Source organism: Schistocerca americana, chromosome 2, assembly GCF_021461395.2.
Source record: "Schistocerca americana isolate TAMUIC-IGC-003095 chromosome 2, iqSchAmer2.1, whole genome shotgun sequence".
NCBI lineage: Eukaryota > Metazoa > Arthropoda > Insecta > Orthoptera > Acrididae > Schistocerca > Schistocerca americana.
The window spans coordinates 186,222,040-186,294,128 of NC_060120.1; positions in this window are offsets into that span (position 1 = coordinate 186,222,040).

The following is a 72,089-nucleotide window of genomic DNA, read 5'->3' on the forward strand; positions in this document are numbered from 1 at the left end:
TTAGCCAGTCTTGGGGATTTTGCGTTCTTCTGAATTTGGCATGCTTTTTTTCGTTGTTACTGCAAGAGACTTCCGACGTGTTTTGTCCTTCAGGAAAGGGACCAGTCACAGCTGAAGAGAATCGTTCAACGTGACAGAAGTGCAACCCTTCCATAAATTGCCGCAGATTTCAATGCCGGCCCATCAACAAGTGTCAGTGTGCTAACCATTCAACGAAACATTGTCGATCTGAAACTTCCTGGCAGATTATCGATCCGGAATTATCGATCTGGGCTGTCAGTTCCGAAGTCCCACTCGTGTACCGTTGTGGCAGCACGACACAAAGCTTTATGCCATGCCTGGGCGTGTCAACACCGACATTGGACTGTTTATGACTAGAAACCTGTTGCGTGGTCGGAAGAGACTCGTTTCATATTATATCGAGCGGATAGACGTATACGGGTATGCAGACAATCTCTTGAATCCGTGGACCTTGCATGTCAGCAGGGGACTGTTCAAGCTGGTGCAGACTCTGCAATGGTGTGGGGTGTGTGCAGTTGGAGTGAAGTGGGACCCCTGATACGTCTAAATGGTGACACGTACGTAAGCATCCTGTCTGATAACCTGCATCCATTCGCGTCCATTCTGCAGTCCGACGGACTTGGGCAATTCCAGCAGGACAACGCCGACACCGCACACGTCCAGAATTGCTACAGAGTGACTCCAGGAATAGTCTTCTGCGTTTAAACACTTCAGCTGGCCACCACATTTCCCAGACATGAACATTATTGAGCACACCTGGGATGTCTTGCTAAGCGCTGTTCAGAAGAGATCTCCACCCTCTCGTACGAATTTATGGACAGCCCTGCAGTATTCATGGTGTCAATTTCCTCCAACACAATTTTAGAAATTAGTCGTGTTGCGACAGTTTGCGTGTTCGCGGGGGCCGTACATGATATTAGGCAATGTGTACCAGTTTCTTCAGTTTATTTACTTTAGTTCCTGAACACTTTGTCGTAGTCGTCTTGGTCGGCCATAGAAGGACAGGTAGAAGGATATACAATCACGTTTTTGTAAGAGGGGCGTTCAATAAATAATGCAACAAATATTTTCTCGGCCACGATGGCTCTCAGTCCCAGATAACATGGATAAAGTACGCTACTGGCCATTAAAATTGCTACACCAAGAAGAAACGCAGATGATAGACGGGTATTCATTGGACAAATATATTATATACTAAATGTGATTACATTTTCACGCAGTTTGGATGCATAGATCCTGAGAAATCAGTACCCAGAACAACCACCTCTGGCCGTAATAACGGCCTTGATACGCCTGGGCATTGAGTCAAACAGAGCTTGGATGGCGTGTACAGGTACAGCTGCCCATGCAGCTTCAACACGATACCACAGTTCATCAAGAGTAGTGACTGGCGTATTGTGACGAGGCAGTTGCTCGGCCACCATTGACCAGACGTTTTCAGTTGGTGAGAGATCTGAAGAATGTGCTGGCCAAGGCAGCAGTCGAACATTATCTGTATCCAGAAAGGCCCGTACAGGACCTGCAACATGCGGTCGTGCGTTATCCTGCTGAAATGTACGGTTTCCCAGGGATCGAATGAAGGGTAGAGCCACGGGTCGTAACACATCTGAAATGTAACGTCCACTCTTCAAAGTGCCGTTAATGCGAACAAGAGGTGACCGAGACGTGTAACCAATGGCACCCGACAACATCACGACGAGTGATACGCCAGTATGGCGATGACGAATACACGCTTCCAATGTGCGTTCATCGCGATGTCGCCAAACACGGATCCGACCATCATTATGCTGTAAACAGAACCTGCATTCATCAGAAAAAAGGACGTTTTGCCATTCGTGTACCCAGGTTCGTCATTGGGTATACCATCGCAGGCGCTCCTGTCTGTGATGCAGCGTCAAGGGTAACCGCAGTCATGGTCTCCGAGCTGATAGTCCATCCTGCGGCAAACGTCGTCGAACTGTTCGTGCAGATGATTGTTGTCTTGCAAACGTCCCCCTCTGTTGACTCAGGGATCGATACGTGGCTGCACGATCCGTTACAGCCATGCGGATAAGATGCCTGTCATCTCGACTGCTAGTGATAAGGGGCCGTTGGGATCCAGCACGGCGTTCCGTATTACCCTCCTGAACCCACCGATTCCATATTCTGCTAACAGTCATTGGATCTCGACCAACACGAGCAGCAATGTCGCGATACGCTAAACCGCAATCGCGATAGGCTACAATCCGACCTTTATCAACGTCGGAAACGTCATTGTACGCATTTCTCCTCCTTACAGGAGGCATCACAGCAACGTTTCATCCGGCAACGCCGTTCAAATGCTGTTTGTGTATGAGAAATCGGTTGCAAACTTTCCTCATGTCACCACGTTGTAGGTGTCTCCACAGGCGCCAACCTTGTGTAAATGCTTTGAAAAGCTAATCATTTGTATATCACAGCATCTTTTTCGTGTCGGTTAAATTTCGCGTCTGTTGCACGTCATCTTCGTGGTGTAGCAATTATAATGGCCAGTAGTGTATTTAAATTTTAAAGGCGAGTATTCTGAGAAACAATAAAATGATTTGTACCAAAAAACTGTTTTGTTTCATTAGTTTTGTAAAAACTTAAAAGGCACCTCTGACACTTTCCGGTGCAGCGGTTTTCACTCACACACGCTACGCACGGCCCGCCTCAGCTGGCCACTGTCCGCAGCTGGGTCACGAGACGTGCCCGCCGACGCTCTCTCGCAGCGGAACCGCCGGGCCGGCCATTGTGCTGTCGCCGCCTGCTACTGCCACGCCGGAAGGACTCGGCCGCCGACTGCCGACAGCAAGTGCGCCTGCAGGGGCGACGTCCTTCCGGCAGCGAGCCGCCTCCTGGAGACCCACTCCACTTCCCGTCAGGCGACACCGAGAAGTCGGCGCAGCCCGCTGCCGGAAGACGGATTGCCCCTCACCATTACTGTCTGTCTTCACCCGCCGGCCCACTGTCGCTTTCTGCCCTTGTTCAGAGTCGCGTCCATGCTCACTGCCAACGCCTGGCCTACATTTCGTTTGGTATGCTCGACTCTTTCGGGACAGTTTCTTTCTTTCTAGACTACTGGCCATTAAAATTGCTACACCACGAAGATGACGTGCTACAGACGCGAAATTTAACCGACAGGGAGATGATGCTGTGATATGCACATGACTGGCTTTTCACAGCATTCACACAAGGTTGGCGCCGGTGGCGACACCTACGTGCTGAAATGAGGAAAGTTTCCAACCGATTTCTCATACACAAACAGCAGTTGACCGGCGTTGCCTGGTGAAACGTTGTTGTGATGCCTCGTGTAAGGACGAGAAATGCGTACCATCACATTTCCGACTTCGATAAAGGTCGGAATGTAGCCTATCGCGATTGCGGTTTATCCTATCGCGACATTGCTGCTCGCGTTGGTCGAGATCCAGTGACTGTTAGCAGAATATGGAATCGGAGGGTTCAGGAGGGTAATACAGAACGCCGTGCTGGATCCCAACGGCCTCGTATCACTAGCAGCCGAGATGACAGGCATCTTATCCGCATGGCTGTAACGGATTGTGCAGCCACGTATCGATCCCTGAGTCAACAGATGGGGACGTTTGCGAGACAACAACCATCTGCACGAACAGTTCGACGATGTTTGCAGCAGCATGCACTATCAGCTCGGAGACCGTGGCTGCGGTTACCCTTGACGCTACATCACAGACAGGAGCGCCTGCGATGTACTCAACGACGAACCTGGGTGCACGAATGGCAAAACGTCATTTTTTTCGGATGAATTCAAGTTCTGTTTACAGCATCATGATGGTCGCATCCGTGTTTGGCGACATCGTGGGGAACGCACATTGGAAGCGTATATTCGTCATCGCCATACTGGCGTATCACCCGCGTGATGGTATGGGGTGCTATTGGTTATACACGTCTCGGTCACCTCTTCTTCGCATTGACGGCACTTTGAACAGTGGACGTTACATTTCAGATGTGTTGCGACCCGTGGCTCTACCTTTCATTCGATCCCTACGAAACCGTACATTTCAGCAGGATAATACACGACCGCATGTTGCAGGTCCTGTACGGGCCTTTCTGGATACAGAAAATGTTCGACTGCTGCCCTGGCCAGCAAATTCTACAGATGTCTCACCAATTGAAAACGTTTGGTCAATGGTGGCCGAGCAACTGCCTCGTCACAATACGCCAGTCACTACTCTTGATGAACTGTGGTATCGTGTTGAAGCTGCATGGGCACCTGTACCTGTACACGCCATCCAAGCTCTGTTTCACTCAATGCCCAGGCGTATCAAGGCAGTTATTACGGCTAGAGGTGGTTGTTCTGGGTACTCATTTCTCAGGATCTATGCACCCAAACAGCGTGAAAATGTAATCACATGTCAGTTCTAATATAATATGTTTGTCCAATGAATATCCGTTTATCATCTGCATTTCTTCTTGGTGTAGCAATTTTAATGGCCAGTAGTGTATTAATGAATCGCTCTCCAGATTGACTTCTTTTTGTCCTTCTACACTCTCTCTCTCTCTCTCTCTCTCTCTCTCCCTCTCTCCCTCTCTCCCTCTCTCCCTCTCTCCCACCTCTTTTTCTTTGTAGGCCTACATCTACATCGCTATTCTGCAAATCACAAATCACACTTAAGTGCCTGACAGAGTGCTCATCAAACCACTTTCCCAATAGTTCTCTGTTACTCCATTCTCTAACAGCGCTCGGAACAAATGAACATTTATATCCTTCTGTGGAGCTTAGATTTCCCTTATTTTATTATGATCACCATTTCCTCCCTATATAATCGGTGTTAGCAAAATTTTCGTATTCGGAGGAGGAAGGTGGTGACTGAAGTTTCGTGAGAAGACCCCGCCACCGCGAAAAACGCCTGTCTTAATGATGCCCATTCCAAATCCTGTATAATATCCATTACACTCTCTCCCCTTTTTCTCGACAACACAAAACGTGGAGCTCTTCTTTGAACTTTCTCGATGTGTTCCGTTAATCCTTTCTGGTATGTATCCCATAGTAATCCAAAAGAGTAAGGACAGTCCCTAGTGCAGGCAATCTCTTTAATAGACCTCTTGCACCTTTTAAGTGTTCCGTCAATAAAACACAGCCTTTGGTTCGTCTTCCCAACAACATTTTCTATGTGGTCTTTCCAATTTATATTGTACGTAATCGTTATTCATACGTATTTAGTTTGGATTTATCGCGTAACCGATGTTTAACAGATTTCTTTTAACACTCATGTGGATGACCTCACACTTTTCATTATTTTGGGTCAGTTGCCAATTTTCGCACCACACAGATATCTTACCTAAATCGTCTTGCAACTGTTTTTGATCTTGTGACAACAAAACTAGATGATAAACGACAGCATGATACGCAAACAACCTAAGACGGCTGTCCAGATTGTGTCCTAAATCGTTTATATAGATCAGGAACATCAGAAGGCCTAGAACACTATCTTGAGGAACGCCAGAAATCACTTGTGTTCCACTCGATGATTTTCAGTCCGTTACTACGAACTGTGACTTCTTTAATAGGAAATCACGAATCCAGTGACATAACTGGGATGATACTCGTATTCCAAAAGCAAGCGATTTCACTACAAGCCGCTTGTGTGGTACAGTATCACGAGCATTATGGGAATCTAGAAATACGGGATCAATTTGAAATCCCTTGTCAGGGACGATGTTTTCTAAATGCGTGTTGATTGTGTGTAATTGACCGTTCTGTTCGAGGTAATTCATAATGTCCAAACACGACATATGTTCCACAATCCTGCAGCACATCGACGTTAATGATAATGATAAGGGCCTGCAATTAAGTGGATTACTCCTACTACTTTTCTTGAATATTGATGTGACCTGTGCAACTTTCCAATCTTTGGGTACGGATCTTTCGTTGAGTGATCGATTGTATATGATTGTTAGTATGGGGCTCTTGCATCAGCGCACGTACCGAGCGAGGTGGCACAGTGGTTAGCACACTGGACTCGCATTCGGGAGGACGACGGTTCAATCCCGCGTCCAGTCATCCTGAATTAGGTTTTCCGTGATTGCTAAATCGCTTCAAGCAAATGCCGGGATGGTTGCTCTGAAAAGGCGCGGCCGACTTCCTTCCCCATCCTTCCCTAATCCGATGAGACCGATGACCTTGCAGCTTGGTCTCTCTCCCCCCCCCCCCCAAAATCAAACAACCAATCAGCGCACGTAATTGGTAATCAGTCTGGGCCGGAAGACTTCGTGTGGCAGGAGAGGTTAGCAAGTGTGCTTACCGAGTCAGAAAATGGTACTATTTCCCCACCCGCTGCGTCTCAATGTAGCTCATGCTTGATGATTAACTCCTGAGCAATACCACATCATTGAAAGTATTGTTAATTAACATAAGTAAAAAAAGTAATGTGTAAGGTGGTAGTCGTGGTCTTGCGGTAGCGTTCTCGCTTCTCGTGCACGGGGCCCCGGGTACGATTCACGGCGGGGTCAGGGATTTTCCCTGCCTCGAGATGACTAGGTGTTGTTGTGTCGTCTTCATCACGAGGAAGGCAATGGCAAACCACCTCCGCTAGGACCTTGCCTAGTCGGCTGTGCGGGTCTCCCGAAACGTCCCCTACGCTCCTCGGAGTGTGGAACCTCATCATCATCGTAAGGTGGTGCATAAATTCGTAATGTTTTTCTATAAGTTTAGTACAAACAACAGATAAACGTAACAGAGCCTTTAGTCATCAACAATATATTCTCCTTCACAGTCTGCCAACGCTGCATTAAATCTTCGATTCTGCGACTGTAAAAATCACATGGTTGTTAGACGAAGAACTCTGCGAGCCACGTTAGGGGCATATTTTCATCCTCAAACGAAGTTCCTTGAAGGTTTTTCAATAGAGAGTGGAAAACGTAAAAAGGTGAATAAGATGGGTGCGGAATGTCTTGTCAGTTTGGCAGAATGCGGTCGGCCGTTATGGTGGTGTAGCATTACTTCAAGCAGTCTTTCTGGTGGTTGTTCATGGATTGCATCTATAAAACATCTCAGCTGGTGACGATGAATGTCAGCAGTGATGGTTACAACTTAGGGAAGCAATTCGTAGAACAATGCACCGTCGCTGTTCCACCAGATGCATAAAATTGTCGTTTGTGGATGCGCGCTGGTTTCAGGGAGTTGCTGCCTTGTTTTAGCTCAACCACTCGTTTCTTTTCCTCATGTTAGAAGAAAGACACCATTTCTCGTTACCACGATACGGCGTGGAGATGGTCGCTCTCGTTTACGAGCCAACTGATGATGAGCAAGCAGAGATTTACAAATGACCACCCACTGATTTTTGTGATTTTGGCTTAGAGTATACGGTATCCATACACCTGATTTTTTAACCTTCCCTGTTGCATGCAAATCTCGCACAATGCTGGAATGATCACAGTTCAACACGTTTGCCACTTCTCGAATACTCTGACGTGGATCATTGTATAGTGCCAATACGATTCTCCTTAAAACGAAAAAAAAAATTTTTCTTGACGTGCTCTGCACAGTGGCATACACGGCGCAAATGCTTCTGGTTGCCTCCACTGTTGTTACCTCTGTATTGAACTAAAAAAAAAATGGTTCAAATGGCTCTGAGCACTATGGAACTTAACTTCTGAGGTCATCAGTCCCCTAGAACTCAGAACTACTTAAACCTAACTAACCTAAGGACATCACACACATCCATGCCCGAGGCAGGATTCGAACCTGCGACCGTAGCGGTCGCGCGGTTCCAGACTTTAGCGCCTAGAACCGCTCGGCCACCCCGGCCGGCTATTGAACTCAAACAGAACAATATGTCGGAAATGTTTCCATTTCTCCACTTGGCACTCAATTTTATAATCTCCACAGCTGCGTTCACTATCTCCAAATGCCAAAATGGCAATATGTAAACTCAAATAGCAACAATGAACTACAAATAAACAAACCCATAGCAGATGTAATACCAACTTGCAAAACAAAAACTCTAAGAGCTTCTCCACCGACTTAAAAACTTGTTCAGGTATATACAAATGCAAAGTATGAGAGTTTGAAGCCAGTACCATCAACAGAGAAACAGTGTCCAAAGCGAACAACAAAACGGATAAGAGAAAATCCACTTTTTTTGGTAATTTTGGAATGCACCATATTACAGAAGCTACAAACAGCAGACTGTAACAGTATGTATAGTTGAGTGGAACCATCAACTTGAAATATGTGATTAATTATTTTGAATTTTTTTACGGTATTAATTGAAGAGTGTATTTGTGATATTAAAATAGAAAAGCATTACAGATTACCAACCATTTTGGTTCGACGTATAGAATTACAGCACCATATTTATTAGTTAATGTTACAAAGTGCTATCAGTGTTCATATTTGCAGTTATAGTCGAGTCTCGATAATTTGACACTCGAGAATTTGAACCTCTCAGGAATTTGAAATTTTTTCCCAGTGCCTTGAAAAATTCTCGATAAGCTGAAAAAAATCATCGTGTTTTGCTGTCCTCAGTAATTTGAAGTTATAGCGAAGAGGGAATCTCACCAATACTTCATAATTTGAAGTCAAGGGTCCGTTACTCCCCAGAATGTGAAGTCCTCTACTTCCGTGACTCCCTCTGAAGTCCCCCCATGGAAATATACCTACTTCTGTGATTCGCAGTACAGGTTCATGCAACCTCTAACGCACCCTCTAATTTGTTTTCCCGGCCTATATCCTATTCAAACTGCAGTCTGGTTTCACAATGTCTTGTAGTCAGTCTGTGTTTCTTGAAACTGTGAAACGCCATGGGTGCTAGAAGAGACAAGCGCCTTTCAGTTAATGAAAAAGCTTATTATTGATGCTATGGAGAGTGGAATTTGGCAAAAGAGATGTAATAAAACAGTTCGCTATCTTACCAACTGCATTGTCGATGATTTTAGAAAATAAAGATTATGTCATTGGGAGTGTCACAGGAAGAGAAAAATAAGGTCAGGGCACATTTCCCCGTCTTGAGGAGTGCTTGCTCAAGTGGATAAATCAGCGTAGAGGGAACAAACGTTGCCGTTGGTGGTTTCATGTTAATGTAAGAAGGAAGTCTTCTGCTCAGTGTCTCGGGAGCGTAGAATTTGCGGCAAGAAAGGGGTGGCTGCCTAATTTTTAAAAAACGCCACGCCATCGCGTTAAAAAAGTCAGTCGAGAGAGTGTCAGAGGGAAAATTCTCTCTGTATTAAAAAATCGTGTAACTAGGGCCTCCCGTCGGGCAGACCGTTCGTGGGTGCAAGTCTTTCGATCTGACGCCACTTCGGCGACTTGCGTGTCGATGGGGACGAAATGATGTTGATTAGGACAACACAACACCCAGTCCCTGAGCGGAGAAAAATCTCCGACCCAGCGGGGAATCGAACCCGGGCCCTTAGGGTTGATATTCTGTCGCGCTGACCACTTTTTTTCCCTTTTTGTTCGCTTTAGTTCGTTGCATCTGCTCGGGGCGGACGTCGTAAGACATCCGTTTAAGTTCGTTGTTGATCTGTTAACTCAGTTTTTTATTACAGAGGGCACATTACCCTCTGACCGAACACGCTGAGCTACCGTGCCGGCAACCACTGAGGTACTGGGGGCGGACGCGGACCTCTCTGTATTGAAAAGACTGATGAACTAAAACAACTCTTTTGAATGGCTACGATCCACGTAACACATTTTTTTTATTTGTAACTGTCTCTCTGATTCCATCCTACATTTCAAAGACTAAAAGTCTCATAGAGCAAGGACAGAATAAAGTCCTGTTAGCCTGTAACATGAATGGATCTCAGAAATTGAAACCACTCATAGTAGGAATAGAAGCACTTCCCACAACTTATCGTTCAAAAAAAGTAATTAATGACGATAGAGTTGTTTAATGAGTGGTTGACCTCGGTAACAGTGATATGAAGAAGGAGAAACGCAAAATTTTACTGTTTTTGGACACCTGCTCCGTACATAGCGACCCACCACCATCAGATCAAGTAAAATCGATTTTTTCCCACCCAACCCGTCATCGATTTCGACCACTGGACCAGGACATAACACAAAATTTTAATTAAACATCTCTACCGCAAAGAAATTGTTTCACTTGTGCTGGAAAGCACTGAAAAAGAGGAGCAGATGAACGTTTTTTTGACTGCTATAACCTTATTAATACGGCCATTTGTCATTACTGGGAGACGCTTATGGAACCTCGTCTCCTAACGGCGGGAGAGAGGTTTGAGATGCTGCTATCTTGATACTATTTGCTCAAGTCCCATACATGTTATGTCGGAGGAAAAATGTCCTACTATTCCTGGTAACTGCTTCAGAAAGCGCGGGTTTGCAATGCAAAATGAAAAAGCGGAACAGCCATCAGAGTCACGACAGTTACACAACGAACTCAATCCCACCAGATTCAGGCTGGGAACTTCTACCCAGCTGTTGTGAGTTAAGTGACGAGGATTTCGTTCATGTTGATGACGACAAAAAGTGACAATTTCTTCCCAGCTCGCATCACCTTCGAAAATTCGCTGGACAACGCCAGGCAGAAGTCGTTCTTTCAAAAGAAAATCAAAATAACGTGTAACATTTTCATTCGCATGTTTTTCAGATATGCCGGCCGTTGTGGCCGAGCGGTTCTAGGGGCTTCAGTCCGCAACCGCGCTGCTACTATGGTCGCAGGTTCGAATCCTGCCTCGGGCATGGATGTGTGTGATGTCCTTAGTTTAGTTAGGTTTAAGTAGTTCTAAGTCTAGGGGACTGATGACCTCAGATGTTAAGTCCCATAGTGCTCAGAGCCATTTGAACCATTTTTTTTTTTTCAGATATGGGATAGTAAGGCGTACCGGGGAGCAGATACAGACTCAGGTCACAATCTGCTAATGACGGAAAGTAGCCTAAAGTTTAAGAGACTTGTCAAGAAAAATCAATGCGCAAAAAAGTGGATACGGAAATGTTAAGGAATAAAGAGATACGCTTGAAGTTCTCTGATGCCATACATATTGCGATAACGAAGATCGGTAGGCAGTTCATTTGAAGAGAATAGACATCTCTAAAAAGGGCAATCACAGAAGCTGGAAAGAAAAACCACGGATATCAGAGGAAACACTTCAATTGATCGACTAAAGAGGGAAGTAAAAAATTCGCAGGGAAGTTCATGAATACAGAGATACGAGTCACTTGGGAACGAAATAAATAGACATTCAGGGAAGCTAAGGCGAAATGGCTCCATGAGATCTTTGTCGGAAGGACTGACTCAGCATGCAGACAAGTCAAAACAACTTTCGTGAAATTAAAAACAAGGGCGATAACATTAGCAATGCAATGGGAATTTTACTTTTAAATGCAGAGGAGAGGGCATATAGATGTAAAAAGAACATTGAAGTCCTCAACGAGGGGAAGACTTATATAATGTCCTGATGGAAGAAGAAACCGGAATCGATATAGAATAGGTAGGGGATCCAGTACTTGAATCTGAATTTAAAAGAGCTTTGGAAGACTTCAGATCGAATAAGACAGAAGGGATAAATAACATTCAATCAGAATGTCTAAAATCATTGGGGGAACCTGCAAAAAAGCGACTATTTAATGTGTAGAATTTATGGGACAGCGATATACTATCTGACTATCGGAAAAACATCACCCACAGAAGTCTGAAGACTGCAAGAACCAACGAGTGCGAGAATTATCACACAGTCAGCTTAACAGCTCATGTATCCAAGTTGCTGACATGAATAATGTAAAGAAGGACGGAAAATCTGTTAGGTGACGATCAGTTTGGCTTCAGGAAAGGTAAAGGCACCAGAGAGGCAGATCTAACGTTGCGATTCATAACTGAAGCAAGACTAAAGAAAATTAAGACATTTTCATAGGATTTGTCGACCTGGAAAAATCGTTCGACAAAGTCAAACGGAGCAAGATGCTCGGAATTCTGAGGAAAACAGGGGTAAGCTATAGGGAAAAACTGCTACTACACAATATGTACAAGAACCAAGAGGAAACAATAAGATTGGAAGATCAAGAACGAAGCGCTAGGATTAAAACGGGTGTAAGAGAGGCACGTAGTCTTTCAGCCCTACTGATCCATCTATACATCGAAGAAACAATGACAGCAGTAAAATTAAAAAAGGGTTTAACGGTACAATCAAATTCGCGGTGAAAGGATATCGATGATAATTTTCGCTGATGACATTGCTGTACTCAGTGAAAGTGAAGAAGAATTACAGGATCTGCTAAATGGAAGGAACAGTCTAATGAGTACAGAATAAATTGAAGAGAGACGAAAGCAATGAGAAGTAGCATAAATGAGAACAGCGAGAAACTTAAAATCAGGATTGGTGATCACGAAGTAGATGAAGTTAAGGAATGATGCTACCTAGGGAGCAAAATGACCCTTGACGGACGGAGCAAGGATGACATAAAAGGCAGACTAGTACCGCCGGAAAGGGCATCCCTGACCAAGAGAAGTCTATTAATATAAAACATGGACCTTAATTTGAGGAAGAAATTTCTTAGAATGCACGTTTGGAGCACAGCATTGTACGGTAGTGAAACATGTATTGTGGGAAAACTGGAAAAGAAAAGACTCTAAGTATTTGAGATGTGGTGCTAAAGAATAATGTTAAAAATTAGGTGAATTGACAAGGTAAGGGATGAGGAGATTCTCTGTAGAATCGGCAAGGAAAGGATTACATGGAAAACACTGACAGTGAGAACTGACACGATAATAGGACATCTGTTAAAACACCGGGGAATAGCTTGCATGTGACTCAAGGGAGCTGTAGAGGGTATAAACTGTACAGGAAGAAAAAGATTGGAATACATCCAGTAAATAACTCACTGCTCTAAAAAAAAAAAAAAAAAAAAGTTGTTTCCACGTATATTTAAATGTACAGTGAGTATATTTCGTATACTTAATCTGAAACTGAAAACGGATTTCCCCAATTGGCTCTAGTTTCTTAGATACAGGTTGTCTCTGATGTGTAGCGTTCAATCGTTAAATTATCAGTAAATCAGTCATAAATTCCATAATTCTGTATGCCTGTTCATTTTATTTTGTGATTGCATATGTACAAATGTAATATTTTATATGTTCCACGTTATAGAGGAGAAGGTGAGATTATGGGACGTGGTAGTAATTTGAGACACCGTCTTGTGTCCCACAACTTCAAGAAGAGTCGGTTGGTCACACTGCTGCGTTGAAGGTCAGGGTCCCCCACCCCCATGTTTGTGCTCAGAGTGGCAGCCGAGCGAGGAAAGAGCGTGTGAGAGGACGCGATTTGTGTAATAGCTGTTAAAAGTTTTTGTTAGTGAAGAATTTCTCATTCATTGTATCAAGAAGAAGGTACGTCACTGTTAGTTATTATATTATAGCTAGTTAAATGTAAATATTAGATCATATTGTAATATATATTGACTTAGTAGTTCCACCTTATCATATTTATAATAATATATTTTTGCAAATATAACTTTTATTTTATTTTATTCTTTTCCTAGATAAACATGATATGTTGTTTCAACTCTCCTGATGTGTTCTGCTGTATTTGTGGAGAATACACTCTGCAAGAACAGTGGAAGAACATCACTCACTTTTTGAAACAGGCCTGTCTTGCGTATTTTGGGATTAAAGTGGGAGACCAAGATAAACAACGGGCTCCTCATAAAGTTTGCAAAAGCTGTGTCGAGTCTTTGGAGTGCCAATGGTGTGGCGAGAGCCAAAATACCACCACAACGATACTTATTTTTGCATTGTCAGTATAAAAGGTTTCAATCGCTACATGAAGCGTAAGTGTGAATATCCCCATTTAGAATCAGCAAGGCGACCTGTGCCACATAGCGATGGCATTCCTGTACCAGTGTTCACCACTCTGCCAAAACTACTTCCTTTAGATGACGATGATTTGCAGGACTTGAACACTAGTAGAAGTGAATCTAAATACGAAGGAGTTCCACTACACATCAGCTCTTCAGTCAAGAAGAGCTTAACGATTTGATAAGAGACCTCGGTCTTTCTAAACAGTCTTCTGAACTCTTGGCATCTAGACTAAATGAGGAGAATTGTCTACATCCAGGAACTAAAATCACAGCTTACCGGACAAGAAAGAATATCTACTTCCATACTTCAGTCAAGATGATGCACTTGTTTACTGCAGTGGCATCCGTTGTTTACTACTAAAAGTGGGACTACCAAAATATCAACCTCAAGACTGGAGGCTTTTTATCGACTGCTATATCAGAAGGCTAAAACTTGCATTGCTGCATAATGGTAACTGCTATACATCCGTTCCAATTGGCCACTGACAAAACTTCATCAGGAATACGAAAATATCCAGATGATTCTCCATAACCTTCGTTATAGTCAACGCCAGTGGCCTATCTGTGTTGATTTAAAAATGGCTAACTTTTGCTTGGACAGCAAAGTGGGTACACAAAATTTCCTTGCTTTATTTGCATGTGGGACAGCCGAGCAAAGCATGATCACAGGGAAAAAGTTTCAAGGCCATCAACAGATAGCTTTACTGTAGGGGCAGCTAATATCCTAAAAGAACCATTAGTTGACAGCGACACAATCATTCTTCCACCACTTCCCATCAAGCTTGGTCTAATGTAGCAATTTGTGGAAGTATTTGACGAAAATAGTGACTGTTTCAAATATATATACAAGTCATTCCCTGGACTCAGTAATGAAAAATAAAAAGCTGGTGTATTTGATGGACCCCAAATTCGGAAGCTTATATATGATTTGGGATTCATTAAAGTTATGAATTTCATTGAAGCATCTACCTGTAGGAGTTTTGTCTCTATTGTCAAGAATTTCTTGGGTAACCACAAAGCACATAATTATGAGGAACTGGTGCAAAACATGCTCAGAAACTCCAAAAGTTTGGGGGCTAATATGAGCATTAAGATTCACTACCTAGACAGCCATATTGATAGATTTCCAGACAATCTTGATGACTACAGCGAGGAAGAAGGTGAAAGATTCCATCAAGACTTTCAGGTGATGGAAGAACGATATCAAGGTAGATGGGACAAGCACATGATGGCAGATTACTGTGAAAACTTCAGCGTGACTGTCCTGAGGATCAACAAAAGAGAAAATCACACAGCCGGAGTTTTTCCATATGCTAATTGTAATGTTTTTAAAAGACTATGTTCTTCCTTTCTTCTTCTATTACACGCTGAATCGACAATGAAACTGAATTTTTGTGATCCTTTTCATATGTTTTTCTCATTTTCATTTGACTGTGTTCGCAGTGTATCTCAATTAATATTTTGAATTTTTGTTTGTTTGTTTATCTACATATTGTACGTTACCACAATAAATAGAGCCAATCTACCAAAACGAGTGACATATTCGACTTCAGGGCCATAAAATTACCCTAAATTCACTGTCAAGTGATTGGCAACAAAATCACTGTTGACCAGTGAATTGCGGACGTAGATTGCAAGTGCTGCTCTGAGATGAAGAGGTTGGAACAGGAGAGGAATTCGTGGAGTTCCTGCTCTAACCAATCAGATACCTGATGACTCAAAACAAAAAGTAATCCGATTTACGAAAGTAAATGCCCTCTTCTGTCAGCAAGTGGAGTATATAAGGTACATTATAACTACCACGAGATTGTGAATAGAAGAGCGAAATAACATAAAATTCTTTGCCAGCTAGGAAAAACAGAAAAATCAGCTGTAGTAGAGCATGTTCTTCCGACGGTAAACCAAGAAAACACAAAAATCAGCTGTAGTGGAGCATGCACTCCAGACAGGAAACCAAAATTGTCATCTACTATGACAAACTATGATCCACATCTACATAGAGAAGCCATCGAAATATAAAAGCATAGTGATGATTTTGATAGAAAAGGATCGGCCATCAAATTCAATGATATACGGACAGTAGCTCTGCAGAATCGAAAGATCAGCTTTTATCCTTTACAAGCGACAATCGATAGTTAAGTTTTATCTTTGTCGAAGATTATCTGTGTGGACCAGTGCAAACTCGACCACACTCACTTTACGATGAATTTACGTCGCTCTCTTACTTCCGATTCGTCAGTCGGCAAGATTCATTATCTTCAGGAGCACCTCCGAAGATGTCAGCGCAGCTCTGGACGAAAAGTCAGGAACCGAAAAGCTCCTTCGACCACGGTCATAGACCCCAGAAGAGTGATTAACCTCTATGACACGGCGGTGAAAGCCTTCATTTTTTTTCTGTATCAAATTTCTTGCCTTGAGCAGCGATGTCAAAGTGATCAGCATAGATGAAGCTTCAGGAAGAAACTGATCATACGGACGTGTGCTAAATAGCGATGGTGCTAGCAGACTTACTTGAGACGGGCGTTTTTCTAAATAATGACTATGCAAAGTCGAAGCAGAGTCGTGTAGCAAAGTCGAAGCAGAGTCGTGTAACAACAGAGGAGAAACATTAACGCTACAAATTTTAAAAAAAGTATTCATAATGATTTCATCGAACGTCTTTGATGCTTAAGCTAGAAACTAACGGTCCTTTCTCGCTTATTAATATTTCTTGGTGCCGACGACGGCAGAGTAATTAGACGTTTCATAACCCGTCCAGATCCGGGAAGCAATCAGCGTACAGTCAAGCACGAGGGTGTCGGGTTCTCAGACACTGGCCTAATAAACAGATGACTGGCACCTAGTTACCCGTATTACTAGGACACTACTGATGCCTTAGAGCACACGTCACGTCCACAGTGCCGTGTTCTCTTTTTTTGCCGCTGGAAGTGAGCGACAAGCGTCCGCAAAACGTCGAGCCGAGAGAACCCGCCACTCAGGTCTCTGGTGCTTCATACACGACAAAAGGAACAGAGGTGAGCTCTGGATGCTGAGAGCAACGAACTCCGCATCCAGCTACCGTTCCAGGGGTTACCGGGACAGCATATTGCATGTCGTCGTGAATGTCGTCAACTTTCGGGGTTAACCACAACGTCCAATATTTTACGACCGGTTTGAGAGAGATGACGCGATGGCCTCGCGCTGGGAAACAAAACGAGAATGCGAGAGTGTCATTCGTCTTGGAGAAATAGTTTCCCGGGACATTAGCTACAAACTGTCTTGTAAGTAGGTAACAGGTCGTTAACTAGTCGCTGGCTCGAATCGTTTCTGTCAGTTGTGAGGACAAGTTCCATTTCGTACAGATTACTGCTTGAGCACTGTTCAGGAGACGACTGTTGGTCATTGACGTATTTTCACATGTGCAGTATGGCACACCTCAGGAAGAAATATTCAGCTATGTTTGTCGACAGTACTGCAAAGATTGCCACTGCGCACCAAAGAACTGTTTCTACGAAGACGTACATTCCACTTAAGATCACATTGAGTGAATTATGTAGTAATGTAGTGAATTATGTAGTAACGTAGCCCGTTCGCCGTTGGAAGAGAACACGTCTCTGTGCCGGAGCTTACAGGCAGAGACCTGTGATGTAAAAAGTGACTGAATAAGAACCAACTTTTGGAATGACTTTTAAAGGCCTCCTTTGGGAACTCGAAAAGTTTATACGAGGGCTCTTCAGAAAGTAGGGAACGTTTCCGTCTGACGCCACTAGGCTCGTGCCGATCGCGTATATTTTGATGTGTGCGTGCTCGGCAGCTCAGTCGGCATCCATCCGTGACACCGGGAACGTTTCTGGGCGTCTGGTTTTTTAGATATTCGAATTTGAAATGTGCGCTGCAATCGAAAATCCCGCCAGTTGTGAGGTGCGGTCTGTGATATTTTTATGTTGGCAAAAAACCTAAAACCTATAGAAATTTATCGTGAACTGTGCGAAGTGTACGGAAACAACGTAATGAGTGAATGTTCCGTCCGGAAATCGTGCATTCGGTTTAAAAATGGCCGAACTAAAGTTCATGGTGAAGAGAAGAGTCGACGCCCAAGCATTGTGACTGACGATCTAGTCGCTAAAGTTGATGAAACGATTCGTGAAAACCGTCCCTTCACAATAACGAAGCTTTCGCTTTCTTTTCCACAAGTTTCACGGACTCTGAAATTGTCACTCAAAAGCTTGGCTAGGCTACCACAAATTCTGTGCGTGATGAGTGTCCAAAGTGAGTACAGAGCACCGAAAAGAACAGCGAATGGGGGCGATGTCGATATTCGGTGGTTTTAATGATCATTTTGCTGAAGATAACTGTTTCCATCATAATCAATAGTTGTATAGAATCTGTTGTATGAACTGTGATTTAGTGACACTTACACAACTTACAGACACTTTAACACAACGTTAACTTGGAGTTTTTTAGCAACTTGACCAAATCTTTACCTGGGAGAAAATTATTTAGTGATTACTCAGTGTATTAAAATAAGATTATCATTTTCATTTACAAATTAGTTAAATACCAAACCACTGAATAACACAGCGAACACCACACTGGCGCCCAGCGTGGGGCCACCAATCACATTTATTCATTTTAATAATTGAAATTGTGATCTATTACTGGTACGGGGTACCAAAACAAACTATTAATCTTTGTTTATTTACTTGTTTCATGAGCACTGACATCTTCCTACCAAACTGCTGTACGAATCTGTATCCGCACTGGTGCGAGACACGAGTTACTTCACATAAGCAGTTTCATACAAGCAGTCCAGTCCATAACTCTCAATCAATACATGTAGGAACAGATGTTCATGATCAGAAACTACACAGACGCACACGTTAAACAATCGTTGTATGTGCAATTATGAAATAAAACGAGTACCTGCAGCGATAAGTAGTAATAATTGAATATTCTGGCTGCGAGAATAATATTTTTAAGTGTTATTTGTGTATATGTGTTAGTTATAAGACTATTTTGTGTCAATTGGTGCTTGTCAGTGATTTATATATTTTTTGTGCTATATTGGTGACAGAATGGTTAAACGAAAGAAAAATAAACCGAATGACCACACTGATGCAGAGATGACATCAGAGTCTCAGGTAGAACAATCTACCCATATTTCTGTCAACTATTAGAAAATTTAATTATGAATGATAATTTAGTAACTGATGTCCCGAGTGATAGTAAAACCGAGGAGTTGCCAAAACAAACTGTTGTTGTTGTCTTCAGTCCTGAGACTGGTTTGATGCAGCTCTCCATGCTACTCTATCCTGTGCAAGCTTCTTCATCTCCCAGTATCTAATGCAACCCACATCCTTCTGAATCTGCTTAGTGTATTCATCTCTTGGTCTCCCTCTACGATTTTTACCCTCCACACTGCCCTCCAGTGCTAAATTTGTGACCCCTTGATGCCTCAGAACATGTCCTACCAACCGGTCCCTTCTTCTTGTCAAGTTGTGCCACAAACTCCTCTTCTCCCCAATTCTATTCAATACCTCCTGATTAGTTACGTGATCTACCCATCTAATCTTCAGCATTCAAAAAAAAACTGACACTCCTGCATTCAACCAGTTAGGAATTAATGACAATATTTCTTCTGGGCAAGGGGCAGAAGTTAGCAATGCTCAAGCTATGTCTATACAGGATATGCTAACAGCATTATTTGAAAAGTTTACTATTAAAGAGCAGGAGCGTGAAAAACAACGCGAGCTTAAAGAGCAGGAGTGTGAAAGACAACGTAAGCAGGAAAAGGTAAAACGTAGACAGGAAAAGCTTATAGAAAAACAGCAACAGGAGCTCAGGGACCAAGAAAAGAAAAGAAATTTATGGAAAATATAAACAATATTTTTCCGGAAAGAGATAAAGAAATTGTCCGTAGGATAAATCAAGTGTTGGTCGATCGTGATAGTGCTATTACTACCCATTTTAAGCAGGAGATCGATGCAGTAAGAACCACTATTGAACCGTTAACAAACATTCCAGTTCAGGTCAATAGTCTTCAAACTGAAGTAGATAGATTAGAGAACCAATTCAAAGCCTTGGCTACCGCTGTGGAAACAATGCAGAAGGATATTCCTTCGGAAATCCGAAAGCAAGTCCGAACAGAAGTAGCCAGGTTGCTGAGCTCTGAAAATCAAAACTTTGATAATCAGACAGTATACAGTAATGACAACACTGCTACTGACAGGGAAAAGATCGCAGATAATATGACGGCGAATTTTAATGCACCAGAAGGAAGACCAAATTTTGGTAATCAACCGATATTACCAGAGCAATATGTGACACCAAGGAACAACAATAATGGAATAGAATGTACTTGTAATAATGTAACCACACCACCTGCGAATGATAGCAATTCCATGCACTTAACTACTTTGATGCATGAAGAAAGCCTAATTAAGCATAGACAGTTTCAAATATTTAACGAAGAAAGCAAGAAAAACATACATCCAATAGTTTTCATTCGAAACTTCAAAAGTGTTCTTCCAAAATCATGGTCGGAAGAACAGAAAATACAGTTTGTGATTTCACATATTTCTGATGATGCGTCGCTCTGGGCATTAAGTGCAGCAGAAACTTGCAAGACTTTCCACGACTTTGAGAAGGCGCTCCTTGATCAATTCTGGTCAGCGTCTACTCAAGAGCGACTCCGTAAAATTGTTTACAATGCAGAAATGTACAATGCGAAGTCAAGTTCCTTAAGAAAGTACTTTGAAAAATATAATAACATGACCCGATACTGGGATGAGCCAGTAACCACCAGAGACTTATTGCAAGTGTTAAAAGCTAGATTACCCATACATATTAGAGAAAAATTATTTAATGTTACAGACATCGATCTGTAAGAATTTCTGTCTGTAATTGATTCCCTGGATCTAGTGCAAGAAGACGCCAGAAAAAATTCTGACGTGATCAGCAATAATAATAGTCCTAATGGAAAAAAATCATTGAATGGAAATAATGGAAATAGGGGCGAAGGTAGTCCAAAGAAAAAGAAAAATAAAGCTTATAGTAACGGAAAATACAATAATAATAATAGTAGTAGGAATCCATACAACCAAAATTTTGGATATCGTAATAATAATAACAATAATTATCAAAAGGCCGAAGAACACCAACAACCGACAGTCCATATAAAGACAAGCCTAAAAATATGCGGGTTGACAGTGAATATTGGCGACAGCCAGGGCCAAGTCATTGGCAGCCGCAGCAAAATTCTATCAGTTCAGGTCAGCATATAAATTATGTACAGGCTGTACCTACCTATACCAAGCAATCAATATACACCGTGGTGGGATCCAAGCAGGCCACCTCCGACTGAAAACTCACAAAATGTTAGAATAGTGGAGGTACCTTCGGAAGCAAAACAAAACACTCAGAAGCCAACAAACTAATTTCGGTCCCTGTAGGCCTTCGCCAGGTGGCCGAGGCCAACAATGAAGGCAATAGGTCGACAGAACAAAAAATAAACATGATACGGTATCAGGATGGCAACAGGATCAAAGATGAGCTATATCAGGAACCTGCTGTCTCTGATAAGCCACAAAGGGGAAATATCCAAGCAAGTGTCACTGGAGCTGTAAATGGTGTGACAACTACTATTCTGCTTGACACAGGTGCGAATGTATCAGTTATGAACACGCAGTTTTTCAAGAAGGTATCGGAGATAAGAAGATTGCCGATTTTGCCGGTTGCAAATTGTAAGGTTATAGGGGCATTGGGAAAAAAGGCACAGAGTATAAAATATCAGACACAGGTGGAAGTTTCCTTGGAAAATGATCGCTTATTATGCACGTTCCTACTAATGGATAACTTGTCAGCACCGGTGCTTCTGGGTCTTGAGTTCCTTCGGGAAAGGGAAGCTGTAATTGATCTCACCCGTGGACATGTGCACTTAAGTACCAACAGCGACCCATAACATTAATGCTGAATCGGGAGTTCGGTGCGAACCTTCCGCTGATGAGAAAAATGAATCTTTCTGTCAGCAAACAGAAGTTGTTAGTGTTGGATCATAGCACTCACAGATGTGTCACAAAAATCGAAATAACGATGCACCCAGCAACGTGAGTGTCATTGTCACAACAATAGAAGAGAAAGTATAGGAGGCAACTTGCATTAATGCTTCAGAGGCTAGACAATTAACAGAATTATTATCCGGATACCTCGAAGTATTCATTGAGCGCCCTGGAATCATAAAAGATTACCAGTATAATATGAAAGTATATCCGCACAAGACCTATTGCACAGCATCTTACTCGGTCCCCTGGACTAAGAAAAACGAAGTGATGAAAGAAATCCGAAGAATGGTGGATTGGGCATTATTGAAACATCTAATTCGCCATATAGCAGTCCCCTATTAGCAATAACCAAAGCAGATAAAAGTATACGCTTAGTTCTCGACGCACGAGACATCAATGAGATTATAGTGCCAGTGCGAACGAGACCTAAAAATTTAGACGAACAAATCCATAAGTTTTTTGGCAAGAAATATCTAACCTCACTCGATTTGGGTTCTTCATTTTGGCAAATCCTCATCAGAAGAATCCAGGCAATATACCGCCTTTGTGTTTGGAGGCCGAAGCTATCAATTTCGTGTTCTTCCCTTTGGATTAAATATTAGTTCCGGTGTGTTCATAGGAGCGTTGGATCACGTACTAGGGCCCCAGCTATTAGATCGAGTCACAGCATATGTTGATGACCTATTGCTAGCAACATATACCTGGGAAGAACACCTTGATTTAATACAAAATGTGCTAGACAAGTTTCTAGCAAGAGGAGTAACAGTAAATTTGAAAAAATCCAAGTTTGCTAGGGAGGAAATAAAATTCCTTGGTCATGTAATATCGCCACAAGGTATAAAACCAGACCCTAGCAAAATGGAGGCAATTGCAAATTTTCCGTACCCACGCACGAAGAAACAACTTAAAAGTTTCATTGGCTTAGCATCTTTCTTCAGAAGATTTTTAACAGCTTAACAGTGAAGCGTTATTGAGTTTGCTAAAGAAAAACGCACAATGGTGCTGGACATCGAAATGCAAAGAAGACTTTGACAGTATCAAAGAGGCACTTATCAATGCACCAATTTACATCAGCCGGACATGTCAAAGGATTTCTTTATTGCAACAGATGCATCAAATTATGGGATCGGAGCATGCCTGTTTCAAACAGAAAACATCAACAACAAGCTAGAAGTCAAGATGATTGGATTTGCAAGTACGATCCTAACCAAATGTGAACGATCCTACACCGTGACCGAACTTGAGGCACTTGCCGTAGTATTTGCCTTTAAAAAATTTAGATACTATGTTTACGGGAAACATGTCAATGTTTTATGTGACCACCAAGCTCTGAGTTTCATGTTAACATGCAAATTACTGCACGGGCGCTTAGCTCGATGGACTCTCGCCTTGCAAGAGTATGACTTCGAAATTAGAGATGTCCATGGACCAGATAATGTAATTGCCGACGCATTATCTAGGCTACCACGAGAATTACCAGCGTTTGCAGCTCTAGTAGAAAGTTCTACAGAATATAAAATTCTTCTTATAAAGGACAAAGCTAATAGACAAAAATATTTAGCGTTGTGGAAAAGGGTGAAACAGTGTCAGGAAAAGGATCCGATATGGAAGAACATCAGGGACGCATTGCGTCAGCAAGGTGATAGTGCTTTCCACCAATATTACCAGTTGAACAATGACATTTTATTTTACAAATCTGACAATCCTAATAGTAGATGGCGAGTGTGCATTCCATCAGACCTGCTTGATAATTTAATTTGGTTAACGCATCGGGCAGGGGGCATTTCGGCATTATTAAGTGTACTATGAAGATAAGTCAGTATTGTTATTACCCAAATTTAAAAAGAAGAGTTCAAGAACTTATCAGAACCTGTAAAATATGCCAAAAGGTCAAACCGAGCAATATTTGCAGAGATATTGAACTACACCCTATTATTGCAAAATGTCCGCGGCAGATTGCAGCCATCGACATTGCAGGACCCCTACCAACTACCAGAGGAGGAGTGAAATACGTGCTTGCAGTGTATGATTTATTTTCAAAACACGTGAAAATGTACTCACTTAGGGCATCGACTGCCAGTAGTATTGCAAAAAGATTGACAAACGATTACCTCAAATCTGTCGGGTGCCCATCGATTGTCATAATAGATAACGCCACGTATTTTACTGGAGAGAGGTGGAAGAACCTTATGGATGAATATAACATCAAACATGTTCTAATTTCAAGGTTTTCACCGAGCAGTAACCCGGTTGAAAGAACTTTCAGGGAACTCAACCGGTTCATCCGAACGTACGCCCACAATAGGCACACTAAGTGGGTGGAATACCTAAATAGTTTCATGGAAACGTATAATAATTTACCGCATATGACAACTGGTTTCACGGCCAGTGAACTAATGAATGAACAGAAGAATGAAGTGGACGAATGAGTTAATCCAATACCGAAGATCGAAGAGGAACAATTAACTTATCAGAAGAAACTAGATACAGCTCTACAGAATATAAATCGCCAAGCAGAGATCCGCAAGGTGAAGTTTGACAAAAAACTTACTAAGACACTACAATATTGTATCGATGAGTTAGTAATATCGAGGACGCATCCCAAGGCATCGATAATCAAAAAAATAAAAATAAAAAATGGCAATTACTGTATGAAGGACCATATAAAATAGCTAATATCCCACATGAGGGGTGCTATATACTAGAGGATGTCAATACTGGAAAGAGGAAAGGACTGTATTGTCATAAAGACATAAAAAATATTTGCAACAGGAAACCAATTTAATGTTGGAATATACAAAGAACCAATCAGAAGTGCAACTGCACTATACCGCAACTGTAAATATAATGTTTATGGTAAAATAATTAGCAGTAATAATTTGATAATATTATGTATGTATTAGTTTATAAGCTATTATGTGAAGTATTACACTGTAATGTTCTTGAATTATTGGAACAAGGAGTAGAGAATCCGCATAATAAATAACTTGATAAACACTAGAGTGCTACTGCATTAAATGTGAGGAATTTTACCTCTCTATACGTAGGACAGAAATGATTAAAATGCTGAAATAATATATTTATTCGTGTGTGAGAATGGATATAAGAAAAATATTTTCATAAGATTGAGTCATGTAGTCCCACACACGTAGCGTGTGTTGGTGGTGTGTGAACTGTGTGACTTAAAAAAAAAATCTGTCCCAAAAACATGGTAAATAAGAATCCCAAAAAAATAATAAAAAATAGAAATATGTAAATATATGTATCTGTAATAAAAATGGAAATGTACTGTCATCTGGACAGTCCAGTAATGATCTCATGGTCAAGATAATGTAGCAGTTTTATATTGTCTCATGTTCATGTGACAGTGTAAAATTTTAAATTTTGTTATTCAGTCATGGTAATATGAACTTTTGTGCAAGTGTACCAGACCTCATTACTTGAAAAGTGTCATTTGCATATAGATTGTCTGTTAAGTACTGTGGAAAACTACTGACAGCAAGCAGAACGGTGAAACGTGTTTCGCAGGAACTAGTGGACGCTTGAAGAACTGTGATTTACATTGTGAATAATGATGAACAGTGATAAAAACTGTGATCACGTAACCTTATGACCGCTCTTGGAGTGTCAAAGTTAGGAGCAACGCTATGAACGTTGAGTACTGTCGACTGTATTAATAATTAACTTGAACTGATGACCTTTAGTAGTTTGATACGAAGCGTCTTCGCGTGCCAAATTTAATGTGACAGACTGTACAGCCAGCCGCGCGGCAAAACAATAATGCAACGTTGGCTACGCAGCGCGTCGCGAAAATAGTTACATTCCGCTTAAGTAAACGAAGCACACTACGGACACTTGTATGATCAACGGTGCAGTGTTCAAAATGTGCATACTGTGATAAACTTACATGTGAATCACTACATTGTGTTGAACAGTGCCAAAATACAGAACATACTCCAAAAACAGTCTAATTCCACCCGTGTGAATGCGAGTGAAATTGACACTAATAAACTTTTCCACAGGATGAGAATAGTAATTATCTTGTCACTGATGCTTATATTTTGAGATTTCATGTACCCTTCTTAAACTGAGGGACATGGGAAAGCAGAAACAACACCTGCTGCAGCGCGACTTCTAGCCAGCAGCAGATCCAAACCACGACGCAGCCGACGGCAGCCGACTCCCCACCGACTCGGCCGGGGGCGGTCCAGCAGCAGCCACTACCTGTCTGCGTTCCAACGGCTCGACACGGGGGCGGTCATACGACGTCAGCGGCAAATTCTTATGATATTCGATAAATGAATGACTTTGGAAATTGTTATACCACAACGAAAAAACATTCATTATCTCAGATGCTTACAACAGAGTCATAAATTTGCATTTTCCAGCATATTTTATTACATTCATGTCAAGTCTGACTGTTATAAGTAGGTGTCTGTATTTTCTTGAAGCCCCTTGGACGGTTTTATTCCCGGTTTTCCGAGTCCAGTGAACCCAAATGGGGGGGGGGGGGGGGGGGGGGAAGTTAATCCGGGAAGTATCCGCAGCAACTTCCGAGATAATACAGCCACTGAAGTCATTTAAAGTACTCGATTCAACTATAATTTTATCATGTCTAAAACGACATTAAAACTAAACATTTGCATCTTGAGAGTAGCAAATCTACGTGGATTACGTGGACTGATAAAAAATATACAATAGATAAACTAATTTTTTTTCTCAGCAAAAGGGGCAATGTAACATCCACGAGATAAATTTTAGCTACAGTGCGACGAGAGGAAATTATGCCTCTAACAGTTATAAACATTATCTATTCGACATATGAAAAAATAGTGAAAACGATGATAAATATTAATTATTTATATAATATTCTATGATGTAATTGGATATATCGATGTGTATCATACAAAGACAATGATAATTGTAAATTCCTTTTCTGATCTGCGTTTGTCTTCCTTTGTTTTTACCTTTTGTTGGTTGGTTTTTGTAGGTTGCGGACGCATATCAAACTGAGGTCTGTTAAGAAATTGTAATTATTTGTTAATTATTACTTGAGAATAGAGTTCATTATTATTATAAATATGAGTGAATAATTATTTGCAACTTTAATTCCTCTCTCAGTAAGCATTATCTGTGTTAATTATTTCTTTCCGCAGCCATTGATGATAGCGATTTGTATCGCGTTTTTGTCTGTGTTTTCCTTATAAACAAATCAAATGTTTGCTTCATGAAGTCTAAATAGTGCACAATACGAAAGTAGAGTTTAATAAGCATTTCAAATACTTCCGGAGGTCCCGAACTCATTTTAATGAAAATAATTCGAATCAGATTGGTTCTTTAAAAACAGTGCTCATAGCACGATCGGTATAACAAACTTTTCTAGCTGATGTATGGAGCCGAAATTAATTACGCACGAGTTGCGAAGAACATTGTTTCAGGTAATACACTCCTGGAAATGGAAAAAAGAACACATTGACACCGGTGTGTCAGACCCACCATACTTGCTCCGGACACTGCGAGAGGGCTGTACAAGCAATGATCACACGCACGGCACAGCGGACACACCAGGAACCGCGGTGTTGGCCGTCGAATGGCGCTAGCTGCGCAGCATTTGTGCACCGCCGCCGTCAGTGTCAGCCAGCTTGCCGTGGCATACGGAGCTCCATCGCAGTCTTTAACACTGGTAGCATGCCGCGACAGCGTGGACGTGAACCGTATGTGCAGTTGACGGACTTTGAGCGAGGGCGTATAGTGGGCATGCGGGAAGCCGGGTGGACGTACCGCCGAATTGCTCAACACGTGGGGCGTGAGGTCTCCACAGTACATCGATGTTGTCGCCAGTGGCCGGCGGAAGGTGCACGTGCCCGTCGACCTGGGACCGGACCGCAGCGACGCACGGATGCACGCCAAGACCGTAGGATCCTACGCAGTGCCGTAGGGGACCGCACCGCCACTTCCCAGCAAATTAGGGACACTGTTGCTCCTGGGGTATCGGCGAGGACCATTCGCAACCGTCTCCATGAAGCTGGGCTACGGTCCCGCACACCGTTAGGCCGTCTTCCGCTCACGCCCCAACATCGTGCAGCCCGCCTCCAGTGGTGTCGCGACAGGCGTGAATGGAGGGACGAATGGAGACGTGTCGTCTTCAGCGATGAGAGTCGCTTCTGCCTTGGTGCCAATGATGGTCGTATGCGTGTTTGGCGCCGTGCAGGTGAGCGCCACAATCAGGACTGCATACGACCGAGGCACACAGGGCCAACACCCGGCATCATGGTGTGGGGAGCGATCTCCTACACTGGCCGTACACCACTGGTGATCGTCGAGGGGACACTGAATAGTGCACGGTACATCCAAACCGTCATCGAACCCATCGTTCTACCATTCCTAGACCGGCAAGGGAACTTGCTGTTCCAACAGGACAATGCACGTCCGCATGTATCCCGTGCCACCCAACGTTCTCTAGAAGGTGTAAGTCAACTACCCTGGCCAGCAAGATCTCCGGATCTGTCCCCCATTGAGCATGTTTGGGACTGGATGAAGCGTCGTCTGACGCAGTCTGCACGTCCAGCACGAACGCTGGTCCAACTGAGGCGCCAGGTGGAAATGGCATGGCAAGCCGTTCCACAGGACTACATCCAGCATCTCTACGATCGTCTCCATGGGAGAATAGCAGCCTGCATTGCTGCGAAAGGTGGATATACACTGTACTAGTGCCGACATTGTGCATGCTCTGTTGCCTGTGTCTATGTGCCTGTGGTTCTGTCAGTGTGATCATGTGATGTATCTGACCCCAGGAATGTGTCAATAAAGTTTCCCCTTCCTGGGACAATGAATTCACGGTGTTCTTATTTCAATTTCCAGGAGTGTATACGTCAGTGTTGTGCGCGGCTGATATTCGGTGGTTTTAATGATCATTTTGCTGAAGATAACTGTTTCCATCATAATCAATAGTTGTATAGAATCTGTTGTATGAACTGTGATTTAGCGACACTTACACAACTTAACAGACAACACTTTAACAAACCGTTGACTTGGAGTTCTTTAGCAACTTGACCAAATCTTTAGCCAGGAGAACATTTATTTAGTGATTACTCAATGTAACAAAATAAGATTATCATTTTCATTTACAGATTAGTTAAATACCAAACCACTAAATAACACAGCGAACGCCACATACTGAAAGTGTTGGGGTTAAAAAAAGGTTTGTGCCAGATGGGTTCCCAGAATGTTGACAGTGGCTCACAAAGAAACAAGAAAAACGATACGCAACGAACTTTTGGAACAGTTCGAGAATGGTGGAGATGAATTTCTTGGAAGAATTGTGACAGGTGATGAAACATGGCTTCATCATTTTTCACCAGAGACGAAGAGGCAATCAATAGAGTGGCATCATGCAAATTCAACCAAGAAAAAAAATTCAAAACCACACCTTCTGCTGGAAAAGTTATGGCTACGGTGTTTTTCGATTCCGAAGGACTCTTGCTTGTGGACATCATGCCAAGCGGAACCACCATAAATTCTGATGCATGTGTGACGACACTGAAGAAACTTCAATCTCGACTGAGTCGTGTTCGACCACATCGGCAAAAGCAGAATGTTTTGCTGTTGCACGACAGTGCACGGCCACATGTCAGTCAAAAAACCATGGAAGCGATCACAAAACTCGGATGAACAACACTGAAACACCCGCCTTACAGTCCTGACCTGGCTCCATGTGTCTATCATCTCTTTGGGAAACTGAAGGACTCTCTTCGTGGAACAAGGTTTGAAGATGATGACTCCCTTGTGCACGCTGCCAAACAGTGCCTCCAACAGGTTGGTCCAGAATTTTACCGTGCGGTTATACAGGCGCTGGTTCCAAGATGGTGTTAGGCAATTGAGAGGTACGGAAATTGTGTGGGGAAGTGAAAGTATTGTTCCTAAAGGATGTATCTACACACTGTAAAACTTTCGAACATGTAGAACAAAATATGGATTTAAAAAAAAAAATGTGCATTTCTTTTGAAGTGACCCTTGTACAACCGGAACTGAGACGATACGGCCCGTAAAAGAGCAGTCTACTAAATAAACGACTGTGGCAAAGGGGCTTCTAAGCAAACTGCGTGTCTATGGAGTATCACTTCATTTGTCAGAAAGGTCACAGTTCTTTGTAACTGGCGGAAAGTTATCGGGTAAAACAGAAATAATGTCTGGCGTTCCCCAAGGGAGTGTTACAGGCTCTCTGCTGTTTTTAATCCATGCAAATGATGTAGGAGACAATCTAAGCAGGCATCTTAGATTTTTTGCAGATGATACTGTTCATTTGCCGTCTTGTCATCAGATCAAATCCAACCCCAAAATTATTTGGGCAAGATATAGACATCGTATATATGCACCCATGGTCCTGAGGTAGTGTCTTTGTTTTGTAGTCAAAACTATCTCGATTCCGGTTTCGAACTCCGCAATCGCTTGAATTTTGAACAAAAATCATGGCGGCCGAAGACTTACGGCATAAGAAATCATCCTCATTCTGCCAATGGCCTTGTCAAAGAGGATGGAAGAGCGAACATAAGTTCACGACACTCTCTTGGCCTTGGGGCGGGAAACTGCCCATAAAGCGGAAGCCTCAGCAATTATGAACGGCACGATGATATACAAGGCAATGTAAAATACTGCATAATGTGTATCCATTGGGCAAAGGTTCCGGAATAGCCGCCATTGGGATCTTCGGGAGGGACTCCCAAGTGGGAGGTGACTATGACAAAAATATTGAATAGCCAACGTAAGAATAACGTTCTACGAGTCGAGGCGTGGAATATCAGAAGTTTGAAGGTGGTAAGCAAGCTAGAAAATCTCAAAAAAGGGAAATGCTAAGGCTCAATCTAGATATGGGCTGCGGGATCAGTGAAGTGAAATGGAAAGCAGATAAGGATTTCTGGTCAGATGAGTACAGGGTAATATCAACAGCAGCAGAAAATGGTGTAACCGGAGTAGGCTTTGTTACGAATAGGAAGGTAGAACAGAGCGTGATTTACTGCGAACAGTTCAGAGATAGAGTTGTTCTTGCCAGAATCGACAGCAAACCAACACCGACAACGGTAGTTCGTGTATACATGCTGACGTTGCAAGCCGGAGATGAAGGGATAGAGAAAGTATGGGAGGATATTGAACGGGTAGTTCAGTACATAAAGCGAGATGGAAATGTAGTAGTCATGGGGGATTGGAATTTGGATAAAGGGGAGGGAGTAGAAGAAAGAGCTACGAGCTAATATGGGCTTGGTACCAGACATGAGAGTGGACAAAGACTATTTGGGTCCTGCAATAAATTTAGGTGGTAAGCGAAAACTCTGTTCAAGAATTACAAGAGGAGGGGCTGTAATTGGAAAAGTCCGGGAAATACAGGAAGATTTCAGTTGGATTACATCGTCGTCAAGCAAGGATTCCAAAATCAGATACTGGTGTGTAAGGAGTTACCAGGAGCAGATATAGACTCAGACGAAGAGTAGACTGAAATTCAAGAGACTAATCAAAAAGAATAAGTGCGCAAAGAAGTAGGGTACGGAAGTACTGAGGAAGGAAGAGATACGCTTGGACTATCGATACGCTCTGGACTATTGATAGTCCGATAAAGAATAACTCAGTAGGAGGTTCGGTTGAAGAGGAATCGACACCTCTAAAAAGGGCAACAATGGAAGTTGGAAAGAAAAACTTAGATGCAAAGATGGTAAAGGCAAAGGAACCGTGCGTAAGAGAAAAAATACTTCAGTTTATCGACTGATGATGGAAGTGCAAAGACGTTCAGTGAAATCCAGGAATACATAAATACATATCACTTAGGTACGAAATGATCAGGAACCACAGGGTAGCTAACGTAAAATGGCTGCGTGAAAAATGTGAAAAAATCGAAAAAGATATGACTGTCGGAAGGAGTAACTCAAAATATAGAATAGTCAAAGCAATCTTTGGTGAAATTAAAAGCAAGGTTGTACAATAGGAACCATTTTAAATGCAGAGGAGAGAGTGGATACGGGGATGAGTACATTGAAAGCCACTATGAGAGCTCAGACTTGTCTGATCACGTGGCAGAAGAAGAAGGAGTCAAAATAGAAGAGATAGGAGTCCAGTATTAGAATCAGAATTTAAGAGAGCTTTGGAAGATTTTAGACCGAATAAGGCACTAGGGATGGATAACATTCCATCGCAATTTCTAAAATCATGGGGAAGTGACAATAAAACGACTATTTATGTTGGTGTGTCATTGTATGAGCCTGGAGACATACCGTCTGACTTTCGGAAAGACGTCATCCACATAATTCCGAAGATTGCAAGAGCTGACAATTGCGAGAACTATCGTAAGATCAACTTAACAACACATGCATTCAAGTTGCTGACAAGAATAATACAGAGAACACCGGAAAAGAAAACTGAGGATGTGTTAGATGACGATTAATTTGACTTCAGGGAAGGGTAGGGCACCAGAGAGGCAATTCTGACGTTGCGGTTGTTAATGGAAGCAAGACTGAAGAAAAATCAAGACACTTTCAAGGATTTTTCGACCTGTAAAAAGCGTTCGAGAATGTAAAATCGTGCAAGATTTTCGAAATTGTGAGCTATAGGGAGAGAGGGGTCATACACAATATGTATAACAGCCAAGAGGGAATAATAACAGGAGATGGCCAAGAACGAAGTGCTCGGATTAACAAGGATGTAAAACAGGGATGTAGTCTTCCGGCCTTCAACCTGTGCACCGAACAAGCAATGGTGGAAATAAAAGAAAGGTTCGAGAGTTGAATTAAAATTCAAGGTGCTAGGATACCAATGACAAGATTAGCGGTTAACATTTTATCCCCCAGTGAAAGTGAGGAAGAATTACACGATCCGCTGAACGGAATGGACAGTCTAATGAGTACAGAATGTGGGCTGAGAGTAAATCAAACAAAGATGAAAGTAAGAAGAAGTAGCAGAAATGAGAACAGGAGAAAACTAACATCGGGATTGATGGTCATGAAGTAGACGAAGTTAAGCAATTCTGCTGCCTACACAACAAAATAACCCATGAGGAACAGAGCAAGGAGGACATAAAAAGCAGATCAATACTGGCTAAAAGGGCTAACATCAAGCTCAGGCCTTAATTTGAGGAAGTAATTTCTGAGAATGTTTGTTTGGAGCACAACATAGTATGATTGTGAAACATGGACCGTGGGAAAACTTGAAGGGAAGAGAATCGAAGAATCTGATACGTGCTGCTACAGAAGAATGTCGAAAATTAGGTGGACTGATAAGGTAAGGAATGAGGTTCTCTGCAGAATCGGCGAGGAAAGGGATGTATGGAAATCAGAGACAAGAAGAAGGGTCAAGACAGTAGGACATCTGTTAAGATATCAGGAAATAACTTCCACGGTACTAGTGGGAGTTGTAGATGGTAAAAACTGTAGAGGAAAACAGAGTTTGGAACATATTCAGCAAATGACTGAGGGCATAGATTGCAATTGCTACTCTGTAACGAAATGTTTGGCAAAGGGGTGGAACTAGTGGTGGGCCGCACAAACCAGTCAGAAGGCTGATGACTGACCTGTGAGGTCATCGATTTGTGTACTTTTTTTTTCTTTATTGTTATTTTTAAACCTGTTTACAGGCAGGCCAGCAGCAGCATATGGCTCTGAGCACTATGCGACTTAACTTCTGAGGTCATCAGTCGCCTAGAACTTAGAACTAATTAAACCTAACTAACCTAAGGACATCACACACATCCATGCCCGAGGCAGGATTCGAACCTGCGACTCTGGCAGTCACGCGGTTCTGGACTGAAGCGCCTAGAACCGCACGGCCACCGCGGCCGGCCGCTCTTTGGCCTCAGAGAAAAGAGACAAATGAAGACAAGGTGAGATAAAAATATGGTGGACATATAAACGGAGACAAACACTTTTTAAAATACATGGAGCCGTTCACAGGCGTAGAGTCCAAGATAAAATTTGTTCAGACACTTGGACACATACATAGACGAAAATTGTCACACGTGAACGTAGGTGCACAAAGCGAATAACACTGAACCACTGAAGCACAAAACGACGGCACACGCAGAAACACGAGGCGTTGGTCTCCGGCGCGCGAAAGTTCACTAACCGTGTACGAGTCCCGGGACCTGGCAAAAGAGGAGGAGGGGGGTTTCAGAGGGAGAGGGGAGAGCAGATGCCATGGGCAGGGGAGATAGGGGGAAGGGAGGAAGGGGGAGGGGAAGCCCGGGGGAAGAGTGGTGGAGGAAGAGGACGGGGGAGAAGGAAAGAGAAGTGAGGGAGGGTGCCGAAAGGAAAGGACACAGGAAAGAGGGGGGACGATCAAAGTTGATAGGAGGGGTAGATGGAGGGGAGGAGGACATCATCAGGGAGGGTGAGCTGGCGGAAGCCACCTTGGGAGAGGATAAGGAGGGTGGAGAGATGGAGACCAGGTGGGACGTGGGAGTACAGGCACGGCAGCAGGCGGGGGTGGGAGAGGATGGGCGAGACAAGCGGGTGAGGAAGATCGAGTTTGCGGGAGGTGTACAGGGTGCATATCCTTTCAAGGAAGAGGAGGAGGTGGGGGAACGGGATAAGATCGTAGAGGATCCGCGTGGGGGAGGGAAGACGGATGCGATAGGCGAAGCGAGGAGCATGGCGTTCAAGGATTTGAAGGGATTTATAAAAGGTAGGGGGGCGGAGATCCAGGCCGGATGGGCGTAACAAAGGATAGGGCGGATGAGGGGGCGGAGATCCAGGCCGGATGGGCGTAACAAAGGATAGGGCGGATGAGGGATTTATAGGTGTGGAGGATGGTGGAGGGGTCCAGACCCCACGTATGGCCGGAAAGGAGCTTGAGGAGACGGAGTCGGGAGCGTGCCTTGGCTTGGATTGTCCGGAGATGGGGAGTCCAGGAGAGTCGACGGTCGAGGGTGACGCCAAGGTACTTGAGGGTCGATTTGTGTACTAAAAGTAATTCGTTAATTTGCGAAAATGACTCAAGATGATAACGAGAGTGTAACGTGCGCTAGTGAGTGATAGGCGCTGGTTCGGCTCGCAGGTTTGCGTGAATTTGGTGGTCCATTGATCGGGACCGGGCCAAATATCTCACGGAATAAGCGTCAAAGGAAGAAACTACAAAGACGAAACTTTCTAGCTTCAAGGGGGAAACCAGATGCGGCTATGGTTGGCCCACTAGATGGCGCTGCCATAGGTCAAACGGATATCAACTGCGTATTTTAAAATAAGAACCCCCATTTTTATTACATATTCGTGTAGCACGTAAAGAAATATGAATGTTTTAGTAGGAGCACTTTTTTCGCTTTGTGATAGATGGCGCTGTAATAGTCACAAACATACGGGTCACAATTTTAGACGAACAGTTGGTAACATGTAGGTTTTTTAAATTAAAATACCGAACATAGGTACGTTTGAACATTTTATTTCGGTTGTTCCAATGTGATACATGTACGTTTGTGAACTTATCATTTCTGAGAACGCATGCTGTTACAGCGTGATTACCTGTAAATACCACATTAATGCAATAAATGCTCAAAATGATGTCCGTCAACCTCAATGCATTTGGAAATACGTGTGACGACATTCCTCTCAACAGCGAGTAGTTCGCCTTCCGTAATGTTCGCACATGCATTGACAATGTGCTGACGCGTGTTGTCAGGCGTTGTCGGTGGATCACGATAGCAAATATCCTTCAACTTTCCCCACAGGAAGAAATCCGGGGACGTCAGATCCGGTGAACATGCGGGCCATGGTATGGTACTTCGACGATCAATCCAGCTGTCACGAAATATGCTATTCAATACCGCTTCAACCGCACGCGAGCTATGTGCCGGACATCAATAATGTTGGAAGTACATCGCCATTCTGTCATGCAGTGAAACATCTTGTAGGAACATCGGTAGAACATTACGTAGCAAATCAGCATACACTGCACCATTTAAATTGCCATCGACAAAATGGAGGCCAATTATGCTTCCTCCCATAACGCCGCACCATACATTCACCCCCCAAGGTCGCTGATATTCCACTTGTCGCAGCCATCGTGGATTTTCCGTTGCTCAATAGTGCATATTATGCCGGTTAACGTTACCGCTGTTGGTGAGTGACGCTTCGTCGCTAAACAGAACGCGTGCAAAAAATCTGTCATCGTCCCGTAATTTCTCTTGTGCCCAGTGGCAGAACTGTATACGACGCTCAAAGTCGTCGCCATGCAATTCCTGGTGCATAGAAATATGGTACGGGTGCAATCGATGTTGATGTAGCATTCTCAACACCGACGTTTTTTGAAATTCCCGATTCTCGCGACTTTTGTCTGCTACTGATGTGCGGATTAGCCGCGACAGCAGCTAAAACACCTACTTAGACAACATCATTTGTTGCAGGTCGTGGTTGACGTTTCACATGTGGCTGGACACTTCCTGTTTCCCTAAATAACGTAACTATCCGGCGAACGGTCCGGTCACTTGGATGATGTCGTCCAGGATACCGAGTAGCATTCATAGCACACGCCCGCTGGGCATTTTGGTCACAGTAGCCATACATCAACACGATATCGACCTTTTCTGCAATTGGTAAATGGTCCATTTTAACACGGGTAATGTACCACGAAGCAAATAGCGTCCGCACTGGAGGAATGTTATGTGATACCACGTACTTACAAGTTTGTGACTATTACAGCGCCATCTATCACAAAGCGAAAAAGTGGTCCAACTAAAACATTCATATTTCTTTACGTACTACACGAATACGTAATAAAAATTGGGGATTCCTATTTTAAAAAACGCAGTTGATATCCGTTTGACCTATGGCAGCGACATCCAGCGGGCCAACCATAGCGCCATCTGGTTTCCCCCTTCAAGCTAGACGAGTTTCGTTCTTTGTAGTTTTTTCGTTGGACGCTTATTTCGTGAGATATTTAGCCTGGTCACTATGAATGGACCACCCTGTATATTCGAGATTCATGAGACGAGTCCCTATCACAACTTTAGCAGCTCATTTTTAGTGAGTGTTACATGAATCTGCTCTCAAAATGGAAAACCGCCGAACAATGCGCGCCATTGCCAAAAGCCAGGCTGACGAGAACGCCGGTGTCAGGACGATACCGCGAGTTGCAGCCGCACCGCCCGACATCGCCGAAGTCGCCGCACGTGTCGGGTTCGTGCCGTTCTATAAGCATAGGACACGCTCGGGCTTTTTGTCCAGACCGGTAAAATGTTTGAATGAGAAAAACAGGGGTAAGCTACAGGCAGAGATGCGTAATATACAATATGTACAGGAGCCAAGAGGGAATAATAAGAGTGGGCGACCGAGAACGAAGTGCTCGGATTAAAAAGGCTGTAAGACAGGGATGTAGTCTTTCGCCACTACTGTTCAATCTGTACATCTAAGAAGCAATGATGAAAATAAAAGAAAGGTTCGGGAGTGGAATTAAAATTCACTGATGACATTACTATCCTGATTGATTGTGAAGAAGTTGAAACTTCCCATTTGAAAAATTTATTTGATTTTCAAACAGCTGAGCAAAACTGAACGTGCACAGACATTTCTCTCTTTACTTATTCAGATCATCAATAAACTGACAATATTTTTAGCACAACGCAATCCGACTTTCAATAATCCCTACAAAAGAATGGCCCTGACTAACAATAACCTATACCTTTCATGAATCACTTACCTCACAAAAATCTTCGTTACTCGAACTACTGCAATACAGCGAGCGCCAATACTTAATAATGTTCAAAAGTCATCATATGTATATCAGTTCATGACATCCAGTATTACAAATTTACTCTTTCTGGCGGACACACGTCCAGATCGTCCGCTCTTAAAATTCTGCCATCTCTCTCCCCACAATTTACTGTCTCTGATGGACACACGTCCAGATCGTCCGCTCTCAAAACTCTGCCATCTCTCTCCCCACATCCACCACTGCTGGCGGCTCACCTCCAACTGCGCAACGCTACGCGCTGTTCACATCCAACTGCCCAACACTACAATGCCAACCAGCCACACACTACACACAGCACAGCCAGTGATTTTCATACTGAGCGCTAAGTGACGTTACCAACATAAAAACCTAAACAGCCTACTTACAAAGTATTATACGATCTGGTGAACAGTCAACTGTGTATAGTATATGACTTGAGAGTAAATCGAAGAAAGACGAAAGTAATGAGAAGTAGCAGGAATGAAAACAGCAAGAAACTTAACGACAAGATTGATGGTCACGAAGTAGATGAAGTTTAGGAATTATATTACCTAGGCAGCAAAATAACCAATGACGGACGAAGCAAGGAGGACATCAAAAGCAGACTGGCATTGGCAAAAATGGCATTCCTAGCCAAGAGAAATCTACAAATATCAAACATAGGCCTTAATTTGAGCAAGACCTCTCTGAGAGCACAGGATTGTATGGTAGTGAAACATGGACTATGGGAAAACCGGAACAGAAGAGAATCGAAGCATTTGAGATGTGGTACTACAGACGAATGTTGAAAATTGTGTGGACTGATAAGGTAAGGAATGAGGTGGTTCTGCGCAGAATCGAAGAGGAAAGGAATATGTGGAAAACACTGACAAGGAGAATGGACAGGACGGTAGGACGTCCGTTAAGAGCCGGCCGCGGTGGCCGTGCGGTTCTAGGTACTTCAGTCCGGAACCGCGTGACCGCTACGGTCGCAGGTTCGAGTCTTGCCTCGGGCATGGATGTGTGTGATGTTCTTAGGTTAGTTAGGTTTAAGTAGTTCTAAGTTCTAGGGGTCTGATGACCTCAGATGTTGAGTCCCATAGTGCTCATAGTCATTTGAACCATTTTTTCGTCCGTTAAGACATCAGGGAATGACCTTCATGGTGCTACAGGGAGCTGTAGAGGGCAAAAACTGTAGAGGAAGACAGAGATTGGAATATATCGAGCAAATAATTGAGGACGTAGGTTGCAAGTGCTACTCTGAGACGAAGAGGTTGGCACGGGAGGGGAATTCGTGGCGGGACGCAGCAAACCAGTCAGAAGACTGATGATTCAAAACGGATGGAGCTCGGGGTGAACGGCTTCTAGTACGCTTCTGCACGAGCTATTACCGCCTAATTTCATCAGCACGATCGATACTGCATCAATACATAGGGAGTGGAAGACCATTGCTAACTTCCGCCCCGAAAGATGGTTCTTGAAATTATCTATGCAAAGTGAGAACTTCAAACAGTTATGCAAAGAGAGAACTTCACTTGTGAAAATAGGGCCGGCCGAAGTGGCCGTGCGGTTAAAGGCGCTGCAGTCTGGAACCGCAAGACCGCTACGGTCGCAGGTTCGAATCCTGCCACGGGCATGGATGTTTGTGATGTCCTTAGGTTAGTTAGGTTTAACTAGTTCTAAGTTCTAGGGGACTAATGACCTCAGCAGTTGAGTCCCATAGTGCTCAGAGCCATTTGTGAAAATAGGAAATGGGAATGGGTACAGGAATAGAGGCAGCATCCAACTATGCGAAAAAATCAAACACAGGGAAAGTACTCGACCAATGACACAAATTATATGAGGGTGGTATCTGTTCTTTCGGACATGTCTGAAAGAACAGATACCATCTTCATACCGTTAAGGCTAACCAGCCATTGACCTTCTTCTTCTGTGCTGGATGCACACGCATTGCTCGAACTCTAATGGGACTCGGTAAGATTATCTGCCGCGAGTAATCAGTGTAATGGGCAGAGGCACTACAAATGTATTGTGTGGACATTAAGTTGGGAATTTGGGTCTCACGGGGAGCGTGCAAGGGATAAATTCCTGCAGTCGCACCCTTCACTGTGTCCTCAGCGGCTCAGATGGATACAGCGTCTGCCATGTAAGCAGAAGATCCCGGGTTCGAGTCCCGCTCGGGGCACACATTTTAAATTGTCCCTGTTGATGTATATCAACGCTTGTCGACAGCTTAGGGTCTTTATTTAATTATCATTTCAATGATACAAAATGTGTGTGTGTGTGTGTGTGTGTGTGTGTGTGTGAATTGCTAAGAGACCAAACTGCTGAGGTCATCGGTCCCTAGACTTACAAACTATTTAAAGTAACTTATGCTAAGAACAACACACAAATCCGTGCCCGAAGGATGACGCAAACCTCCGGCGGAAGGGATCGCACAGTCCGTGACATGGAGTCTCAAACCGCGCGGCACGAATGATACGCCAGACTAATAAAAGATATGTACGCGTCAAGCAGAGATTCCGAAATCAGATATTGGATTGCAAGACTCAGATCAAAATTTAATAGTGATGAAGAGTAGACTGAAACTTAAAAGAGTAGTAAGGAAAAATCAATGCGCAAAGATGTGGGATACGGAAGTACTAAGGAATGAGGAGATACGCTTGAAGCTCTCTGAGGTTGTGGATTCTGCGATAAGAAATAGCTCAGTCGAATAGAAATGGACATCAGAAATACAACAAAATAAATAGGAAGTGCAGGGAAGTTAATGCGAAATGGCTGTAGGAAAAATGTGAAGAAATATAAAAAGAAATGATTGTCGGAAGGACTGAATCAGCCTACAGAAAAGTCACAATAAACTTCTGTGAAATTAAAAGCAGGGGAGGCAACATTAAGAGCGCAACATTTAAATGCAGAGCAGAGATCGGAAAGGTGAAAAGAGTATACCGATGCCTCTTTCAGAGGAAAGACTTGTCTGATGACGTGACAGAAGAAAAAACAGGAGTTGACATGGAACTGATAGGGGATTCAGTATTAGAATCAGAATTTAAGAGAGCTTTGGGAGACTTAATGTCAAATAAGGCAGAAGGGATAGATAGCATCCCCTACGAATTCTAAAATCATAAGTGAAGTGTCAACAAAACGACAGTTCACGATGGTATGTAGAATGTATGAGACTGACAATGTACCATCAGACGTTCGAAAAAAAAACGTGATCAACACAATTCCGAAGACAGCAACAGCCGACAAGTGCGTGAATTATGGCACAATCAGCTTAACAGCTCATGCATCCAAATTTCTAATAAGAATAATACACAGACGAATGGAAAAGAAAACTTAGGCTCCGTTAAATGACGATCAGTTTGGCTTTAGAAAAGATATAGACTCCAAAGGGGCAGTTCTGAAGTTCCAGTTGATAATGGAAGCAAGAGTGAAGAAACATCAGGTCACATTCTTAGTGTTTCTCGGCCTGGACAAAGCGTTCGACAGTATCAAATGCTGCAAGATGTTCGAAATTCTGAGAAAAATATGGTAAGGTACAGGGAAAGACGGGTAATATACAATATGTACAATAACCAAGAGGGAACAATTAAGAGTGAAAGACCATGAATCAGGGGCTCAGATTAAAAAGGTTGTAGGACAGTGATGTAGTCCTTCGCCCGTAGCGTTCAATCCATACATCGAAAAAGCAATGTCACAAATAAAAAAGAGTTTCAAGGGTGGAATTAAATTTCAAGATGAAATGCTACCAATTGTAAGATTCACTGATGACGTTGCTATCCACTGTGAAATTGAGAAGAATTGCAGGACTTGCTGAATGGAATGAACAGTCAAATGAGTACAGAAAATAGATTGACAGTAAACCACAAAAAGAGGCGCGCCATTTTCTGCCTCCACATGAATCAAGGTGAAAAGGTTAAATACTGCTGCACGGGTGTGGGGTTCTTAAATGATGTTCACAGCTCACTGTTCTTAGGTAAACCATAGTTTGTGGTATACTTGATCGTAGTTGATTCCATTTGAGTAGAGTTGGGCCTCGCAGTGGATTCAAGCTAACAAAGTCAGATTGCGTTGTAAAAGGGATTTATTCAGCGGAGAATTTGTATAGCTTCCACCCCAATGTATGTTTTGCAATCAAACACCATTCCTTTTCTGATTTGTGAGGTTTATAAAACTTGTCATTATTTTGTAAACTCAAATATGCCACTGTTGACATTCATACTGCATCAAGTATTCATTGTTTTTATTTTGTTGTGGTGGTATGAGGGTACACCAGCAATTTAATGTTCGGTCTTATGAAATTAATAAAATTGATAATTTATTGGACTTCTGACAGTAACCACAGGGATAGGCAACAAAAGTGCCATGAATAAATTCGTTGATTCAGATACAAAATTAAGGGTGTAGCACACGATTTGAAGGTTATTCAGAAGATAATACTTTTCCGTATGTATAAATAATATGTAGCATCACTCAGACATATATTTATGATTAAAGCAAGCGATGGTTTGCAGAGTTACCCACTCCTGTTCTCTATGTACTTAACTAACCTGACGGGCAGGGTTAGCAGCCTCAGGATCCCTCCGGCGTGTGTTAGGAGCCAAGACGACTGCCCGCAGTAGGGAGCCGTGGAGTGGTCCACAGCTGGCTGGCTGCAGACCACGCGTCGGCTTCAGAGGGTCGAACCAGTGACTCGTCGTGGATTGGAATGCTGGCGCCCCATCTGCTGCTGTGTGTAGCCGATGGTGTGACACGCCCCACTGTCCAGGAGAACTGCCGTGCTTGAATCCCCCGTGTTGGCCTCAGAGGCTCCCTTCTGCCTGTGACTTGCGCCATGCAAACCACTGCGTGTATTTTTTCCAGCGGTTCTATCCCCCTGTGGCCTCTATTTTACTTCACAACTGCTGGTGAACGTAACTCACTGTAAACAGGCCTGCGCCTGGCTGTAACCTAGTGCTCGGAAATATTGCACCAAAACTGACTTTTCCTATCGCAAATGGTAGTGCCGCTAAATTATTTTTGAATAGAGCTATGCTCATCCACACATGGCATTTGTCTCTATGAACTATCTCTGTGATGTCAAGATACACGTGTAGCCACGAAGAATCCCAGAGCTGTCCTCTATAGATCATGTGTGAGAACAGTCAACTCTTTCCCAGTATCAGTATCTGCCATACAGAGCTGCAGTTACAACAGTTCTGAATCAGCTTGCCTCCGGAGAAGATACAACGCCTTATGGCACCGTTCCCAATCGAATCAGTGCATGCATCCGGGAGACAGGGAATGCATCGCCATGCTGATAAGTGGGCTTATACTGCCAAATGGCTCTGAGCACTATGGGACTTAACATCTGTGGTCATCAGTCCCCTAGAACTTAGAACTACTTAAACCTAACTAACTTAAGGACAACACACTCATCCATCCCCGAGGCAGGATTCGAACCTGCGACCGTAGCGGTCACGCGGTTCCAGACTGAAGCGCCTAGAACCGCACGGCCACACCTGAAGGCTTTTGTAATCACTTAAATAACGTAGCATGCCCTCTCAAACCATTCCATCATTTCGCCTTCCTCACATGAATACCCCAATTTTTGTCATACAGCGTACATTTGGCCGGGAAGAGAGCAATGTGTTGAGTCTGCATCCCTCTCCATATCCGCATCTGATGACACCAGTCGGCTGAGGATAACAGGGTGGTCGGTCGGCACCGCTGCGACTTCGGAGGCATGTTCGGACAGACCACATTTGTCCTTTTTCTTGATTTTTAGGTCAGAAATCCGCCTCCAAATATGGTTAGCATCAACTCCTCAGTAGCGAAATGTACAAAGGACGTTCAAAAAGCTTTGCACAGTCGTCTCTAGTTTTTTCTGTTTATTAAAGGAGGAAATGAAATTTTTTGTGAACATACTTGGAACACTTAGCTATAAGTAGGTGTATAAAAGTATTTTCTTTTATGTACAGGTGAGCCATAACTGACCATGAAGTGGATGTCAGATTGTGACAACGGTCGGTGATGGAGTTCCCCTTCAAGATGACTCTGCCACATCGATTCACTGGAAGATGCTCCCTGTTTAGGGGGAGGACACAATGGAGCGCAGCAGTATCCAGCGGTAGTTGCAGAGGTTTAAAGAAGATGGTTTCTCTCTACTGGACAATCCATGATGTGGTAGACCATTTACGGCAGTGAGTGATGTGGATAAGGAGACCATTGATCGAATCATCCAAAATCACCGTTACTGTTCGTCATTAGACAAGCTGCGATGTGCCATCAAGACCCACAGACCACAGCTTCAGGGTCAACTCATCAGACTACACCATGACAATTCCAAACCCCATACAGCCCCTATGACGCAGGAGAAAATCAGGAAACTGGGTTGGAAAATTGTTCCTCATTCTCCCTACAGTCCGGACTTGGCTCCATCTGATTTTTACCTCTATGGTCGTCTGAAGGTCCACCTGCACGGTAAAACATTTGATAGTGAGAAAGACCTTATTTTCTGGCATGCACCTCAATCGGAAAGGGAAGGGTAAAGTGGCTGGGATGATAGAAAAATCTTTAAAGGAAGGGGGGGGGGGGGGGGCTCTGAAACTCATGGGAGCGTATTTTTGCTAAGATCAGCGTCTAATCATCCTACATTGATTGAAATTAAGCCTATGAGAAGTTCAGACAGGCAGGTACTAGAGATGTGAAAATATCACAACAGTCTCATAACAGTACAGTGAAAAATAATGTTAGAATGTCACAAGATTCACATAAAAGCACAGTGAAAAATAATATTAATATTGGGGGATTAAAAAACAAAGTAGATGAGCTTCTTGTCTGTTTAGAAGATTTAGAATCTGAAGGTGGAATAGATGTACTATGCCTATCTGAACACTATATAGTCATAGGTATGGAAATGGTAAATGTAGGTGAATATAAGCTTTCAGCACATGTAAGTAGAGACACTATCGAGAGAAGAGGAGTTGCCATATATGTTAAAATCTGTCATAGTGTGAAAAACTTGGAAACTAAAAAATTTTGCATAGAGCAACGTATAGAAGAATGCGCATGTGAGCTTAAACTAAATAATGGAACTTTTATAATTGTAGCCTTGTATAGGTCCCCATTGGGAAATTTTCAACTATTTTTGAAAAACTTGGATTCTTTGTTGTGCTATCTGTCAGATAAAAGAAAGCAAATTGTTGTCTGCGGGGATTTCCACGTATATTTTCTGAAAGAGTCCGATAGAAAGCTTGACCTTGAAGTATTACTTAGTTCTTTCAGTTTGACATCAGTTATTGGTTTTCCTACTCGGGTGGTACAGGAAAGCAGCACACTGATAGGTAACGTTTTCATAGAGCAAGATAAACTTAACCAAATAAAAACTTTTCCCATTAAGAATGGTCTGTCTGATTATGATGCGCAGGTAGTTACAGTATATGATATAGCTCCATACAGTAATGCAAAACAGTCCTCCAAAATAGTGGGTTCCATTAACGATTTAACAATCGAAAATTTTAGGGAAAGCTTGCAACAGTTAGACTGGGATGAGGTGTACATAGAACATGATGCTAATTTAAAATTTAACCTATTTCATGATACTTTTGTGAGTATATTTGAAAAGAGCTTCCCTAAGGAAACAGTCAAATATAATTGTAAGAAACCATGTAAAAAGCCATGGCTAACTAAAGGGACAAAAATATCTTGTAAACAGAAAAGGGAAATTTATCTTACAGCAAGCAGGCATAATGATCCCAAAACAGTGAAACATTATGAAAACTATTCACTGTATTAAGAAAAGTTATTAAAAAGTCCAGAAGGATGTGCATTATGTCTGAGATTAACTAATCTGTTAATAAAATTAAAACGATTTGGAATATTGTCAAAAGGGAAACAGGGCAACCGAGAGCACAAGAAGAGTGTATTTCTATCAAACACAACGAAAAGATTGTTAACAAGAAGCCAGAAGTAGAAAACATTTTTAATAATCATTTTTAAGTGTTGTAGATAAAATAGGATCCAGCTATTCATTAGAAAACACAAGGCAGTAAATGGAAGAGGCAGTACCTATGCAATTTGATAAAATTGAAATTCAACCAACCTCTCCTACTGAAATTAGGAAAATAATAGAAAATAATAAATTAAAAGCTCACATGGAATTGATGGCATTTCCAACAGAGTACTAAAAGCTTGTTCCCAACAAATAAGTAGGATTATCAGCCATATATGTAGTAGCTCACTGAAACAGGGCATTTTTCCAGATAGGCTGAAATACACTATTGTTAAACCATTGCATAAAAAAGGGGACAGATCTGATGCTAACAACTACTGCCCAATCTCACTTCTGACAGTTTTATCCAAAATTCTTGAAAAAGTAATGTTTTCAAGACTAGCATCACATATTTATAAAAATGAAGTACTAACAAAATGTCAGTTTGGTTTTCAAAAAGGCTTTTCAACAGAAAATGCTATATATGCTTTCAGTGATCAAATATTAAATGCATTGAATAACCAAACATCACCCATTGGGATATTTTGTGATCTTGCAAAGGCTTTTGATTGTGTGAATCATGAAATTCTTCTAGATAAGCTTAAGTATTGTGGTATGAGTGGGACAATACAACTGGAAGAATGCAGAAGGTTGAAATTAACAGTACAGATAGCCTGCAAAAACGAGCAGAATCCTCTAACTGGGGAGGTATCAAGAATTGTGTCCCACAGGGTTCACTCTTGGGTCCCTTATTGTTCTTAATATATATTAATGACTTGCCAATCTATATTCATGAAGATGCAAAGCTAGTTCTTTTTGTTGATGATACAAGTACAGCAATCACACGCAAGAAGCAAGAATCAGCTGAGGAAATTGCAAATATCGTCTTTCAGAAAATTATTAAGTGGTTCTCTGTAAGTGGACTCTAACTAAATTTTGAGAAAACACAGTTTATACAATTCTGTACAATAAATGGCATAACACCATTGATAAATATAGACTATGAATGGAAGTCTGTCGCTAAGGTAGAATGCTCAAAATTTCTGGGTATGTGCATTGATGAGAAATTGAATTGGAAGAAACACATCAATGATCTGCTGAAACAGTTAGGTTCAGCTACTTATGATATTAGGGTTATTGCAAATTCTGGTAATAAACATATTAGTAAATTAGCCTACTATGCCTATTTTCATTCACTGCTTTCTTATGGCACCATATTTTGGCAGTTCGTCATTAATAGAGAAAGTATTCATTGCACAAAAGTGTGTAATCAGAATAATAGCTGGAGCCCACCCAAGATCACCTTGCAGACATTTATTTAAGGAACTCGGGATATTAACAGTGCCTTCGCAATACATATATTCACTTAAGAAATTTGTCATTAATAACCCATTCCAATTCAAAAACAACAGCGAAGTGGATAGCTACAACACTAGAAGAAAGGATGGTATTCACTATTCTGCATTAAATCTCACTTTGGCACAGAAAGGGGTGAATTATGGTGTCACAAAAAAACTTTGGTCGTTTGCCAAATAGTATTAAAAGTATGACAGATAGCCAACCAACATTTAAAAGCAAATTAAAATAATTTATTAATTACAACTCCTTCTGCTCAGTAGATGAATTCTTGGATATGAAGTAGTAAAAAAATTAATTAATTAATTTGTTTAAAGAAATCTTAAGTTAAAGTGACATGTTCCACATCATTACGAAATGTCGTCTTCATGATCTATGGAACAAGGATTAATGTATGTATGTATGTATGTCAAGCGATGGTGTAAAAGTCATTCAGCAGAATTTTACCAAAGTGCATTTACATCATGGAAAGAACGTTGGGCCAGATGCGTCACAGCTGATGGAGGCTACACTGACTAGGCTCAATGTATAGCTAAATGTTACAAGTATGTCCTCAAAAAATTTCATTCTCCTCCTGCAAAAAATAAAAAAATTAGAGACGACTGTGCAAAACTTTTTGAACACCCTTTGTACAGTCGTTCGAACACTACCTCTTCTCAAATTGACTGATTTGTCGGCAAACAGTTTACCTGTAACGAACAAGGTAAGAACATGATGAATGATTCCCGAGCATGTGATGACATTTTACAGAAGTAGCGTTGATGTCTGTGGCAGTCATTACTCTCCGGTAATCTTTGCTGGTCTTTGACAGTGCATGTCCGTGCTAAGGGCGAGATGGCAGATACGCCAGTAAAAAATTTGTTCCACTCCGTGACACTCAAAGTTGCGTGTGCGGGAAACCGGGAATCAGATTAACAAGTCCCGCTAAGGAGAGAAACGGCGAGGGTGCCAGCCAAATCAACAAAGCATTAAGAAGTTAATAGATGGCGTCAACAAGATTTCACGAAGGCCGCACTGTGTAGTCTTTCAATAGCGTAGCTGTAGCTGTGGCAGTCCAAATAGCGGGTTTGAGCCCAATTGCTTGTACGTTTCAGTAATATCGTCATTAATGTTTCTGTGTTCTACCTGCACATGGAAAATAAAAATAATGATAAGAAAATCAACAGTGGTAGAGACTTATAATGAGTAGTGAAAGGCCGGTCAATGTGGCCAAGCGGTTCTAGGCGCTTCAGTCGGGAACTGCGCTGCTGCTACGGTCGCAGGTTCGAATCCTGCCACGGGCAGGGATGTGTGTGATGTCCTTAGGTTAGTTAAGTTTAAGTAGTTCTAAGTCTAGGGGACAGATCACCTCAGATCTTAAGTCCCATAGTGCTCAGAGCCATTTGAACCATTCAGGGAGTGATAGTAATCTCAAAATCATCTCTGGAATGCTGGTTCTTATGTACAGGAAGCAAACCTTAAAGTAACACAACCCATATGAAAAATTAAGAGGTACTTTGTTTCTATCGCCACTGATAACGTGGAAGTGACAAAAAAAGAAAAGTGCAAGTAGCACTCGACCACTGAGGATTCCGTATACAGGGTGGTCCATTGATAGTAACTGGGCCAAATATCTCACGAAATAAGCATCAAACAAAAAAACTACAAAGAACGAAACTCGTCTAGCTTGAAGGGGGAAACCAGATAGCGCTATGGTTGGCCCGCTGGATGGCGCTGCCATAGGTCAAACGGATATCAACTGCGGTTTTTTATTACATATTCTTGTAGTACGTAGAGAAATATGAATGTTTTAGTTGGACCACTTTTTTCGCTCTGTGATAGATGGCGTTGTAATAGTCACAAACTTATAAGTACGTGGTATCACGTTACATTCCGCCAGTGCGGACGGTATTTGCTTCGTGATACATTATTCGTGTTAAAATTGACCGTTTACCAATTGCGGAAAAGGTCGATATCGTGTTGATGTATGGCTACTGTGACCAAAATGCCCAGCGGGCGTGTGCTATGTATGCTACTCGGTATCATGGACGATATCATCCAAGTGTCCGGACCGTTCGCCGGATAGTTACGTTATTTAAGGAAACAGGAAGTGTCCAGCCACATGTGAAACGTCAACCACTACCTGCAACAGATGATGTTGTCCAAGTAGGTGTTTTAGCTGCTGTCGCGGCTAATCCGCACATCAGTAGCAGACAAATTGCGCGAGGATCGGGAATCTCAAAAACATCGATTGCATCCGTACCATATTTCTATGCACCAGGAACTGCAAGGCGACGACTTTGAACGCTGTGTACGGTTCTGCCATTGGGCACAAGAGAAATTACGGGAAGATGACAGATTTTTTGCACGCGTTCTATTTAGCGACGAAACGTCACTCACCAACAGCGGTAACGTAAATCGGCATAACATGCACTATGGGGCAACGGAAAATCCACAGTGGCTGCGACAAGTAGAACATCAGCGACCTTGGCGGGTCAATGTATGGTGCGGCATTATGGGAGGAAGGATAATTGGCCCCCATTTTATCGATGGCAATCTAAATGGTGCAATGTATGCTGATTTCCTACGTAATGTTCTACCGATGTTCCTACAAGATGTTTCACTGCATGACAGAATGGCGATGTACTTCCAACATGATGCATGTCCGGTACATAGCTCGCGTGCGGTTGAAGCGGTATTGAATAGCATATTTCATGACAGGTGGATTGGTCGTCGAAGCACCATACCATGGCCCGCACGTTCACCGGATCTGACGTCCCCGGATTTCTTTCAGAGGGGAAAGTTGAAGGATATTTGCTATGGTGATCCACCGACAACGCCTGACAACACGCGTCAGCACATTGTCAATGCATGTGCGAACATTACGGAAGGCGAACTACTCGCTGTTGAGAGGAATGTCCTTACACGTATTGCCAAATGCACTGAAGGTGACTGACATCATTTTGAGCATTTATTGCATTAATGTGGTATTTAAGGTAATCACGCTGTAACAGCATACGTTTTCACAAAAGGTTAAGTTCACAAAGGTACATGTTTAACATTGGAACAACCTAAATTAAACGTTTAAACGTACCTACGTTCTGTATTTTAATTTAAAAAATCTACCTGTTACCAACTGTTCGTCTAAAATTGTGAGCCATATGTTTGTGACTATTACAGCGCCATGTATCACAAAGCGAAAAAAGTGGTCCAACTAAAACATTCATATTTTTTTACGTAGTACACGAATGTGAAATAAAAAGTGGGGGTTCCTATTTAAGAAACGCAGTTGATATCCGTTTGACCTATGGCAGCGCCATCTAGCGGGCCAACCATAGCGCCATCTGGTTTCCCTCTTCAAGCTAGACAAGTTTCGTTCTTTGTAGCTTTTTCGTTTGACGCTTATTTCGTGAGATATTTGGCCAGGTCACGATCAGTGGACCACCCTGTGTACGTTGCGGGCCGAGTCTGAAATCGGCCAAAGCGAGTACTGTCCGGCCATGTCACGAAGTGGCCAATGTTGCTTTAAATTGGCCGGCCAGATCGGATGCTTTCTGGTTTCGGGATTCGGCTGGCCAGTTCCCGAAGTGGCTAGGATCGGTCGGCCAAACTCCAAAGAAAGAAGCAAAGCAGATTTAATTCAACGATTTCAAAGTGTATAAGTCATGAAATGGCCAATTTCGCTGTTAACTGACCGGCCAAAGTGCGATCTTTTCCTGAGTTATGTATCTGGCAGACCAGTTTGGGAAATGGCGTAGAATCGGAAAACAAATAAAAGAGTGAAAGAATATGTGTAATTTCAAGCTGTATGCAATCTATTTATTTTATCAGTCTTACTTCTAAAAAATATAAACTTTACACAATCTATTTACTCTACAGATCTTTTTTGACACAACCGGTATTTTTACAGTAGGGGAAGCAGACGAATGGCGATGGAGTGCGTGAGGAATTAGGGAAGGTAATATCGCTGCTTAATTTGTATTTACTTATTTGAAGAAATTGTTTTAAAAAAACAGCGATCGTAGAGAGCCATTTGGCAACTGTCAAAACAATCAGTTTAATTAAACTCGCTATAATGAACCTTAAGGTAACGTACTTATCATTTTCCAGTCCACTTTCACAGAAAAAATATATTACATGAAAGACAAGCTTTAAATATGTGTAGTTAATATATTTTTTGTTTGAAACGGTCAGGGCAGACCGCAAGCGGGGGCGGGGGGTGGGGGGCGGGGCGGGGGGAGTGCAGAACACCGCGTTTCACGAAACTTCACAAACGAACGAAGTAGGAGCAAATTAAAAAACAAATAACAGACAAACAAGAAAGCACCTCACATAATTAACCGACGTTCCCTTACTACATCTAAAAGGTGCACACATACCACAAACAAAAATACCAGAAAACGTAACAATACTTACTAAGCCGAGTTGTCGGGAAGGAAAACAAGACCCAGAGGCAGGACCTTCTCCCAAAAGCAACAGCTACCACGAGCACGGCACATTTAACACTGACAGTGAGACATGTGTTGCCTACCGCACGTTGTTGCCTATCACTGTAAGCAGTGCTATTTAGCTAGGGATTTCCCGACGTGTGTGCAATCACATCGCGTCTTGGCCACGAACCTCTGGCCAATTCACGAAATGGCCGGCTAAAGTGGGATATACGCAGATTCTTTCAAGTAATCGGACTTTGACCAATCCTCTCGGGGCAAAATGAGAAAGGGCCGGCCAATACGCGATCTGGCCGGTCTTCAGGCTCACTGGCAAGATATCGGTCCCGGAAATTCCAAGACCGTATTAAAATCCCTACAGTAGTTTCTCAGACTAGCCCTGATACACGAAAAGAAGCGAGCAGGAAACTTCAGTGTATACATGTAAATACAGAATATTTAATAAAATACACTCCTGGAAATGGAAAAAAGAACACATTGACACCGGTGTGTCAGACCCACCATACTTGCTCCGGACACTGCGAGAGGGCCGTACAAGCAATGATCACACGCACGGCACAGCGAACACACCAGGAACCGCGGTGTTGGCCGTCGAATGGCGCTAGCTGCGCAGCATTTGTGCACCGCCGCCGTCAGTGTCAGCCAGTTTGCCGTGGCATACGGAGCTCCATCGCAGTCTTTAACACTGGTAGCATGCAGCGACAGCGTGGACGTGAACCGTACGTGCAGTTGACGGACTTTGAGCGAGGGCGTATAGTGGGCATGCGGGAGGCCGGGTGAACGTACCGCCGAATTGCTCAACACGTGGGGCGTGAGGTCTCCACAGTACATCGATGTTGTCGCCAGTGGTCGGCGGAAGGTGCACGTGCCCGTCGACTTGGGACCGGACCGCAGTGACGCACGGATGCACGCCAAGACCGTAGGATCCTACGCAGTGCCGTAGGGGACCGCACCGCCACTTCCCAGCAAATTAGGGACACTGTTGCTCCTGGGGTATCGGCGAGGACCATTCGCAACCGTCTCCATGAAGCTGGGCTACGGTCCCGCACACCGTTAGGCCGTCTTCCGCTCACGCCCCAACATCGTGCAGCCCGCCTCCAGTGGTGTCGCGACAGCCGTGAATGGAGGGACGAATGGAGACGTGTCGTCTTCAGCGATGAGAGTCGCTTCTGCCTTGGTGCCAATGATGGTCGTATGCGTGTTTGGCGCCGTGCAGGTGAGCGCCACAATCAGGACTGCATACGACCGAGGCACACAGGGCCAACACCCGGCATCATGGTGTGGGGAGCGATCTCCTACACTGGCCGTACACCACTGGTGATCGTCGAGGGGACACTGAATAGTGCACGGTACATCCAAACCGTCATCGAACCCATCGTTCTACCATTCCTAGACCGGCAAGGGAACTTGCTGTTCCAACAGGACAATGCACGTCCGCATGTATCCCGTGCCACCCAACGTGCTCTAGAAGGTGTAAGTCAACTACCCTGGCCAGCAAGATCTCCGGATCTGTCCCCCATTGAGCATGTTTGGGACTGGATGAAGCGTCGTCTCACGCGGTCTGCACGTCCAGCACGAACGCTGGTCCAACTGAGGCGCCAGGTGGAAATGGCATGGCAAGGCGTTCCACAGGACTACATCCAGCATCTCTACGATCGTCTCCATGGGAGAATAGCAGCCTGCATTGCTGCGAAAGGTGGATATACACTGTACTAGTGCCGACATTGTGCATGCTCTGTTGCCTGTGTCTATGTGCCTGTGGTTCTGTCAGTGTGATCATGTGATGTATCTGACCCCAGGAATGTGTCAATAAAGTTTCCCCCTCCTGGGACAATGAATTCACGGTGTTCTTATTTCAATTTCCAGGAGTGTTTTTTTATTTACTTACTAAAACATGACTAGACCTTACGTTTCATGTTTGCATGCAGTAGCGTTTGTCTATATGATTTTGACGTATGATGAATACAATCTATGTTCTAATGGCAAAAAGATATTTTTATGTGATATAATTACAGTTTAATAGTTTTCAGATTTTTTACTTTACTTGGTGAAACCTTGGATCTTGCCAAATTTGATGTTTCTACGTCTATTGGAAGTACTCTATAGGTTTTGGTGAGTGAGTTTGTATCAAAAAAATATATGATACGAATGGCCGAATCTTTTGATCTCATTGAGTTAGAAGCTTAATTTTTGTACACTGCCAAGGAACCAGTGGAATTAGTGACATAAATCTCAATTTGATACGCCAACCTGTTCACGAGAAGAAGGGGCCTTAACGGACGGATATACAAACAGATAGACGGATAAAAAGTGACAAAAATATTTGGTCTTGTTATATAATTACAAATTAACAATTTTCGGAAGTTTTTCCTTTACCTGTACTGTGAAACCTTGCTTCTTGCTGAATTTCATGATTTCAGGTCAGTGGGAAGTATCCTACTGGTTTCCACCAGTGGATTCGCGAGTTTCAAAATACATGACTTAAATGGCCGATTGTATTGACTTAGAAGCTTAAAACTTTTACACTGCCAATGGAACATAGGCTTTAATATGTGACATAAATTTCAACTTGCTACGGAAACCTTTTCCGGAGAAGAATATTTGACAGTGTGCAGACAGATAGACGGACAACAAAACTGTCCTATGCGGGTTCCGTTTCTACAGACAGAGGCACGGAAGCTAAGAAACGTGATTGATTCCACCGGGCGACACGTTCCCATTGATCCACGGTCCCTTGCATACTACAGTCACGGTCCCTTGCATACTACAGTCATAACTGACGATGTCTTTTGTTAAAGGACCTCTTCTTGCACCAGGCATTTCCATTTGAGTTCAGGAAGCATCTGCGTAACACATCATCGTCAAGGCTTTCGTTGCCACTTGTTAACAAACAGCTGTTGGCTTCTGTCCAGGGTTCTCCGGCCAACGTTTGTTTCAAGAAATGGTTGAAATGGCTCTGAGCACTATGGGGCTTAACTTCTGACGTCATCAGTCCCCTAGACTTAGAACTACTTAAACCTGACTGACCTAAGGACAGCACATACATCCATGCCCGAGGCAGGATTCGAACCTGCGACCGTAGCAGCAGCGCGGTTCCAGACTGAAGCGCCTAGAACCACTCGGCTCCTACGGCCGGCTTGTTTCACGAATTTTCTGAAATTTCGCAGCACGAGTGATTGGCACTGAAAAACCTTCGCCAGCCGCATGACCGAGCGGTTCTAGGCGCTTCAGTCTGGAATCGCGCGACCGATACGGTCGCACGTTCGAATCCTGCCTCGGGCATGGATGTGTGTGATGTCCTTAGGTTAGTTAGGTTTAAGTAGTTCTAAGTCTAGGGGACTGATGACCTCAGATGTTAAGTCCCATAGTGCTCCGACCCGTTTGTACCATTTGAAAAACATTCACCTTCCATTGCTGATGGTAGTAACACTCGAGTGTTGATCGTACCTTCCCGTAACAAAACTGGCAACACACTTCTGAACTGCTTCGATGTCTTCCCTTAATTAATTGGGAATCCCGACAATCGAGCAGTACACCAGAATGGGTCGCAAAGCGTTCTATATCCGGACTCCTTCACAGATGAGCTGCACTTCCCTAGAATCCTCCTAATAAACCGAAGTGGATCACTCACCTTCTCTGCAATAGACATGGTGTAATCGTTCACCTTCATATTATATTTCTACATTATGCCACCATATGTCACCGACGTGTTTGTGGCAAGTAGCACACAACTAAAACCATATCTGAACATAACAGAATTGTTTTCACTACTGATCTGCATTAGCTTACATTTTTCTGCACTTACAGTGAATTGGAATTCATCAAACCAAATACAAACTCTGTCTAAGTCATCATGTATCCTCCCACGCACACTCAACGACAACACTTTCCCCTACACCACAGCGTCACCAGCAAACATTAGGAAATTGCTGCTGACCTTACCCGTCAGGTCATTTCTGTGTTTAGCGAGCAAGAGCGGTCGTATCACACTTGCCTGGGGACATTTTGACGATACCCTTCTCTCTGACAAACAATCGCAGGTTCCTTTTCATCGGGAGGACGACGGTTCAATCCCGCGTCCGGCCATCCTGATTTAGGTTTTCCGTGATTTCCCTAAATCATTCCAGGCAAATGCCGGGATGGTTCCTCTGAAAGGGCACGGCCGACTTCCTTCCATAATCCGATGAGACCGATGACCACGCTGTCTGGTCTCCTTCCCCAAACAACCTTTTTATAATGGGCAACGTCGTGCATTTACCCACATTGTAAGTTGCAGTCTACTACAGCTAACGGACACAGCTGTATGATCATCTAGAGGCGATACACACTGAAGAGTCAAGGAAATTGGTACACCTGCCTAATATCGTGTAGGGCTCCCGCGAGCACGCAGAAGTGCCGCAAAACGACGTGGCATGGACTCGACTAATGTCTGAAGTAGTGCTGCAGGGAACTGACACCATGAATCCTGAAATGCTGTCCATAAATCCGTAAGAGTAAGAAGGGGTGGAAATCTCTTCTGAGCTTCACGTTGCAAGGCATCCCAGATATGCTCAATAATATACATTTCTGGGGAGTTCGCTGGACAGCAGAAGTGTTTAAACTCAAAAGAGTGTTCCTGGAGCCACTCTGTAGAAATTCTGGATGTGTGAGGTGTCGCATTGTCCTGCTGGACTTGACCAAGTCCGTCGGAATGTACAATGGTCATGAATGGATGCAGGTGATCAGACAGGATGCTTACGTATGTGTCACCTGTCAGAGTCGTATCTAGACGTAGCAGGGATATCACTCCAACAGGATACGCCCCACACCATTTCAGAGCCTCCACCAGCTTGAACAGTTCCCTGCTGAGATGCAGGGTCCATGTATTTATGAGGTTGTCTCCATAGCCCTACACGTCCAACCGCTCGATACAATTTGAAACGAGAGTCGTTCGTCAAGAACATTTTTCCAGTCATCAACAGCGCAATGTCGGTGTTGACGAACCCAGGCGAGGCGTAAAACTTTGTGTCGCGCGGTCCTCAAGGGTATACGAGCGGGCCTTCGGCTACGGAAGCCCATATCGATGGGGTTTCGTTGAATGGTTCGCACCCTGACACTTGTTGATGGCCCGGCATTGAAATCTGCAGCGATTTGCGGAAGGATTGCACTTTCGTCACGTTGAACGATTCTCTTCAGTCGTTGTTCGTTCTGTTCTTGCAGGATCTTTTTCCGGCAGCAGTGATGTTTTACCGGATTCCTGACATTCACGGTTCACCCGTGAAATGGTCGTACGCGAAAAGCCCCACTTTATAGCTAACTAGGAGATGCTGTGTCCCATCGCCCGTGCGCCGACTATAACACCTCGTTCAGACTGACTTAAACCTTGGTAACCTGCCATTGTAGCAGCAGTAACCGACCTAACAACAGCGCCCGACACTTCTTGTCTTGTATAGGCGTTGCCGACCGCAACGCTGTAATATGCCTGTTTACATATCTCTGTATTTGAATACGCATGCCTACACCAGTTTCTTTGGCACTTCAGTGTATGAACAACAGCGTCGTCAGTGAAAAATGTGAAAGCGCAGCTGAACCAAATGGTTCAAATGGCTCTGAGCATTATGGGACTTAACATCTGAGGTCATCAGTCCCCTAGAACTTAGAACTACTAAAACCTAACTAACCTAAGGACATCACACACATCCATGCCCGAGGCAAGATTCGAACCTGCGACCGTAGCGGTCGCGCGGTTCCAGACTGACACGCCTAGAACTGCTCGGCCACACCGGCCAGCCTCAGCTGATTATATGATAAATTGTAGATGTATAATGAGAATTACACTTCCTTGGAGAACACCAGACGTTATTGCTGCATCGCCGTCCAGTATAACGCATATGGTTTGTAGTAAAAATTCTTGAGGCACCCACATATATAAATGCTGCTCCATATGGTGGTACTGCCCTTGTCAGCCGACAATGAGATACAGTATTCGAGGAACACGCCAGAGAGTGAGTTTCGTTTCACACGAGTGGTTTTCCCTTATACGCTTTCCGCTCTGCTGCGGAAGCAGGAAAATAATCTAACTCGTAAATATGTAACAATACCCAAGTTTAGAAGTCCAGAACTTCATTGATTCTTCAGTTTTGAACCTTTAGTGTAATTTTAATTGTATTTTTTAAAACCAACTTTTGATACTCAGACACCAATTTTCGCAACCCAGATTTCTTAGGTACATTAACAAGCAATTGTTCAACAGATCTACGCATCATTTTATGAGAAATGTTATTAATTTACTTTCAGTACTTTTCCAAGTTCAGAACTTAAATTTTCTTTAGTTATCGGTACGTAAATGTGATAATAAAACAGACAAACTAAATTTTCGATAATTTTAATGCATATAGGTATGCAAATACCTAAAGACTACTTCCTGCAAAAATTTCGTTAAGAGTGGTTAATATTTAGGATAAAAAAGTTGTCATTGAAGTTAGGAAAATAAACATATGAGAAAATGAATTTTAAATTTTTATTAAAAACTGAATGCTAGTGTAAGAAACATAACCATTAAAATTCACCAGCAACACAAGTTTTCCCTTCCCGTTCCTGTATGGCTTCTTCTCATAATTTCAGGACTAGGGTAGCCTTTTCCTTGACTTCCTTCTTCCCCAGGCAGCACCTTGTGAACTGCCTGGTCTCTAGTTGATATCTAGATAAGTAGATGTTCTTCCGGGATAGTGTTAAAGGAGTGCTGGGACTCTTGTTTTCTTTAGTGTTTAAACATCCCATACTTAACTGAGGAACACCTTCTACAAGATTCAAACGTATCTTCCATTTTTTTATTCTTTGGAACATTTGGTTGTAATGACACTGTTCAAACTTTCGTTTGTCTTGCCATCAGCACACCTTGCGTCAGATGCAGGCCTCTGATAGAAAGGCACTATCTTGACCACTTTGACAGCTGTCAGTGTGTCACAGCCCCTCGCACAGTCCATATTTCAAATATTTGTTAGACTTACTTGTTATTCGAACACACCTAAACCGTTTTGCGCTCTAAAAGTAAACTGAAGTTTTAGGGTCAAGTCTCCCCGTAAGTACACACATCAAAAAAATGTTTTGCATCACCCCAGTTCCCAGAATTTCTGAAGACAGACGTCGACTGTTGATATTGTATCACAGACATAGTCCCTTTGACTGTTAAGAGATGTTACTAAACCTGCCCAAAGATGTAAACAACCACGCATGAGCACCGCCTATTGCACGGAGGGGGTCCGACAGCCGATCAGTTCCAGTCATTCACCAGGAAGAAGGCACACGGCTCGTGTTGTCTGTAGTTCAACCATGCCTAGACGATCAATACCACGGTTCGATCGCGTCCGCAATGTTACTTTGTACCTGGAAGGACTCTCAGCAAGGGAAGTGTCCAGGCGTCTCGGAGTGAACCAAAGTGATGTTGTTCGGACATGGGGGAGATACAGGGAGACACGAGCTGTCGATGACATGCCTCGCTCAGACAGCCCAAGGGCTACTACTGCAGTGGATGACCGCCGCCTACGGATTGTGGTACGGAGGAACCCTGACAGCAACGCTACCTTGTAGAATAATGCTTTTCGTGCAGCCACAGGACGTTATGTTACGACTCAAACTGCGCACAGTAGGCTTCAACATGCGCAGCTGCACTACCGACGTCCATAGCGAGGTCCATCTTTGCAACCACGACACCATGCAGCGCGGTACAGATGTGCCCAATAACATGCCGAATGGACCGCTCAGGATTGGCATCACGTTCTCTTCACCGATGAGTGTCGCTTATGCCTTCAACCAGACAGTCGTCGGAGACGTGTGTGGAGGCAACCCGGTTAGGCTGAACGCCTTAGACACACTGTCCAGCGAGTGCAGCAAGGTGGAGGTCCCTGCTGTTTTGGGGTGGCGTTATGTGGGGCCGACGTACGTCACCGTTGGTCATGGAAGGCGCCGAAACGGCTGTACGATACGTAAATGCCATCCTCCGACCGATAGCGCAACCATATCGACAGCATATTGGCGAGACATTCGTCTCCATGGACGACAATTCGCGCCCCCATCGTGCACATCTTGTAAATGACTTCCTCCAGAATAACGACATCGCTCGACTAGAGTGGCCAGCATGTTCTCCAGACATGAGCCCTAACGAACATGCCTGGGATAGATTGAAAAGGGCTGTTTATGGGCGACATGACCCACCAACCACTCTGAGGGATCTATGCCGAATCGCCGTTGAGGAGTGGGACAATCTGGATCAACAGTGCCTTGATGAACTTGTGGATAGTATGCCACGACGAATACAGGCATGCATCAATGCAAGAGGACGTGCTACTGGGTATTAGAGGTACCGGTGTGTGTAGCAATCTGGACCACCACCTCTGAGGTCTCGCTGTATGGTGGTACAACATGCAATGTGTGGTTTCCATGGGCAATAAAAATGGCAGAAATGATGTTTATGTTGATCTCTATTCCATTTTTCTGTACAGGTTCCGGACCTCTATGAACCGAGGTGATGCAAGACTTTGGATGTGTGTATGTGAGTGCACTGTTTATCGCTGAACCAACTTGAGAAATCATGTGGCGATGTTATACATATGTGTGTATGTGCTCGTGGCATTTGGAGATTGTCTCGAAACTAGACTGTAGTTATAAGAGTCCTGCGTCATGAGAGGGAGGTGATAGTCGAAAACCGAAAGAGACGTGCTTGTAGCCTATCCCACACATTGTTCAATTAGTTCGTCGAACAAGCAATCGGAGAAACCAAAGAGAAATTTGGAAAGGTAATTACTGTTCTGGGCGTAGAAATGAAAACTTTAAAGTTTATTAAGGTTTTATGAAGTCACTGTAAGTTTGTCAGAGACGGGAAAGGACTTTGAGGATCAGGTGAACGGAAAGGACTTTGAGGATCAGGTGAACGGAAAGGACGGTGTCTTTAAAGAAGTTGTAAGGTGAACACCAACAAAAGTAAAAGAAGGATAATGAAGTGTACTAAAATTAAGTTCAGTAATGCCGAGAGAGCTAGATTAGGAAATGGGACACTAAAACCAGTAGACGAATTTTGCTATTTGAATGCTGAGATCCGATGGGTAGAGTTAATAACTAATGAAAAGACACTGAATCGCAATGGATATAAAATATCGTTATCACACTATTTGATAAAATAATGGGTAGGTTGGTAGGAACACATCAAGAGGCATCAAGCAATAGTCAGTTATGGAGTGAAGTGTGTGGAGTAAAACTCATTGAGAGTAAACAGGTTAAAGACAATGCAGGTTGCAGTAGTTACGAAGAGACTATTAGGCTTGCAGATGATAGACAAGCGTGCAGAGCTGCATCAGAGCAGCCTTCGGGCTGAAGACCACAACAACAACAATTCATCACGCGAAAATAGACACTGACGCTGAAATTAGCGAATCAGCTGACTTCTACACCCGAAAAAGGAACGGAACAGGCTGAAAGCACCTATCAGCTGCTGATAACGCTGCCCCACAAGAGTACGTGCCATATCCGAGTCCGTCACAGTGACCAGTCACCATCTAGCACTGTTCACATCCATTATCTGATAACAACAGTAAACACAAATACAATGAAGCTCAAAAAAACTGGTATAGGCATGTGTATTCAAATTCAGAGATACATAAACAGGCAGAATACGGCGCTGCGGTCGGCGACGCCTATATGAGACAAAAGTGTCTGGCTCATTGTTAGATTGGTTACGAGCGATGGCACAGCATCTCCGAGGTAGCAGATGAAGTGGGGATTTTCCCGTACGACCATTTCACGAGTGTACCGCGAATATCAGGAATCCGGTAAAACATCAGATCTCCGACATTGCAGCGGCCGGAAAGTGATCCTGCTAGAATGGAACCAACGACGACTGAAGAGAATCGTTCAACGTGACGAAAGTGCAACCCTTCCTCAAAACGTTGCAGATTTCTATGCTCGGCCGTCAACAAGTGTCAGCGTGCGAACCATTCAACGAAACATCATCGATATGGGATTTCGCAGCCGAGGGTTCACTCGTGTACCCTTAATGAAACAAACAAAACGACAGAAAACTTTACACCTCACCTGGGCCCGCCAACACCGACATTGGACTGTTGATGACTGGAAACATGCCGCCTGAGTCTCGTTCCAAATTGTATCGAGCGGATGGACGTGTACGGGTATGGAGACAATCTCATGAACCCATGGACCCTGCATGTCAGCAGGGAACTGTTCAAGCTGGTGGAGGCTCTGCAGTGGTGTGGGGCGTGTGCAGTTGCAGTGATATGAGTCCCCTGATATGTCTAGATACGACTCTGACAGTCGACACGTACATAAGCTTCCTGTTTGATCACTTCACTTTGCCGCTCTGGATTAGCCGAGCGGTCTATGGCGCTGCACTCATGGACTGCGCGGCTGGTCCCGGCGGAGGTTCAAGTCCTCCCTCGGGCATGGGTGTGTGTGTTTGTCCTTGGGATAATTTAGGTTAAGTAGTGTGTAAGCTTAGGGACTGATGACCTTAGCAGTTAGTCCCATAAGATTTCACAAACATTTGAACATTTTTTTTATCACCTCAATCCATTCATGTTCATTGTGTATTCCGACGTACTTCAGCAATTCCAGCAGGACAATGCAAACCCTACACGTCCAGAATTGTTTGAGTGGCTTCAGAAACACTCTTCTGAGTTTAAACATTTCCGCTGGACACCAGACTCCCCAGACATGAACATTATTGACCGTATTCGGGATGCCTTGCAACATGCTGTTCAGAAGAGATGGAATGGATCCCTCGTACTCTTACGGATTTATGGACAGCCGTGCAGGATTCATGGTATCAATTCCCTCCAGCACTACTTCAGACATTAGTGCATGCAAAGTCATGTAGCAGGACTTCAGCGTGCTCGCGGGGGCCCTACAACATGTTAGGCAAGCGTAAAATGGTTCAAATGGCTCTGAGCACTATGAGACTTAACATGTGAGGTCATTAGTCCCCTAGAACTTAGAACTACTTAAACCTAACTAACGTAAGGACGTCACACACATCCATGCCAACGGGATTCGACCTGCGACCGTAGCGGCCGAGCTGTTCCATACTGAAACGCCTGGAACCACTCGGCCACACCGGCCGGCCAGGCAAGTGTACCAGTTTCTTTGGTTCTTCTGTGTAACACTAATGCAGTTCGGTGGTCAGTGTACCTACCACAGAAAGATTTTTCCAATGATTTGCACATTCATCGATATTGAGAACGTGTAAGATGTGACAATGAAATCCGATCATGTGTTGTGGGTGCTTTACTTTTTTCATCAGGCAGTGTTGATAACTTTTCATCTAGCACCATATCTCAGGGGTGAGCTAGAAAGGTTTAGCTCTGCGTATAATATGTAGATGAACTATGGTCGAAGCTCAGAGAAATATTAGACCATGCACTGAATAGGTATGTCATGGGACATATGCAGCAAGATAACGCAGCAGATACACTCCTGGAAATGGAAAAAAGAACACATTGACACCGGTGTGTCAGACCAACCATACTTGCTCCGGACACTGCGAGAGGGCTGTACAAGCAATGATCACACGCGCGGCACAGCGGACACACCAGGAACCGCGGTGTTGGCCGTCGAATGGCGCTAGCTGCGCAGCATTTGTGCACCGCCGCCGTCAGTGTCAGCCAGTTTGCCGTGGCATACGGAGCTCCATCGCAGTCTTTAACACTGGTAGCATGCCGCGACAGCGTGGACGTGAACCGTATGTGCAGTTGACGGACTTTGAGCGAGGGCGTATAGTGGGCATGCGGGAAGCCGGGTGGACGTACCGCCGAATTGCTCAACACGTGGGGCGTGAGGTCTCCACAGTACATCGATGTTGTCGCCAGTGGCCGGCGGAAGGTGCACGTGCCCGTCGACCTGGGACCGGACCGCAGCGACGCACGGATGCACGCCAAGACCGTAGGATCCTACGCAGTGCCGTAGGGGACCGCACCGCCACTTCCCAGCAAATTAGGGACACTGTTGCTCCTGAGGTATCGGCGAGGACCATTCGCAACCGTCTCCATGAAGCTGGGCTACGGTCCCGCACACCGTTAGGCCGCCTTCCGCTCACGCCCCAACATCGTGCAGCCCGCCTCCAGTGGTGTCGCGACAGGCGTGAATGGAGGGACGAATGGAAACGTGTCGTCTTCAGCGATGAGAGTCGCTTCTGCCTTGGTGCCAATGATGGTCGTATGCGTGTTTGGCGCCGTGCAGGTGAGCGCCACAATCAGGACTGCATACGACCGAGGCACACAGGGCCAACACCCGGCATCATGGTGTGGGGAGCGATCTCCTACACTGGCCGTACACCACTGGTGATCGTCGAGGGGACACTGAATAGTGCACGGTACATCCAAACCGTCATCGACCCCATCGTTCTACCATTCCTAGACCGGCAAGGGAACTTGCTGTTCCAACAGGACAATGCACGTCCGCATGTATCCCGTGCCACCCAACGTGCTCTAGAAGGTGTAAGTCAACTACCCTGGCCAGCAAGATCTCCGGATCTGTCCCCCATTGAGCATGTTTGGGACTGGATGAAGCGTCGTCTCACGCGGTCTGCACGTCCAGCACGAACGCTGGTCCAACTGAGGCGCCAGGTGGAAATGGCATGGCAAGCCGTTCCACAGGACTACATCCAGCATCTCTACGATCGTCTCCATGGGAGAATAGCAGCCTGCATTGCTGCGAAAGGTGGATATACACTGTACTAGTGCCGACATTGTGCATGCTCTGTTGCCTCTGTCTATGTGCCTGTGGTTCTGTCAGTGTGATCATGTGATGTATCTGACCCCAGGAATGTGTCAATAAAGTTTCCCCTTCCTGGGACAATGAATTCACGGTGTTCTTATTTCAATTTCCAGGAGTGTATATAACCTCCGATATTTCCACAGGTAAACAACCATTTTCAAGGCCTTGACAGTGTGTTCACCTATCGAAATATCGGAAGTTGTCAAGGACATCACTGCCTGCAGTCCCATTACTTATTTGAACATTCGATGGGTTGGGAAAAGCTCAAGGGACTCTCTATGTTCCACACATAAGTGAAGAAAGTCATGGAGCCATATGTACATATACATCTGGCGGTAGTATCCCATACACAAGGTATAAAGGGGCAGTGCATTGGCGGAGCTTTCATTTGTACTCAGGTTATTCATGCGAGTAGGTTTCCGACGTGATTATGGCCGCACGACGAGAATTAACAGGCTGAACGCGGAATGGTAGTTGGAGGCAGATGCATGGCACATTCCATTTCGGAAATCGTCAGGGAATTCAATTATCCGAGATCTATAGTGTCAAGAGTGTGCCAAGAATATCAGATATCACGCATTACCTCTCATCACGGATAAGACACTGGCCGACGGCCTCCACTTAACGACCGAGAGCAGCGGCGTTTGCGTAGAGTTGTCAGTGCTAACTGACAAGCAACACTGCGTGAAATACCCGCAGATATCAATGTGAGACGTTAGGACACTAAGGTGAAATTTGGCGTTAATGAGCTATGGCAGCAGACGACCGACGCAACAGCCTTTGCTAACTGGCCGCGCGGTTCTAGGCGCTTCAGTCCGGGACCGAGCGACTGCTACCGTCGCAGGTTCGAATCCTGCCTCGGGCATGGATGTGTGTGATGTCCTTAGGTTAGTTAGGTTTAAGTAGTTCTAAGTTCTAGGGGACTCATGACCTCAGATGTTAAGTCCCATAGTGCTCAGAGCCATTTGAACCATTTTTGAACCTTTGCTAACAGCATAACATCGCCTGCAGCGCCTCTCTTGGGACTGGAAAGCCGTGACCTGTTCAGACGAGACGCCATTTCAGTTAGTAAGAGCTGATGGTAGCGTTCGAGGCAGGCGTAGAACCCGCGAAGCCATGGACCCAAGTTGTCAACAAGGCACTGTGCAAGCTGGTGGTGGCTACATAATGGTGTGAACTATGTTTACATGGAATGAAGTAGGTCCTCCAGTCCAACTGAACCATTCATTGACTGGAAATGGTTATGCTCGGCTACTTGGAGACCATTTCCAATCATTCATGGGCATAATGGTCCCAAACAACGATAAAATTTTATAGTGACGGTGCGCCATGTCACCGGGCCACAATTCTTCGCGATTGGTTTATAGAACATTCTAGGCAATGTGAACTAATGTTGTGGCCACCCACATCGCCCGACATGAAGCCAACTGAACGTTTGTGGGACATAACTGAGGAGTCAGTTCGTGCCCAAAATACTGCACCGGCTACCCTTTCGCAACCATAGGTAGCTGTAGAGGCAGCATGGCTCAATATTTCTGTAGGCGACTTCCAACGACTTGGTGAGTCCATGCCACGCCGAGTTGCTGCACTACGCCGGGCAAAAGGAGGTCCGACACGATTGTGTATCTCAGGGATGAACTGGAAAGGTTTAGCTCTGCTTAAAAATCCGTAGATGAACTGCATCTCAAGCCCAGAAGAACTGTACACCAATCACGGAACAGGTATGTGATCGGATGTATTCAGCAACGTAACATAGTCGATATTTCCACACGTGAAATACCTGCCATTTTCAAGGCCTTGGCGAAGTGTTCACCTATCGGAAATCGGAAGCTGTCGAGGACGTTACTGGCTGCGAGAGGCTGAAGGGACTCTCCATGGTATACCGAGCGAGGTGGCGCAGTGGTTAGCACGCTGGACTCGCATTCGGGAGGACGACGGTTCAATCCCGTCTCCAGCCATCCTGATTTAGGTTTTCCGTGATTTCCCTAACTCGTTTCAGGCAAATGCCGGGATGGTTCCTTCGAAAGGGCACGGCCGATTTCCTTCCCAATCCTTCCCTAGCCCGAGCTTGCGCTCCGTCTCTAATGACCTCGTTGTCGACGGGACGTTAAACACTAACCACCACCACCACCACTCTCCATGGTATCAAATCTCTCTATAAACTTTTAAAGGAACCGCACAATACAGTAAAACAACACGTAGGAGTGTAGACATATAGATACTAAATGAAAATCATTTGACTGTTTTAATATTTCTGGCTTTGCAGACATCATATTCCGGTACAAGAAGCTCTTCTTAAGGCAGTTAAGAAGGCAGCAGTGGCAAGATGATGTAATGTGGTGTGAGGTGCCGATGATAAATGGTTTGTTCGGTGCGGATATCCTGAGAAATACCGCCTGAAGTGTCGTCCTCCTCCGCGTTTGGCTGCTGCGTTCGGAAGTTGCGCACCAATATTATAATCTTCTGTTATTAATATTGGACAAACTAAACAGCCTATTTACTTGCATTTCACATTAAAGCATCTCTCAATGGTGTACTATCATTCCATTATTTCACACGTATTAATAACCAGCGGAATAAGAAACAACTGCTAAACGAAAAGGGAGACGAATCACTTCGGTGACCTTCGGATCGCGCCTAACCTGGATGACGGGCGAAGTGGTTCGGCTGTAAGATCAGAGCTAGTTCGGCAGTCTCGGAGGACAGGCATGTTGTCTGCCGCGGTCATCGGGTTAAGACTTTATTAGCAATGTATGGTTACATGGGCATGAAGCTGGCAACAGTGTGGCAGTTATCACCGAAATACGCAGTTCATTATTTTGTTGAAGAATGGAAATTGTTTGTGACTCTAAAGTGAAATGTAACAGTGCAGTTGCTCGTGTTCTGCTAATAAAAAGCGAGTGGCCCCCCATATAAACAAACTGATTCGAAATTTAATTATTCACGTAATATCAGTTCCTCGCTAAGAGTTTCTCACAGCTTTAAGATAACGCATTCACGACCTAGGTGCTGTTTTCTGGGCAGGGGACAACAACTGTAGAAGACTGCAGGTTGGTGAGCATTTATTGGAACTTATGCATTCCACTCAGAGCGCTGGAAGCAAATAGGCACCTCGCGTGTACTGCAATCATAGTACAAATGAGATCAGTAACACGTCATCTGTGGTAACACAGAGGAGGCATGAAGGAAAGAAATATTTTTTATGGAAGAGGTTTATAATAAGCACGTATATATCGGCCTCTCTCTGTCCATCTCTGCCATTTTTAACTTGCCGTACAGTCACAGCCTTTAACGCCTGCCGCAATGGAATATTACCGAAAGTTCTCTCAAAACACTATGGAAACTATGGTCATATGTAAATACTGTCAGTGGTACGGAAGTTACGGTGCAGAAACTCATGGACGATACATGAAATGAAGTGAAGGACAGAGAAGCAAAAGCAGAGATGCTCAGCTCTGTTTTCAAATCAACACGGCTTTTTTACCAACGAATTTCAGAATTTATTACCCCGCGTAGTCTCTGGATAGATAGCAGGCATTTGGCTCTGACTGACGTATGGGCATCTAAAACTGATATCGTTACCGATGAAGTGCGTTCAACCTTGACAGCAGGTACAGTGTTATGGCGAAGCCTAGACAAGACGAGAGCGGCTCCGGCCTTCCCCACGGCGGGCCGCGACCAGGTGCGCCCAGCAGACCCAGCGCCCGTGACGTCACGCACAGTGGTCTGCCCCCGCTGTGCAGGCCCCGAGAAGCTAACTGGCGCAGGGAAAATGGATCACGCCAACTGCAGACTGCGTGTCGCTGCCTTCCCAGTCCGCTTTCGTTACGACGCTTCCTGAAACGCACGCTACTGATACCCAACTTGACCAGTCGCCTTGCGCGCAATGCATGCCACGTGACCGGAAAAAGAGTGAAGATCGTTTCAGTCTATAACAAGGGCCGCAGGATCGACACAGACAATTGCGGGTTCTGTACAGGGTCTAATAGAGATTCCGTCGGCCTCAGAACATTGTTATGTTTCTAAGATTTAGCCTGTTTCTCAAGGACACACTCTAGAATCTGTAACATTCGCCTTCCCAGTGATATGAAACATAAACTGGTGCTGTACTCATTCAGCGTTTCCGCTTTTGGTTTGCTACCTTACATTTCAATTTCAGTACCATCCTGTAAGTCAGATGGGGACAGCGCGGACCTTGGTGACGAGGAGCCTGTCCTCAAGATCCAGTACAGTCCAAAAGCAATTCACTATCACATTCGGATGCCCCACAAATCTAGATATCGTATGATTCGACCATTTACCTATGGAGACCCACTGTGAGGCCCCTTTCAAACTCCGCCAGGTGGTGATGTCGTCCCACACGAGTTCGCGATATATCCGTGTCCTTCACACTAATCACTAGCTCTAAATGTGGAAAAATGTAAGTTAATGCAGATGAGGAGGAAGAAAATACCTACAATGTTCCGATACAGTAGTACTAGTGTCCTGCTTGACACAATCAACTTGTTTAAATACCTGGACGTAACGTTGGAAAGCGATATGAAATGGAACAGGCATGTCAGAACCCTGGTAGGGAAGGCGAATGCTCGACTTCGGTTTATTAGGAGAATTTTAGGAAGGAGTGGTTGACCTGTAAAGGAGACCGCAAATAAGACGCTGGTACGACCTATTCTTGAATGCTACTCGAGTGTTTGGGATCTATGCCATGTCGGATTGAAGGAAGACATCAAAGCGATTCAGAGTCGGGCTGGTAGATTTGTTACCGGTAGGTTGGAACAACATGTAACTGTTCTGGAGATGCTTCCGGAACTCAAGTGGGAATCCCTGAAGGGAAAGCGACGTTCTTTTCGAGTCACGCTATTGAGAAAATTTAGAGAACCAGATTTGAAGGTGAAAGCCTAACGATTCTTCTGCGCATAAGAACCACGCAGATAAGAAACTAAACATTATGGATCATACGGAAGCACATAGACAGTCGTTTTTCCCTCTCTCTCTCTTTGCGAATGGAACAGGAAAGTATACAACTGGCCATTAAAATTTAGCAATTTAAAATTGCTACACCACGAAGAAAACGTGCTACAGACGCGAAATTTAATCGACAGGAAGAAGATGCTTTGATACGCAAATGATTAGCTTTTCAGAGCATTCACACAAGGTTGGCGCCGGTGGCGACACCTACAACGTGCTGACATGAGGAAAGTTTCCAACCGATTACTCATGTGCGAACAGCAGTTGACCAGCGTTGCCTGGTGAAACGTTGTTGTGATGCCTCGTGTAGGAAGGAGACATGCGTACCATCACGTTTCCGACTTTGATGAAGGTCGGATTGTAGCCTATCGCGATTGCGGTTTATCGTATCGCGACATTGCTGCTCGCGTTGGTCGAGATCCAATGACTGTTAGCAGAATATGGAATCGGTGGGTTCAGGAGGGTAATACGGAACGCCGTGCTGGATCCCAACGGCCTCGTATCACTAGCAGTCGAGATGACAGGCATCTTATCCGCATGGCTGTAACGGATCGTGCAGCCACGTCTCGATCCCTGAGTCAACAGATGGGGACGTTTACAAGACAACAACCAACTGCACGAACAGTTCGATGACGTTTGCAGCAGCATGGACTATCAGCTCGGAGACCATGGCTGCGGTTACCCTTGACGCTGCATCACAGACGGGAGCGCCTGCGATGGTGTACTCAACGCCGAAACTGGGTGCACGAATGGCAAAACGTCATTTTTTTCGGATGAATCCAGGTTCTGTTTACAGTATCATGATGGTCACATCCGTGTTTGACGACATCGCGGTGAACGCACATTGGAAACGTGTATTCGTCATCGCCATACTGGCGTATCACCCAGCGTGATGGTATGGGGTGCCATTGGTTACACGTCTCTGTCACCTCTTGTTCGCATTGACGGCACTTTGAACAGTGGACGTTACATTTCAGATGTGTTACGACCCGTGGCTCTATCCTTCATTCGCCCGCATCTCGTGGTCGTGCGGTAGCGTTCTCGCTTCCCACGCCCGGGTTCCCGGGTTCGATTCCCGGCGGGGTCAGGGATTTTCTCTGCCTCGTGATGGCTGGGTGTTGTATGATGTCCTTAGGTTAGTTAGGTTTAAGTAGTTCTAAGTTCTAGGGGACTGATGACCATAGATGTTAAGTCCCATAGTGCTCAGAGCCATTTGAACCATTTGAACCATATCCTTTATTCGATCCCTGCGAAACCCTACATTTCAGCAGGATAATCCACTACCGCATGTTGCAGGTCCTGTACGGGCCTTTCTGGATACAGCAAATGTTCTATTGCTGCCCTGGCCAGCACATTCTCCAGATCTCTCACCAATAGGAAACGCCTGGTCAATGGTGGCCGAGCAACTGGCTCGTCACAATACGCCAGTCACTACTATTGATGAACTGTGGTATCGTGTTGAAGCTGCATGGGCAGCTGTACCTGTACACGCCATCCAAGCTCTGTTTCACTCAATGCCCAGGCGTATCAAGGCCGTTATTTCGGCCAGAGGTGGTTGTTCCGGGTAGTGATTTCTCATGATCTATGCACCCAAATTGCGGGAAAATGTAATCACATTTAGCATATAATATATTTGGCCAATGAATACCCGTTTATCATCTGCATTTCTTCTTGGTGTAGCAATTTTAATGGCCAGTAGTGTAAATTCAAAAATGGTTCAAATGGCTCTGAGCTCTATGGGAGTTAACATCTGAGGTCATCAGTCCCCTAGAACTTAGAACTACTTAAACCTAACTACCTAAGGACATCATACACATCCATGCCCGAGGCAGGATTCGAACCTGCGACCGTAGCGGTCGCGCGGTTCCAGACTGAAGCGCCTAGAACCGCTCGGCCACAGCATCTGGAAGAAAGTAAATGACCAGTAATGGTACAGGGTACCCTCCGCCACGCACCGTATGGTGGCTTGCAGTGTATTTATATAGATGTAGATGTGGATGCAGATGTAGATGACTCAATATGTGAAGCTGTTCACGTCCTCTGTATAATCTCACGCCTGATAACTATACTAGACATAAACAATACAAATGAACTTTCGTGGCCATTGTACCTGTCAGAGAGAGAGAGAGAGAGATGGGGGGAGGGGGGGGGGGAGGAAGCAATCAGTTGATTTACATATCCATCGATAGTGTGCACCTATACGAAGTTACATTGGCATCTAGGAAGGCTTAGCTCTGGGCGGTATATAAACTGTGACTCAAGTCCAGAAGGCATGTGACGGGATTTACGTAGGCAGGCAACCGTCGGCGTGGTGAGGGGGGGGGGGGGGGGGGGGGGGGAGTGTTCACCTATATCGGAGGTTCTCGAGGACTTTACCGGCTGCATTCCGATAATCTTATTCTCAGAAGTATATAATGGCAACTTCTTTAGATTCGATGAAGACCATCATCTTTGATTTCGAAGTTCTTTGACTCGTATTGCTCTATATCACATATTGTCATTGTGTCAGTCTGCCATCATATTTTAATCTTGTCACAATTTTTGATTATTCTTGGCAATTATGGTTTTCTTTGGTAACTTATGTTAAAGCATATATGACATATGATACATGGGTGACAATTTTCGAGTGTGTTTTCAGCGATTTAACGGTTTTTCCTGTTTTTTTTCTTATTTCGTTTGGCATTGTCACATCGTCCACTTTTGTATGTTGTACAACTGACGTTGATTTTGGTTCAGTGCCGAACCCGATAGCAAAATAAATTAACATTATTACAGAAAGCACAGTGTTATGCATTTTTTAAAGATTTTCACATGCCGTTGACCGTCGCCTAAGCAAGAGGTTCAGCATTCCCATTAGTTATTTGAACAATCGATACGCTTGGCTGAAGCTCAACGGACTTCCCATGGTATAATCTCTCTGTAAAGAAACTTCTAAAGGAATCGCATGTGTAAAACATTGCATAATTGCATAAGAATATAAGAGAGATAATAAATGAAACGCCTTTGACTTTCGCAAGGGCAATGCGAGAAGCCTTTGACTACTACCGCAGTGGAATCTTACCAAAAACCTCTCACAACAC